The sequence below is a fragment of the Eumetopias jubatus genome, unplaced genomic scaffold (genome assembly GCF_037043125.1).
Source record: "Eumetopias jubatus isolate StellerSeaLion01/CBP00866 unplaced genomic scaffold, mEumJub1_p1.0 scaffold_4, whole genome shotgun sequence".
NCBI lineage: Eukaryota > Metazoa > Chordata > Mammalia > Carnivora > Otariidae > Eumetopias > Eumetopias jubatus.
The window spans coordinates 164,081,993-164,154,081 of NW_028274810.1; the positions used below are offsets into that span (position 1 = coordinate 164,081,993).

Here is a 72,089-nt window from a genome sequence, read left to right on the forward strand (position 1 = left end):
AAGAAAGTGGAACAACCTTATTGCTGACATGGAGAAAGTCTGAGTGGTCTGGTTAGAAGATCAAACCAGTCACAACAGTCCCTTAAACCAAAGCCTAATCCAGAGCAAGGCCCTGACTCTTTTCAATTCTATGAAGGCTGAGGGAGGTGAGGAAGCTGCAGAAGAAAAGCTTAAAGCTGGCAGAGGTTGGTTCATGAGATTTAAGAAGCTATCACCAAACATCAAAGTGCAAGGGGAAGCAGCCAGTGCTGATGTGGAAGCCGCAGCAACTTCTCCAGAAGATCCAGCTAAGGTAATTAACGAGGGTGGCTACACTAAACAATAGATCTTCACTGGAGATGAAACAGTCTTCCACTGGGAGAAGATGCCATCTAGGACTCTCATAGCTAGAGAGGAGAAGTCAGTGCCTGGCTTCAAAGTTTCAAAGGACAGGCTGCCTCTCTTGTCAGGAGCTAATGCAGCTGGTGGCTTTAAGTTGAAATCAATGCTCACTGACCATTCCAAAAATCCCAGGGCCCTTCAGAATTATGCGAAATCTACTCTGCCTATGCTATAAAAATGGAACAACAAAGCCTGATTGACAGCACATCTGTTTATAACATAGTTTATTGACTATTCTAAGCTCACCGTTGAGACCTACTGCTCAGAAAAAAAGATTTCTTTCAAAATATGACTGCTCATTGACAATATGCCCGGTCACCCAAGAGCTCTGATGGAAATGGACAACAAGGTTATTGCTGTTTTCATGGCAGGTAATACAACATCTATTCTGCAACCCATGGACAAAGGACTAAGTCTGACTTTCAAGTCTTATTATTTGAGAAATACATTTGGTAAGGCTGTAGCTGCCATACATCCTAATTCCTTTGATGGATCTGGGCAAGGTAAACTGAAAACCTCCTACAAAGGAGTCACTATTCTAGATGACATTCAAAGCATCTTCTGTCATGGGAAGAGGCCAAAATATCAACATTAACATGAGTGTGGAAGAAGTTGATTCCAACCCTCATGGATGACTTTGAGGGGGTTCAAGACTTCAGTGGAGGAAGTAACTGCAGATGTGGTGGAAATAGAAAGAAAACTAGAATTAGAAGTGGAGCCTGAAGATGTGATTGGACTGATGCAACATCATGACAAAACTGGAATGGATGAGGAGTTTCTTTTATTCATGAGCAGAAAAAGGTGTTTCTTGAGATGGAATCTACTCCTGGTGAAGATGTTATGAAGACACTGTCATGATTGTTGAAATGACAACAAAGGAATTAGAATATTACATAAACACTGCTGATAAAGCAGTGACAGGGTTTGAGAGTATTTACTGCAAGTTTGAACATGTGTCAAATGCTATCAAACAACATCAGACGTTAAAGAGAGATCTTTCATGCAAGGAAGAGTCAGTTGATGCAGCAAACTTGATTGCTGTCTTATTTTTAGAAATTGCCACAGATGCCCCAACCTTCAGCAACCACTACCCTGATCAGAAGGTAGCCATCAACATCAAGGTAAGACCCTTCACCAGCAAAAAGATTACAACTCACTGAAAACTCAGACAATGGTTAGCATTTTTTGGCAATAAAATATTTTTTAGTTAAGATATATATATATGTATATATATATATCATCCATATATCTATTTTTTTAGGTGTAATGCTATTGCACACTTAATAGACTACAGTATATCACAAATGTAACTTATATATGCATTGGGAAGCCAAAAAACTCATTTGACTCACTTTATTATAATATTTGCTTTATTGTGGTCTGGAATGAGACCTGCAATATCTCTGAGGTATGCCTGTACATTTGAATGGTGTTATAATATAATTGAGCCCAAGGTAGTCTTGTCCCAAGAAAGGGTAGGAGTTTTAGAGATTCTAGAAAGAAGTGCAGTTCAAGCAGTTTATAGTGAAAGGAGTAGGAAATCGGTTTTAGCTCTGAAGACAGGCAAACACTGTGAAGCTTTGCCTCTTATTAGATGTATAACTTTAAATTTATGTGTCCTTTTAAAATAAAAGGTTTATTTATTTGAGAGAAAGAGAAAGAGAGAGAGCATAAACAGGAGGGGCAGAAGGAGAGAGAATCTCAAGCAGACTCTGCACTGAGCAGGGAGCCCCATGTAGGGCTCGATCTCACAACCCTGATATCACGACCTGAGCCAAAACCAAGAGTTGGCCACTCAACCCACTGAGCCACCCAGCCACTCAACCTGCTGAGCCACCCTGAATTTATGTGTTCTTAAGCCTGCTGCTCTATCTGTAAAATGAATACTATTGTACAGGTCTTTATTTTTTTCTTTTCTGCAGATAAGGAGAGAGACATCAATATAAATAATTAGCAAGTGCCTGGAGACAGTAGGCCTTTAAGATATGGTTGTTGTAGTGTTGGTGGTGGTGGTGCTTAAAGAGGGATGTGGTACAAATGGGCCAGGAGGAGAGGTGTGCTAGAGATACAGGGCATAGAACACAGCACAATCATTTGCAGAACTGAAGCTAGGGATTTGGTTAGATCCAGCAGTGCAACCCGTTGAGGCTCAATCTATCTCAACTCAGTTGTTTTCCCGAGGCCAAACAGCCCAAAGGCAGTGGTGGAGTGATTATGGGCCAGCACCAGGGATAGCTCCCAGTAATCCTCTAAAAGGCAAGCAATTTGTGTTCTCCCAGTTCCTGCTTGGGTTTTCAAAGGCTAGCTTCTTCCTTCCTTCCTTCCTTCCTTCCTTCCTTCCTTCCTTCCTTCCTTCCTTCCTTCCTTCCTTCCTTCCTTCCTTCCTTTCTTTTTCTTTCTTTCTTTCTTTCTTTCTTTCTTTCTTTCTTTCTTTCTTTCTTTCTTTCTTTCTTTCTTTCTTTCTCTCTCTCTTTCTCTCTCTCTCTTTATTTCATGATTTATTTTAGAGAGAAAGAGAGAGTGAGGGGGAGGGGAAGAGGGAGAAGAAGAGGGAGAGAATATCCAGCAGACCGCTCGCTGAGCATGGGGCCTTAGTGGGGCTCAATCTCATGACCCTGAGATCATGACATGAGCTGAAACCAAGAGTCGGATGCTCAATTGACTGATCCACCCAGGCATCCCAATGGTTAGTTTCCTTTTAAGACCATTTCCAATTTCTTTTTTTAAAAAGATTTTATTTATTTATTTATTTGAGAGAGAGCACAAGAAGGGGGAAGTCAGAGGGAGAAGCAGACTCCCTGCTGAGTGGGGAGCCTGACGCAGGCTTGATCCTGGGACTCCAGGATCATGATCTGAGCCAAAGGCAGCTGCTTAACCAACTAAGCCACCCAGGCACCCCACCAATTTCTTGATGAAAACCAAGTCAGGTCCCTCATCCACCCATGAGCCTCAGTAATGATGAAATGATAACTTTGGTCTGCACTAGATGGGGCCAAGGTGGATAGGTTTCTCTCTGACTGGATGAGAGTTGTTGCTTAAGCATTTTCATAATTCTTTTGGTTATCTTATTCCTTTAAGTTGGTAGATTCTTAAGGCCAATGTCACACAGGACACCGTTGTGTTAGGGTCTGTTTTTAGGTATTTTGCAAATATTATGTAACCAATAATAAAGTCAGCCAATCCTGCAGTTTACCAATGATTTACATTTTAAAATAAACAAAATGTTTTTGAATGAGAGTTTTGAAGTTAGGAAGAAAATAACAGAAAACCGTATTGTGATAGAATTTCAAAAACAAAATTCAGAAAAAGAAAATAAAATAACATGTTGCTTAGGAATACATATCTATGTGGTAGTGAGTAAAAAAAAGGCAAGAGAATGTCAAGATAAGGATATCTCTGGTGGCAGGTGGATCAAATCAGGGAGGAATTTATTGGTAGATTCCACTGCTCTGGTAATATTTTACTTTTTAGGCAAGACTATAAGTTTATTAGATGGGGAAATTTCCAGAATTACTGAAGTTATTTCAGGTAACTGCCTCTTTCTCTGCCTAATCATAAGTGCAAACTTTTTTTTAAATCCCTATTACGCTATATAAGCGTAGAACCATTTTACGCTATAGAACCATTTTAACTATGCACCAGTTGTGAAGGTGGACAACTTTCCAGCTAAATTCCATCAAACTGGCTCCAGATGCATCAGCTTGCTCCCACATCATTTATTGTTTCAAAAATGCTTATTAATAATTGTGCTAATATTAAAAAGGTTAATAATGTTTAGCATTATTTACCATATAAGAAACTCATTGGCACATGTGCCTGGGACTAACGCTTTGGATAACTGGACTTTGAGCTCACTGTCTTAGAGTGGGATTAATTTCTATTGTTATCATTCCACAACTCTGGTGACATATAACACTTAAGGACGATTTAACCGTGTCCCATTATGCTTCCCTGTAGAGTTGATTATGGTGCAGAAGGGTTCTCTGTTTTTCTTTTTCTCTTTGTTTTGTTTTCCTCTTATTTTTGAATGCTGCGTGGGTTGTGGCCTTGCATTTCTTTGCTTTGAAGTTCCTGCCAAATCGATTGGGCTCATTGCCCAGAGAGATTAGAATTGAGAGGTGAGTAGATAAATTAACACCCAGTTGTGATCCAAGGGCCTTCTCAGGGACTAGCTTCTCAGAAAAGGGCAGATTGGTGGGTTTTCAACAGGAAGTATCCTGAACTTGAAGAAAGAATTCCTGAGTTCAAGTACAAACTCCAAATACTACCAGTTGCTTAAGACCCAGGTTAGGTCACTTAGCTTCTTCAGTCTCTGTGTACTCTTCTGTAAAATCGAGAGTGATAACTGTCATTCCTTCCACAGTGTCAGAATTGAGTGAAATAAACATAAAAAAAATTCTGCGCGTAGCAAATAGCCATGCTATCGTAAGATATTATTATTATCGTCCACTTCTCTTTATTTCTGTCCCCCCTTGCTAATCTCTCACAAAGTCCTGTCAGTTTTACTTTCTAGATATCTCTAGTATGTGTCCACTTCTCTGCTTTCACCACAGCCTAACTGAAACTAATTTTTTTGTCTCTACTAGGTTATGGTTGTAGCTTCTTATCTGTCCTTCCTTCTCCTTATTGTCATGCCACTCATTTTCCTAACCGGAGCCAGAGAGATCTTTTAAGAAATGCAAATCCGATTATAACACTCTTCTGCTTAAGAGCCTTCACTGGCATCTCATCATTACCAGGATAATGATACCAAACCTTAAATTGGTCTAAAATCTCTGCATCGTGTGCCCCAAATAACTACGCTTGCTTCGTCTCCATATTCTTCAAATTTTGAGTCACAATGTCATGACTATGTAGACAAGTTTCTTTCTTTTTTTTCTTTTTCCTTTTTACCCTACTTGCTTGGGTATCACATAGTGCAATGCATTAATCATATCTTATTCATCACACACCCTAATTGAGGAAGGCAAGATTTAAAAATGAAACAAAAGACACAGGAAGAGAAAGATGAGCTTTTATGTACTGGGAACATTGATGGGACTCTGAATGTTGTTATTTTACTATTGCCTTATTCTTGAATTCAAAGCATTCCAAAGATAATTCACAAGGTAATACCTTGCAGGGAAGTGTTTGATAGTGAAGTGGAAGGCATCTTGATGGATGGGGCTGGGAAACCTTCATATGCTCATGGATATTGACAGAATGACATTTTACTCTTCCGAGTTAGTACTTACTTCTAGGTAATAGGTAGGGAAATTTAGTATGTTGCCTGTCTTTTCCAAAACATTTTTTTATGCTTTGACATGTTGAGTTGGATTGATTCACCTGTGTAATTGAAAAGTATAATTTGGTCTTAGTGTAATTGGTCTTCTCTTGGAATGCTTATCTGACAGGACAGATCAATTATTAGGTTGGTTCTGCCTTCTACCTACACACAGATCAGAACATATGTAAATTTCTTCTGGAAATTCACTTATTAATGATATCCATATATAAACACATATGTGACCCTTCCATTATATTTGCCTACTAGTCTCTCTTTCTCTCTGTCTCTGTTTCTCTCTCTGCACATATATGAGTATGTGTATAAATATACACACATAAATTTTCATTCATATTTATTACTTCTGTTAACAATAGTTTTACTATATTTCATAAGGTCTCACTAATATCTTTAATATGTAAATATGGAAAAGCAATAAGGGTGGTTAATATTGATTGGTAAATTCTTAATAATTAATATGCCAATATAAAAATGTATATGTCTTCTTATTCAAGTTATGTACTATACATGAAGTTAAAATTACTCTTGCTCTTACATGTCTTCCTGCTCTAATCCATCTACCTCTCAAATTGCTATCAGAGTTAACTTCCTAAGAAACAAATCTTACGGTGTCACTCTCCTGTTTATGAATCTTGCTGACTCCCCATGACCTAAAGGAAAAAGTCCAAAGTTATTTGCCTTCAAAATCTCACCCAACTTACCTCACATATGTTGCCATTCTCCCCTTATATACCTCAAATGTCAGTCACAATGAACTTTTCAATATTTTCAGTGCAAAGACATGTCTTGTCACGACTTGGGAATTTTACATCCCAGGAATATCCTTATTTTTTTAATATCTAGAAAAATATTATTTATCCTTAAAGACTCAGCCAAATGTCTCTTTTTTCCTATGAACATTTTCTTGATTTCCTTAAGCAGAGTAAGTTGATCCTTTTTCCCTGGAATACTCACTTTATACTATTTTTTTTTTAAGGATTCATTCATTTATTTTAGAGAGAGAGAGTAAGAGAGAGCAGGGAGTGAAGGAGGGTCAGAAAGAGTCCTAAGCAGACTCTGTCCCGAGCATGGAGCCCAATTCAGGCTTCATCTCATGACCCTGAGATCATGACCCTGAGATCACCACCTGAGCCGAACCCAAGAGTCCGATGCTTAAAGGACTGTGCCACCCAGGTGCCCTGCTTTATACTATTTTTAAAGCACTTGCTGATTAACAATTAATGTTGCAATTGTTTGCTGACATGTTTCTCTCTCTTTTGATTGTGACTTCCTCTGTTCCAAGAACCTGATATTAGTTAGGATACAATGAATTTGCTATAACTAGAAAACAAATGAACAAAAATGTAGTGGCTTAAAGAAGATAGATTTGTTCATGTCCTTCTGATCATAAGCAGTTCACAGTTGACATGGCAACTCCATAATGATATGACAAATGTTCCTTTTGTCTTTACCTCCTTTATCTTTCAAATATCTGCTCCATCCTGTCGTCTAAGGTAGTTGCCCTAACTTCTGCCACTGCATCCATATTTCACTTTGTGAGAGAGGCGGAGGAAAGGTAAAGAGGAGGTGCAAGACCCAGAATTTGACTATCTACATCACTTCCAATAAGATTGGTCTAGAGGCTGGGAGATGGAGTTGGATTTATTCTCAATCTTTGCCCACTCGAAATACTACAACTCTGCAAGAAGTGGAGAAAAATACTGGGCAGATATATATAATTCTTTATCATAGAATGCATCTTTGATTTTCCAATGCCTAGTACAGCGTTGGTTCATATCAGGAATCATTAAATACTTGATGAATAAATGGAGGCATTGCAAAAATCATAGCAATTTAGAATCACAATGGACCTGTAAATCATCTGGCTCTCCCCTCTCATTTCATCGGCGAGAAAGTTAAAAAGACCTTGTGATTTTGCTGATTTTTACTATATAACTGATATGTTCAGAAGCTTATTAGTAAAAAATCTTTTTCAAAGCAGTAAAATTACTCTGATAATTTCAAGGGATCTTTAATAGAACAGCACACTTTTTAAAGGGGAGATTGCATCTCTGCTGTGTTTCACTGAAAGACTCTCTGTAATATACTTTATTTTCAGAGACCAGTGCGAAATCAAAATAAAACTAGGCAAGTTTGGATTGAATCTCCATAATGAAACATTAAACAGCAATTAATATTTTGAACTTAAAAATTAATTTTTTCTTAAAAGTAATACAAGTACATGACAAAATTGATAAGGTGATAATGTGAACAGTAGATGTGCTTCCAGACCTTCTGCAGCCACCCAGTTACCATCCTTCAGGCCACCATCATCATCAGTGTCTCATATAGCATTTCTGGATATTCTATGCATGTAAACATGGATGATGACATATAGTTTTGCATCTTGCTTTTTTACATTTCCCTTATTTTGGAGGTCTGAGAAGGCATATTTTAAATAAAGCAAGGTGCAACCGTGGAAACATGGGTTTACTTTATGTAATGAAACCTCTGTTATATTCAGAAAGTAATCTTCAAAATATACTACACTTTCTTCAAACAGCCCTGAGATTTGCCCCGCCACCTGTAGCTATCACACCCCCTCTTTTTTTTTTTAATTTGGTTTGTGCTCTTGATACCCTGGCTTTGTGCCAGTTTTAAGAACAGTCCAAGCCCTTCCCAATGTTTGACTTATTTTTCAGCTTTCAGCTTAAATGTGAATTCTTCAGAAAGGCTTCCCATATCATTCCCTTTGGTTCAAAGCTCACCTCAGCCCCAACTGCTATTTCTGACAACATGCTGTATATATGCTTCATAGTACATACCCAATCTGCGATTGTGTTGTTTTTATTTGTCTACTTGTTTACTGCCTTAGTGCTCCCCTGAAATATGATCTCTGCTGAGGCAGGGACAGCATCCATCTTGTCCATCTTGTATATCCAGCATCTTGCTTGGTACACAGTCAAGATCAATGAATATTTGGTAAATGAAAACAACAACAACAAAAACTCAAAACAAAACAAATGAATGATAAACAAATTCCTCTTTGAAGCCTGTTCCTTGACTAATCTGTGCCCCCATCTTCATTTCACTGACCCGATTTTCAATCCCTTACCCACAAAGATATACAAAATATAAAATATGTAAAAAAGTTTTGAGGAAAGATATAGTGGCTCTTTGCTTTTGTCCTGATAAATAACTTTACAGACATATGTGATCTACTGAATCCCTTCACATAGGATTTCCCATAGCATCAGAAATTTTTAAAAGGCAGTATTTTCTCAATGACCTCTTATCCTATATTTACATTTACTGTTTCTTTGAACTTCTCTGACATTAAATAGGTTAACTACTACCTAGGAAAGCTTGACAAATATGGGTAGTGAAGCATTTAGCAAGAATCTTTTAAAATAAAATCAGATAATCATTTCAATGATCAACAAAATTAGTCTTAGTTCTAGGGATGAAGTAAAGTTAACAACAGTGAGGCAGCAATTGAATGATGTTTGAATTTGATGTGTTCATATTAATTCTTCTTCCATCAGCATTCTTCACAATGTCATAACCGAAGAGCCTATGTGCTTACGATCAAAACGCATAAGTAAATATTGAGCCATATTTGACTGCTTATGAATTAGTACCACACAGATGTTAAAACAAGAATGTCTAGGGGCCCCTGGGTGGCCCAGTCCGTTAGTGTCTGCTTTCAGCTCAGATCATGATCCCAGGGTCCTGGGATCCGGCCCCACGTCAGGCTCCCTGCTCAGTGGGGAGCCTGCTTCTCCCTCTCCTCCCCACTCATGCTCTCTGTCACTATTTCTGTCTCTCTCTCTCTGTCAAATAAATAAATAAAATCTTAAAAAAAACAACAAGAATGTCTATACTAACCATTTTTTTTTTAAATCATGTCTTTGTTTTGTATGTAAGTATATTAGCCATTTATTCCCTATTACAAATATTTCCCCCAGTTTGTTGCTTTTGAAAATTTTTGCTTGTGCTTTATCTAAAGTTTGATTGTATTTTATTCATGAATACTCTTTCTTTCTTTTCATTCTCCAAAAAACATTAATTAGGCATTTGTAACATGTCAGGCACTGGGGACATGGGGATGTGGGATATGCTAAGAATACTTAAGAGTAAAGTCCTTTTTATTTTCTACTGCTAAGATCAATGAACAGAATTTCAGAACTTTATTTTTCTCCCAAATTGAGTCAAAGATATTTCTTGCCACATACCAAATAACTTGTAAAAGGTATGTATTTGAATTATCATTTTTAAATTAAATCTATATAGTAATATAAGTTCATGGGAGAAAATTTTAAAAGTACAGATAAGAAAAAAATTTAAAGTCACATCTAATGTGACTAATTAGAAATCTATCTCTTTATTCTTCCAATTATTTTTCTAAATATAAGTACATTAATATATATAACTATGCTATTTGTTTACAAAATGATTTTATATTATATATGCAGTTAGTAACTATTTTTTACATAACCATCTACTGTGAACATATTTGAATAAATAAATGAACATATTTATTAGAAACATACATGATTACCATGTTTAATACCATAATTTGTTCAATCAATCCTTATTGTGCATTATTCCTTTTTTCAATCTATTATACAAATCACTGTGGCAAATATGCGTATGCATACATCCTTATTTTTTAAGTTAAGTTTTCTGAAAGCATAATTGTGGAATGATAATAATAAAGCCTTGCTAGATGCTTTAAAAGTATTTACTCAATTTTTGCTTTATATATTTTCACTCTTCTAATCCTCAAAAGAACCCTATTAGGTAGTTACTAAGATACTGATGCATAAAAAAGACCACATTTGATTGAATTGAAAGGCCATCAATTGTAAGAAACACCATTATTACATGCAATTAAAAAAGAAAGCAAATACTGCCAGCTAATTTCAGAGTCAATTCGCAGACCCAGAGATTACAACTATTTACTCAGGTAACCATACACTAGGGATAGGAAATATACTCGTTTTTTTCAAAGGTTGTTAGATTCTGGGTCCAAGTTGTTTCAAATACCTGGGGATTCAAAGTGCCAGTGTAGATCCCTATTAGAATATGGCCACATGTGAATAAAATAACAAAGGGAGTTCTTATTCAGATACAGTTAACAGTGGGAAATTTGGCAGTCATTTCCAATTTTCCAAACATATCATTGCAACAGACATACTTAACAGTTGGCAAAATTCTCATACTGGTGCTTGACTTAGCAGTAAGAGACATTACAATAAAGTAAAAGCTATTATGGTAGAAAAGGCCACATGAAAGTCCCTGAAACTTGCCTAACCCTCTCAGCCAAAATGGTGAGTAAAAGACAGTATTCTGGACTATATGTTGGTATCTTTACTAGAGTAGATTAAGATAGTAATCTAATTAACCATAGTATGTGGTATGTGAGTAGCAATCAAGTGAATGAGTGTGTGTGTGTGTGTGTGTGTGTGTGTGTGTGTGTGTGTATGTGTGTGTGTGTAATACCCATCAAGAATTTATCAGGAGCAGTTCATATTCACAGAATTTATTCATTGTTTTATCCAAGGGGACTTGAACTATATTTCAACTTTCTACAGAACAACACATTGGTGCCATTGATGACATATTAACTGGAGCAGATGAGCAAGAAGTGGCAAGTATTCTAGCTCTTACACTATAACCCTGCTTGAGTGGCTGGGAGAGAAGCAGTGAGTAGAAATCTTGTCAATGCATCAAGCTGTAGACAGGACAGCTGGTCATGTTCTGTAGAAAGAGGAAAGTGGCCTGAGGTAAAGACATTTATAGGTTCATGGATGATGGTGAATAGCATAGTTAGTTAGTCAGGAGCTTCAGTGAAGATGAGGCAAGGAAGTCTGGAGAAGTGGCATCTAAGTAGCCCTATGGGGATGAACCAAAATGTCTTTTTTTTTTTTTTTAATTGCACCAGAGAGAATCCACTGTGGAAGAGATGCTAAGCCATGTGATCAGGATGAGATGAACAGTTGATGTCAATCCACCAGCTATCCACATACGTCAATAGAAGTTCTAGCTGAAGGGAAAGGAGTCTCTGCTAGGTTGGGTAGGAAAGACTTAATAACTATTAGTTTGGCCTCAAGACCAACTACAGCAATGGTAGAGGGAGTTTGCCCAACTAACCCTCCTCTCATAAATTCCCCTCAAATTTTGAATAAACAGAAATTATCATCACATGTTTCAAATCCTATAAATGTGTAAAATGTGTACAAAAATGCTATGGTGTATTATAAAAAACAAATGTTCATTCAGGTCATATATTAAACACAATAAACATTACATGATTAATAGTTAATCATTTTGTTTACCTTCTTGAATTTCATGAGCAATTAGAGGGATGATTTACATGACAATTTTTTAAAAAAATCATACTTTTCCATTCTTCAAATACAATATGAGGTGGCTTTATAAAATAAGAAACATATATAGAAGGTATCTGAAATAAGGATAAGAGAAGGCTTGGGAAATAAAGAATAACGGAACTAGTTCGGTCAGGAATTCGAAACAGTTATTGCACTGGCCAGTATGTTTCTTTCCAAAAGTTAAATTCTTGACAACTAGGGCCTAAAGGGAAATAAAATGATGAGGATAAAACTTTATGTGACACCAGATATCATGCATTTGTATAAAACATCACAAAAATATTTTTAAACATATTATTTAGGAAGAGTTCCTTATGATAATTACATAGTGAGATTTGAACAAATATAATGGAGATTGTCTTAAGTTGTAGATTTAGGGGGAAGGAAATAATACTATTCTCTAAAAGATTTTTATTGTTATGTTAATCACCATACATTACATCATTAGTTTTTGATGTAGTGTTCCATGATTCATTGTGCATAACACCCAGTGCTCCACGCAGAATGTGCCCTCTTTAATACCCATTACCAGGCTAACCCATCCCCCCAACCCCTCCCCTCTAGAACCCTCAGTTTGTTTTTCAGAGTCCATTGTCTCTCATGGTTCGTCTCCCCCTCCGACTTACTCCCCTTCATTCTTCCCCTCCTGCTATCTTCTTCTTCTTCTTTCTTTTTTCCTTAACATATATTGCATTATTTGTTTCAGAAGTACAGATCTGTGATTCAACAGTCTTGCACAATTCACAGCACTCACCATAGCACATACCCTCCCCAATGTCTATCACCCAGCCACCCCATCCCTCCCACCTCCCACCACTCAAGCAACCCTCAGTTTGTTTTCTGAGATTAAGAATTCCTCATATCAGTGAGGTCATATGATACATGTCTTTCTCTGATTCACTTATTTCACTCAGCATAACACCCTCCAGTTCCGTCCACGTCGTTGCAAACGGCAAGATCTCATTCCTTTTGATGGCTGCATAATATTCCATTGTGTATATATACCACATCTTCCATATCCATTCATCTGTCGATGGACATCTTGGCTCTTTCCACAGTTTCACTATTGTGGACATTGCTGCTATAAACATTGGGCTGCACGTACCCCTTCAGATCCCTACATTTGTATCTTTGGGGTAAATACCCAGTAGTGCAATTGCTGGATTGTATGGTAGCTCTATTTTCAACTGTTTGAGGAACCTCCATACTGTTTTCCAGAGGGGTTGCACCAGCTTGCAATCCCACCAACAGTGTAGGAGGGTTCCCCTTTCTCCACATCCCCGCCAACATCTGTTGTTTCCTGACTTGTTAATTTTAGCCATTCTGACTGTTGTGAGGTGGTATCTCATTGAGGTTTTGATTTGGATTTCCCTGATGCCGAGCGATGTTGAGCACTTTTTCATGTGTCTGTTGGCCATTTGGATGTCTTCTTTGGAAAAATGTCTGTTCATGTCGTCTGCCCATTTCTTGATTGGATTATTTGTTCTTTGGGTGTTGAGTTTGATAAGTTCTTTATAGATTTTGGATACTAGCCCTTTATCTGATATGTCATTTGCAAATATTTTCTCCCATTCTGTCGGTTGTCTTTTGGTTTTGTGGACTGTTTCTTTTGCTGTGCAAAAGCTTTTTATCTTGATGAAATCCCAATAGTTCATTTTTGCCCTTGCTTCCCTTGCCTTTGGCGATGTTTCTAGGAAGAAGTCGCTGCGGCTGAGGTCGAAGAGGTTGCTGCCTGTGTTCTTCTTTCGGATTTTGATGGACTCCTGTCTCACGTTTAGGTCTTTCAACCATTTGGAGTCTATTTTTGTGTGTGGTGTAAGGAAATGGTCCAGGTTCTTTCTTCTGCATGTGGCTGTCCAATTTTCCCAACACCATTTGTTGAAGAGACTGTCTTTTTTCCATTGGACAGTCATTCCTACTTTGTCGAAGATTAGTTGAGGGTCCGTTTCTGGGCTCTCTATTCTGTTCCATTGATCTATGTGTCTGTTTTTGTGCCAGTACCATACTGTCTTGATGATGACAGCTTTGTAATAGAGCTGGAAATCTGGAATTGTGATGCTGCCAGCTTTGCTTTTCTTTTTCAAGATTCCTCTGGCTATTCGGGGTCTCTTCTGGTTCCATACAAATTTTAGGATTTTTTGTTCCATTTCTTTGAAAAAAGTGGATGGTATTTTGATGGGGATTGCATTGAATGTGTAGATTGCTCTAGGTAGCATTGACATCTTCACAATGTTTGTTCTTCCAATCCATGAGCATGGAACGTTTTTCCATTTCTTTGTGTCTTCTTCAATTTCTTTCATGAGTATTTTATAGTTTTCTGAGTACAGATCCTTTGCCTCTTTGGTTAAATTTATTCCTACGTATCTTATGGTTTTGGGTGCAATTGTAAATGGGATCGACTCCTTGATTTGTCTCGCTTCTGTCTTGTTGTTGGTGTATAGGAATGCCACTGATTTCTGTGCATTGATTTTATATCCTGCCACTTTACTGAATACCTGTTTGAGTTCTATCAGTTTTGGGGTGGTCTTTTGGGTTTTCCACATACAGTATCATATCATCTGCAAAGAGTGAGAGTTTGACTTCCTCTTTGCCGATTTGGATGCCTTTGATTTCTTTTTGTTGTCTGATTGCTGTGCCTAGGAGTTCTAATAATATTTTGAATAGCAGTCGTGATAGGGGACATCCCTGCTGCGTTCCTGACCTTAGGGGAAAAGCTCTCAGCTTTTCCCCATTGAGAATGATATTGGCTGTAGGTTTTTCATAGATGGCTTTTATGATATTGAGGTATGTATCCTCTATCCGTATACTCTGAAGAGTTTTGATCAAGAAAGGATGCTGTACTTTGTCAAATGCTTTTTCTACATCTATTGAGAGGATCATATGATTCTTGTTCTTTCTTTTGTTAATGTATTGTATCATGCTGATTGATTTGCAGATGTTGAACCAACCTTGCAGTCCAGGGATAAATCCCATTTGGTCGTGGTGAATAATCCTTTTCATGTACTGTTGGATCCTACTGACTAGTATTTTGGTGAGAATTTTTGCTTCCATGTTCATCAAGGATATTGGTCTGTAATTCTCCTTTTTGATGGGGTCTTTGGTTTGGGAATCAAGGTAATGGTGGCCTCATAAAATGAGTTTGGAAGTTTTCCTTCCATTTTATTTTTTGGAACAGTTTCAGGAGAATAGGTATTAATTCTTCTTTAAATGTCTGATAGAATTCCCCTGAGAAGCCATCTGGCCCTGGGCTTTTGTTTGTTGGGAGATTTTGGATGACTGCCTCAATTTCCTTAGTGGTTATAGGTCTGTTCAGGTTTTCTATTTCTTCCTGGTTCAATTTTGGTAGTTGATACATCTCTAGGAATGCACCCATTTCTTCTAGATTATCTAATTTGCTGGCATAGAGTTGCTCATAATATGTTCTTATAATTGTTTGTATTTCTTTGGTGTTGGTTGTGATCTCTCCTCTTTCATTCATGATTTCGTTGATTTGGGTCATTTCTCTTTTCTTTTTGGTAAGTCTGGCCAGGGGTTTATCAATCTTGCTAATTCTTTCAAAGACTCAGCCCCTAGTTTCGTTGATCTGTTCTACTGTTCTTTTGGTTTCTATTTCATTGATTTCTGCTCTGATCTTTATTATTTCTCTTCTCCTGCTGGGTTTAGACTTTATTTGCTCTTTTTTCTCTAACTCCTTTAGGTGTAGATTTAGGTTGTGTATTTGAGACCTTTCTTGTTTCTTGAGAAAGGCTTGTATTGCTATATACTTTCCTCTCAGGACTGCCTTTGCTGTATCCCAAAGATTTTGAACAGTTGTGTTTTCATTTTCATTGGTTTCCATGAATTTTTTTAATTCTTTAATTTCCTGGTTGACCAATTCATTCTTTAGTAGGATGCTCTTTAGCCTCCATGTATTTGAGTTCTTTCCGACTTTCCTCTTGTGATTGAATTCTAGTTTTAAAGCATTGTGGTTTGAAAATATGCAGGGAATAATCCCAATCTTTTGGTACCAGTTGAGACCTGATTTGTGACCTAGGATGTGATCTATTCTGGAGAATGTTCCATGGGCACTAGAGAAGAATGTGCATTCCGTTGCTTTGGGATGGAATGTTCTGAATATGTCTGTGAAGTCCATTTGGTCCAGTGTTTCATTTAAAGTCTTTATTTCCTTGTTGATCTTTTGCTTAGATGATCTGTCCATTACAGTCAGGGGGGTGTTAAAGTCCCCCACTATTATTGTATTGTTGTCAATGTGTTTCTTGGCTTTTGTTATTAATTGCCTTATATAATTGGCTGCTCCCATGTTCGGGGCATAGATATTTACAATTGTTAGATCTTCTTATTGGATAGACCCTTTAAGTAGGATATAGTGTCCTTCTTCATCTCTTATTACAGTCTTTGTTTTAAAATCTAATTTGTCTGATATAAGGATTGCCACCCCAGCTTTCTTTTGGTGTCCATTAGCATGGTAAATGGTTTTCCACCCCCTCACTTTCAATGTGGGGGTTTCTTTGGGTCTAAAGTGAGTCTCTTGCCGACAGCATATCGATGGGTCTTGGTTTTTAATCCAATCTGATAGCCTGTGTCTTTTGATTGGGGCATTTAGCCCATTTACATTCAGGGTAACTGTTGAAAGATATGAATTTAGTGCCATTGTATTGCCTGTAAGGTGACTGTTACTGTATATTGTCTGTGTTCCTTTCTGATCTATGCTGCTTTTAGGCTCTCTCTTTGCTTAGAGGACCCCTTTCAATATTTCTTGGAGGGCTGGTTTCTTGTTTGCAAATTCCTTTAGTTTTTGTTTGTCCTGGAAGCTTTTTTTCTCTCCTTCTATTTTCAGTGTCAGCCTAGCTGGATATAGTATTCTTGGCTGCATAGTTTTTTTCTCATTTAGTGCTCTGAAGATATCATGCCAGTCCTTTCTGGCCTGCCAGGTCTCTGTGGTTAGGTCTGTTGCCAATCTAATGTTTCTCCCATTGTAGGTTACAGATCTCTTCTCCTGAGCTGCTTTCAGGATTTTCTCTTTGTCTCTGAGACTCATAAGTTTTACTATTAGATGTCAGGGTGTTGTCCTATTTTTATTGATACTGAGAGGGGTTCTCTGTGCCTCCTGGATTTTGATGCTTGTTTCCTTCCCCACATTAGGGAAGTTCTCTGCTATAATTTGCTCCAATATACCTTCTGCCCCTCTCTCTCTTTCTTCTTCTTCTGGGATCCCAATTATTCTAATGTTGTTTTGTCTTATCGTATCACCTATCTCTCGAATTCTGCCCTCGTGATCCTGTAGTTGTTTATCTTTCTTTTTCTCAGCCTCTTTATTTTCCATAATTTGGTCTTCTATATTGCTGATTCTCTCTTCTGCCTCATTTATCCTAGCAGTTAGTGCCCCCATTTTTGATTGTACCTCATTAATAGCCTTTTTGATTTTGACTTGGTTAGATTTTAGTTCTTTTATTTCTCCAGAAAGTGTTTCTCTAATAACTTCCACTCTTTTTTCAAGCCCAGCTAGTATCTTTAAAGTCATGATTCTGAACTCTAGGTCCGACATCGTACTAATGTCCGTATTGAGTAAGTCCCTGGCAGACGGTACTACCTCTTGTTCTTTTTGCTGAGGTAATTTCTTTCGTCTTGTCATTTTGTCCAGAGGAGAATAGATGAATGAGAGAACAAAATGCTAACAGGTTAACAACATCCCCAGCAAATATACTCTATACAAATCAGAAAAGACCTGATACCAGGGGAAAAGAAAGGGAAAGAAAGGCAAAAGAAAGAGAAAGAAAAAAAAAAAAAGAAAAAGATAAAAACAAAAAAAACAGAAGAACAACAACAAAAAAAACCAGAATATGATCAGATATGATCAGGCCAGTGCATAGATCAGTGCCACACACTAGATTTTGGGCGTATTTTGGTCTGTTAGAAAAAAGTGCCTCCTAAAATTTTAAAGGAAGAAGGACTTATATATGTACAAAATAAGGGTTGATACAATGAAGGGATGGAAGATGACTGTAAAGATGAAAATTAGAAAAGATTTTATAAAAGGAATTGATAAGAAGTTGTTTGAAAAAGAAAGAAGATTTAAAAAAAAAGAAAAAAAAGGGAGAGAGTGTGATCAGGCAAGAGACTAGAACAAAGCCATACACTAGTGATTTAGGGTATATTTTGATCCATTAGAAGAAACTGTATCTCAAAATTTTAAAGAGAGAACAACTTATATATATATGCCAAAAATAAGGGTAACTACTATGAAGGGATAAAATATGATTCTAAAAATGAAAAATAAAAAATGTTTTTTTTTTAAAAGGGATTGATAAGATGTTGGTTGAAAAAGGGAAGAAGAAAAATTAAAAAAAAATTTAAAAAAATTAACTTTGAAAAACTAATGAATCATGGTAAAAAAGCCATGAATTCTATGTGCAATATTCCCCTAGCGCTGGAGTTCTCCCGTTCTCCTTGATTGGTAAACTTGGTCTTGGCTGGCTGTTCGTGCTGATCTTCTGGGGGAGGGGCCTGTTGCCGTGGTTCCCAAATGTGTTTGCCGGAGGTGGAATTGCCCCACCCTTGTAGGTCTGGCCTAAGCAATCTGCTTGGGTTTGCTCTCAGGAGCCTTTGTTCCCTGCAAGCTCTCGGCACACCGTTGGAGGACCAGAGTGAAAATGGTGGCCTCCCAATCTCTGCCCGGAGGAACTGAGAACTTGGGGCCCTGCTCCGCAGTGCACCCCCAGAGAAAAGCAGTCACTCCCTTGTCCCCGGTCTCCGGCCGCACCCCGTGCTCACTTGGCCTGTGACCAAGTGTTTCTCTCTCTGGCACCCGACCCGGTATGGAGTCTCCAAACCCAGCAGATCCCTGCAGTGTGCTCCAGCGCCGCTCCTTCCAGGGGAGGAAGGGGAGTCTCCCCGGCTCTGCTGCTTGTTGGGTCCCTGCTGCAGGAGCAGTGGCCCAACTGGGCCGCGGATCACAGTTCATGGCCATCCTGAGCTGAGAGCCCGTGCCCCGGCTTCGTCTCTGCAGCCGGCTTCCCCGCTCCGATACCTGGGAGCTCTGCTGCACTCAGGCACCTCCAGTCTTTCTGTGACCCCCGAGGGTCCTGAGACCACACTGTCCCGCGAGGGTTCCACACCCTGCTTAGCCACTGGAGCAACTCCCTCAGCGGAGCCGACTTCTAAAAGTTCCGATTTTGTGCTCCGCGGCTCTATCACTTGCCGGAAGTGGCTGACGGAGGCCCCCTCCCCCGCGGTCTATCCTCCCGAATATCACCTGGGATTCACCTCTCCGCACCTCCTACCTTCCAGTAAGTGGTCGCTTTTCTGTTCAGAGAGTTGGTGCTATTCTTTTCTTCGATCTCCTGTTGAGTTCGTAGGTGTCCAGAATGATTTGATTCCTATCCAGCTGAATTCCTGAGACCAGACCAAATCCAGGTCTCCTACTCCTCCGCCATCTTGCTCCACCCATCAATAATACTATTTTTTACTGAATGATTAGTAGTTGGTAGGCATGTTTTATTATTGATCTTATAGATTTTTAGAATGATTATACAATTTATCTGACGTTATGTAAGTAATATGTTGTGGTCTGAACTTGAGTTCTGTCTTCCAAAGCTTGTATGTGTTCTTTCTACTATATTAGGCTGTAGAATATAGATCATGTTCTTGATGTGATCCTTTCCTATATTGATTCTTTATTAAAAATGGCATCCATAATTCAAATTTTGTAACGTAACAAAGACATACTTGGTGTATATTAAGCTAATATAGACTAAGTAGAACATTCTCTTGATCTAAGTTAATGTAGGTTGAACCATATGAAATTGTCAATATTGATCATTTTTGATGCACATAAATGGTTACAGAATGTTTTAAGCTGATAGAAAGATAGAGCTCTGAGGAGAAAAGTAATCCTTAGTAGCTGAGCCTAACATATGTGCCTTGAGGTTGCAAGTTGGCCTGGTCCTTACAGCTTGGCTGGAGTTACCTGTGGAACATAAGTCACCTTAAAGAGAGTCAGACAAAGTTCTTTTTGTGAACATAGTGAATTGAGACAAAAACAAGCCTGCTCTTGGTATTCTTTTGAGTACAAACAAGTAGAAGATCATTGTGCAGGGGCGCCTGGGTGGCTCAGTTGATTAAGCGTTTGTCTCTTGGTTTCAGCTCAGGTCATGATCTCAGCATTCTGGGATCTGGCCCTGCGTCATTGGGCTCCATGCTCAACAGGGAGTCTGCTTATCCCTCTGCCTCTGCTTCTTCCCCTATCCCCGCCCTGGCCCTCTCTCTGGAATGAGTAAATAAAATTATAAAAAAAAGGTCATTGTGCAAACCTCAAAAATTATCAAATATCCCCATCTATCAGCTAACAGCACAAAATGCTGCTTTTTTACCAATCACAGCTTCAGCCCTGCTTTGTTGCCCCCTCTTTCTTTATAAAAATTATTAAGATACCTAATTATGCCCACCCTTTCTAAGAGCACCCAAACTAGAGCAAACCCTGCTTCCTTGAACACTCCCCCCAAATCACCTTAAGCCCAAATCCTGGAAGTCTCTTCCAATTCCTTCTCAGGGAGATATCCCACAGTTCCCCACCGTGTGTGGTTTCCCTTGTTATAGTGAATGAATAAACCCAACTTTGACTTTCAGGTGTGTTAATAGGCTCTGGCTGCAGGGCGTGGGCAGAAGTGGAGGTTCCCAAAATTCATCTGAGATTTGCTGCCTTAGACCAGGATCAATGATTGAGGAATAGTGTACATGTCTGAGACTCCTTGGATGTCTGGCTGTGTGAGGCACCTCTCTGTTCCCAATAATTTGGTCTTAATTGCTGATGATCATTAGAGAATCTGGAAATAATGTGCTCCCTCAAACAATTTCCTTCACGCTGCTGCTGGGAACTGGTTAGGTCAAAATGGACCTCTTTGACAAATGCCTCAAATCATGTTTCAGAGGTGATTACAGAAAGATATTGTGGCTAGATGGACGAAATAGAAAAAGGGGATTAAGAGTAAAAAAAATTAAAAAAACAATGTAAACGGGTGCCAAGATGATATTGAACATTGAAATTAGAGAGGCTAAGATATGCAGGCTGAGGCAGAGGGTCATCCTACCTCTGTAGGAATACGAGCTGTGCAAAGTCCAAACCGAGGAGATAATATTACCTGTTGGGTAACTCAAATGTAAATGAAATGCTGGTGTTCCACCTTAAAAAAGCATGGAAGATTTTATTTTGCCCCGAAAATAATTTAAAAGTGAGTGAATATTGTTAACTGACCATTTTGACCATAAGATGATTTCATTATGAAATATATAAAACATTTGATTTTCAATGTATGTCCTCAGTAGCTGACAAAGCAGTGATTTATTATGACTATGTTAGCATTTGATAATAATTCTGAATATTGTAAAATGAGGACTCTCTTTTTCATAATTTGTTATTATAAAAAATATCCCAAACATAACACGTGTATATTGAACCCAAAGAGAGCGGTATATATCACTCAACTTCAGCGTTCTGCCATCTTGTTTTCTCTGTTCTCTCACCCTTTTCCCCTCCCTAATGGTTCAATGTAAGGCAAATCCAAAGCATAATCTAAGTTTAACACTTTATTTCTGAGATGGAGTGTGTGAAGATATCTCTGAGGAGAATTAGCCAAAATGTCTCCATGTATTTGGAAGGTGTTTATTATCATATATAAATGAAAGTTTCATTAGTCTAGAAAAGGCTTTTACCTTCTTCCACATGCCTATCTGCTAGCGAAGGTGGGAAAACAGTCACATTATTTAGATATAAACCTTATTTATTTAGTTAGTTCGTTCGTTTTTAGTTTTTATATCCTATTTTATTTTATTTTAATTTTTTCTTTCAAGTTTTTATTTAAATTCCAGCTAGTTAACTTATAGTGTAATATTAGTTTCAAGAGTAGAATTTAGTGATTCATCACTTACATATGACACTCAGTGCTCATCACAAGTGCCCTCCTTAATACCCATCACCTGTTAAACCCATTCCCCCCCACCCAACCTCTACCCCCTCTTCCCCTCCAGCAGCCCTCAGTTTGTTCTCTATAGTTGAGTCTATTTTATGGTTTGCCCCTCTTTTTTTCCCCATTGTGTTCATCTGTTTTGTTTCTTAAATTCCAAATATGAGTGAAATCATATGGTATTTGTCTTTCTCTGACTTATTTCACTTAGCATAATACACTCTAGCTCCATTCATATCATTCCAAATGACAAGTTTTCATTCTTTTTTATGGCTGAGTAATATTCCGTTATATATGTGTGTGTGTTTGTGTATATATATAGATATATTCTACATCTTTATCCATTCATCAGTTGATGGACATTTGGGTTCTTTCCATAGTTGCCTGTTGTTGATAATGCTGCTATAAACATCAGGGTGCATGTGTCCCTTTGAATCAGTATTTTTGTATCCTTTGGGTAAATATCTAGTAGTGCAATTGCTGGGTTGTAGGTACTTCTATTTTGAACTTTTTGAGGAGCCTCAATATTGTTTTCCAGAGTGGTTGCACCAGCTTGCATTCCCAACAATAGTGTAAGAGAGTTCCCCTTTCTCTGCATCCTCACCAACATCTGTTGTTTCCTGGGTTCTTAATTTTAGCCATCCTGACAGCTGTGAGGTGATAATTTCATTGTAGTTTTTGATTTGTGTTTCCCTGATGATGAGTGATGTTGAATATCTTTTCATGTGTCTGTTGGCCATCTGTGTGTCTTCTTTGGAAAAATGTCTATTCATGTCTTCTGCCCATTTCCTAACTGGATTATTTGTTTCTTGGGTGTTGAGTTTGATAAGTTCTTTATAGATTTTAGATATTGACCCTTTATCAGATATGTCATTTGCAAATATTTTCTCCCATTCTGAAGGTTGCCTTTTAGTTTTGTTGATTCTTTCCTTTGTTGTGCATAAGCTTTTTATTTCAATGAAGTCCCAATAGTTTATTTTTGTTTTTGTTTCCCTTGCCTCTGGAGATGTATCTAGTAAGAAGTTGATATGGCCAATGTCAAAGAGGTTGCTGTTGTGTTCTCCTCTAGGATTTTGATGGTTTCCTGTCTCACATCTAGGTCTTTCATCCATTTTGAATTTATTTTTTTTTGTATGGTGTACAAAAGTTGTGCAGTTTCATTCTTCTGCATGTTGCTGCCCAGTTTTCCCAACACCATTTATTGAAGAGACTGTCTTTTTTCCACTGGATATTCTTTCCTGCTTTGTGGAAGATTAGTTGACCATATGGTTGAGGGTCCATTTCTGGGTTTTCTATTGTGTTCCATTAATCTATATGTCTATATTTGTGCCAGTACCATACTGTCTTTATGACTACAGCTTTGTAATATAACTTGAAGTCTGTAATTGTGATGCCTCTAGCTTTTCTTTTCTTTTTCAAGATTGCTTTGGCTATTTGGGATTTTTTGTGGTTTCATACAAATTTTAGGATTGTTTGTTCTAGCTCTGTGAAAAATGCTGGTGGAATTTTGATAGTAATTGCATTGAATGTGTAGCTTGCTTTGGGTAATATAGACATTTTAACAATATTTGTTTTTCCAATCCATGAGCCTGGAATGTTTTTCTATTTTTTGTGTCATCTTTAATTTCTTTCATTGGTGTTTTAGAGTTTTCAGAGTACAGATCTTTTACCCCTTTGATTAGGTTTATTCATAGGTATCTTATGGTTTCTGGTGCAATTGTTAGTGGGATCAATTACTTGATTTCTCTTTCTGATGCTTCATTATTGATGTATAGAAATGCACCAGATTTCTGTACATTGATTTTGTATCCTGCAACTGAATTCATGTATCAGTTCTAGCAATTTTTTGGTGGAGTCTTTCAGAGTTTTTACACGGAGTTTTACATTTACATGTTGTTTGCAAATAGTGAAAGTTTGACTTCTTCCTTGTTGTTTTGGATGATCTTTATTTCTTTGTGTTGTCTGATTGCGGAGGCTAGGACTTCCAGTACTATGGTATCCAATGGTGAGAGTGGAAATCCCTGTCTTGTTCCTGACTGTAGTGGAAATGCTCTTAGTTTTTCCCCATTGAAGATGATATTAGCTGTGTGTCTTTTGCACATGGTCTTTATGATGTTGAGTGTGTTCTCTCCATCCCTACCTTGTTGAAGGTTTTTATCAAGAATGGGTGCTGTACTTTGTCAAATGCTTTTTCTGCATCTATTGAGAGGATCATATAGTTCTTCTCCTTTCTTTTATTTATATGGCATATCACATTGATTGATTTATGGGTATTGAACCATCCTTGCTGCCCAGGAATAAATCTCACTTGATCATGGTGCATCACTCTTAATGTACTGTTGGATTTAACTTGTTAGTGTGTTGTTAAGAATTTTTGCATCCATGTTAATCAGGGATATTGGCCTGTAATTCTCTTTTTTAAGTGGAGTTTTTATCTGGTTTTGGAATCAAGGTAATGCTGGCTTTGTAGAAAGAGTTTGGAAGTTTTCTTTTCATTTCTATTTTTTTGAAACAGGTTGAGAAGAATAGGTTAACTCTTCTTTAAATGTTTGCTAGAATTCCCCTGGGAAGCAATCTGGCCCTGGACTTTTGTTTGTGGGGAGATTTTTGGTTACTGAGTCAATTGCTTTGCTGGTTATTGGTCTGTTAAAGTTTTCAATCTCTTCCTGTTTCAGTTTTGGTAGTTAAATGTTTCTAGAAATTTATCCATTTCTTCCAGATTGTCCAATTTGTTGGCATATAATTTTTCATAATATTCTTTTATAATTGTTTATATTTCTGTAGTGCTGGCTGTTATTTCTCCTCTCTCATTCCTGATCTGTTATTATTTGGGTCCTTTCTCTTCTTTTTGATAAGTCCTGGCTAGGCAGTTATCAATTTTATTAATTATTTCAAAGAACCAGCTCCTGGTTTCATTGATCTATTCTCCTGGTTGGGTTTTTTTTTTTTTTTTTTTTTTTTTGCCTGTTTGCTTCTAAATCATTTATTTCTGTTCTAATCTGTATTATTTCCCCTCTGCTGGCTCTAGGCTTCATTTGTTGTTCTTTTTCTAGCTCCTTTAGGTATAAGATTAGGTTGTGTATTTGAGATTTTTCTTGCTTCTTAAGGTAGCCATGTATTGCTATATAGTCCCCTCTCATGACTGCTTTTGCTGCATCCCAAGTGTTTTGGATTGTTGTTTTTTCATTATTATTTGTTTCCATGTATTTTTTTTTCTACTTCTTCTTTAATTTCCTGGTTGACTCACTCATTCCTTAGTAGGATGTTATTTAACCTCCATGTATTGGTGGTCTTTCTAAACTTTTTCTTGTGGTTGATTTCAAATTTCATTGTGTTGTTGTTGGAAAATATGCATGGTATGATCTCAATCATTTTGGACTTGGTGAGGCCTGATTTGTAACCCAGTATGTGATCTATTCTGGAGAATATCCCATGTGCACTTGAAAAGAAGGTGTATTCTGCTGCTTTAGGATGAAATTTTCTGAATATATCTCTTAAGTCCATCTGGTCCAGTGTGTCATTCAAAGCCATTGTTTCCTTGTTGACTTTTTGCTTAGATGATATGTCCATTGCTATAAGTGGGGTGTTAAATTCCCCTACTATTATTGTATTATTATCAATGAGTTCCTTTATGTTTGTTTTTGTTATTGATTGTCATATATTTGGGTTCTCCCAAGTCGGGGACATAAATATTTATAATAGTTATATCTTCTTGTTGGATAGACCCCTTTATTATGATTAGTGTCCTTCTTCATCTCTTGATAGACCCCTTTATTATGATATAGTGTCCTTCTTCATCTCTTGTTACAGTCTTTGGTTTAAAAATCTAGTTTGTCTGATATAAGTATGGCTACACTGGCTTTCTTGTGATGTCCATTAGGATGATAAATTTTTCTCCAACCCACTCACTTTCAATCTGCTGGTGTCCTTAAGTCTAAAATGAGTCTCTTGTAGGCAGCATATAGATAAGTCTGTTTTTCACTTTTTTTATCCATTCTGACACCATCTGTCTTTTGATTGAAGCATTTAGTCCATTTACACTCAGAGTGATTATTGATAGATATGAATTTTGTGCCATTGTATTACTTGTCAAGTCATTGTGTCTGGAGATTTTCTCTGTTCCTTTTTAGTCTTTGTCCTTCTTGGTCTTTCTTTCCTACTCAAAGGGTCCCCTTTAACATTTCTTGCAAGGTGGTTTAGTGGTCATGAACTTCTTTAGTTTTTGTTTGTCTGGGAAACTCTTTATCTTTCCTTCTATTCTGAATGACAGCTTTGCTGGATAGAGTATTCTTGGCTGCATATGTTTCCCACTCAGCACGTTGAATATATCATGTCACTCTCAGGCCTGCCAAGTTTCTGTGGAGAGCTTTGCTGCTAACCTTATTTGTCTTCCCTTAAAGTTAGAGGGACTTCTTTTCTCTTGCTGTTTTTAGGATTTTTTCTTATCTCTATATTTCACAAATTTAACTATGATATGTTTTGGTGTTGACCTGCTTTTGTTGATTTTGATGGGAGTTCTCTGTGCCTCCTGGATTTGGATGTCTGTTTCCTTCCCCAGAGTACGGAAGTTTTCAGCTATAATTTCCTCAAATAAACTTTCTGCCCTTTTTCCCTCTCTTCTTCTTCTGGGACTCCTATGATGTGAATGTTATTACACTTTATAGAGTCGCTGAGGTCCCTAAGTCTACATTCATGATCCAATATTTTTCCCTCTTCTTTTTGGCTTATTTTCCATAACCTTTTCTTTTATATCACTGATTCATTCCCCTGCTTCTTCCATCCTTGTGATCATTACATCAAGTCAGTTTTGTATCTCAGTTATAGGATTTTTTATTTTGACCTGACTAGTTTTTAGGTCTTTTATCTCTATGGTAAGGGACAACCTGGTGTCTTCTATGCTTTTCTCAAGCCAAGCTAGTATCCTTATGATTGTTATTTTAAATTCTGCTTCAGGTATATTACTTACATCTGTTTTGATTAGATCCCTGGCCATGACCTTTTCTTGTCCTTTCTTTTGGGATGAATTCCTCCATCTTGGTGTTCTGTCTAGGTTTCTGTATTCTTCTGTGTGTTAGGAAAGGCTGTCATGTTTCTGGCTCCTGAGAGTAATGGCTTTATAAAGAAGAGGTCATATACTGTCCAGGGCCTGGTGCTTTAAGAAGTGTCTCTGGTGTGTGCTGTGTGTACTCTGCTGCTATGTTTTGGCTGCTCTTTCTCTCAGGTCAGTCCTCAGCAGAGTTTTTCCTTGTCTGCTGTGGGGAGTATTTGGGTCTTCGTCTGAGTGGTGAGTTTTAACTAGGTGTGCTCTGGTCTGCTTGTAAAAGAGACCTGATGCTACTTCCACTAGAGCTGAAGTTTTGTAGAACGCTATGGTCACTGGATGTGGTGCATGGGGCCTTCTGCTCTGATTCTCAGGTTCACCTGCCCTGGTAAAGCAACACCTGCAGAGCACAGGAGGGAGGGCCTTGGTGTAAGCAGTATAGACCTTCACTGTGGGTGTTGTGCTGCTTACTGGGGTTAGTTTATGCTGAGGGACTGGCTGGGGGTGGTGGGGAATGGGGCCAGCCTTCTCCCTCAATACTGGCAGAGGGAGTTTGCACCTGCTGCTGTCCAGGAAGCCCTCCCAGAAGAGAGAACAATCTCCCCTCTTGCGTCCCAGACGTCCTTCAGATTCCTGCCTTCATCCTGTCTGTGTCTGGGCTGTCTGGCTGCCAGGCAGTGCAGTACACCTGTCTTCTATCTCAGGCAGGCTGGATGAGTTTTAAAACTCTCAACTTTAGGGAACTGGCATGGTGTGGACCTGCACTGGTCCTCTGGGGGAGGGTCTCACAGCACTGGGGACTGGTGCCAGTTTGTGCCAGAAAGGCAGAAGCACCAAGGTGCAGGAGCTTGGAGTTTAAAGTAAAGCACAGCAAAAAGCTGGTGTCCAGGTTAGCCACCCTCAGCAGGTGTCTCTGTGCCTGTCCTGGGGGCAGGGGAGCAAAATGGTGCCTACCAGCTCTTTTGTTCCCCAAGAGGCAATGCCACCCACCACTCCCAGATACGCTCCAAGAAGGGGGAACTGTCTTTCTGAATGCATCCCAGGAGAGTCTCAGGTAGCTCCATCAGCTCCCAAGCTATCTGCTCTTCTTCTCCACAGGAACACTGCAGTGCCCAGTGGGCTCAACAGCATCCATGGCACAGATGTCTAAAACTCCAGTCTTTGGGCTCTGCTGGTTGTAAAAACTCACAATACCAGCCCCTTTCATTTTCCTAATCAATGGCTTTGGGGAAGTGTTTTCCTTGTGCAATCCCTTGAGTGCTTACCCGCCCGCCCTTGCCTCCCTCTCTCTCTCTCTCTCTCTCTCTCTCTCACCTCTCTCTGTGATCAGGGGTCCCTCCCCAGGACCCCTGATCCTTTTCTCCCCCAAATCATGTCTCCACACCTCCTACCTTCCATGATCCCTCTAGTTGTGCAGTTTGTTCTGTCAGTCCTCAGGTCGATTTCTTGGGTGTTCAGAATGATTTCATATTTATCTAGCTGTTTTTGAGGGACAAGGCAAGCCTAGGGTCCTCCTACCACTCTGCCAACTTATCTCTCCCCTCCTATTTAGATATAAGCTTTAAAAGAAAGTAGCAATGTCATTGTTTTGATTTATACTATTTATTCCTTAACTTACAAAAGACAAATTTCTCACCCAGGCAAGTAGAAATATTCTATAGGATCTGAAAAAAACAACCTTCTTAAATCGATTCCTTAATTCATTCATAGCTTCATCCCATTGTTATTGTCTGACTGAATAATCAAAGACTGATGATAGATCAATAAGCAGTGAGTCATAATATTTTATTTTCTGTCTTGAAAAGTTGTACATGTTTGGGGCACTTGGGTGACTCAGTCAGTTAAGCCTCTAACTCTTGGTTTCAACTCAGGTCATGATCTTAGGGTCCTGGGATTGAGCTTCTTCTGGCTCCCTGCTCAGCGCGGAGACTGCTTCTCCCTCTCCCTCCCCCTGCTTGCACTCTCTCTTACTCAAATAAATAAATAAAACCTTAAAAACATAAAAATAAAAGTTGTGTATGTTTATTCTAAACCATTTGGTAAGTAAATAAGAAAAAATGTTGCAAATACAATTTTTATGTAAGCATTTTGGTGTATTTCCATTCCTGATAAAACCTACTTTGGGCAATTCCTTTAAAATTCCAGTACCCTGTCATCCTCCCCACCTGTTGGCGACATTTCCAATTTCCTGACTCTGCTCTTTTATCCCATAGCATTTATCACTTTTAGTTTACTATATATATAGATAGATGAGATATATACAATTCCGATTTCAACATCTTTTTTATATAAATCTATCTATCATCTATCATCTATCATCTATCTGTATTTATCCCCTTGCTTAGTCACTTCCTGCTTTCAATTTTAAGCTGCATGAGGGCAGAGAATTTTGTCAATTTTAACTGACATGTCTCAAACCCTTAGAAGAGTGCTTCAAGTAGGCATTCAATAAACATATTTTTAAATATTTTATTTATTTATTTGACAGAGAGAGAGAGAGAGACAACGAGAGAGGGAACACAAGCAGGGGGAGTGGGAGAAGGAGAAGCAGCCTTCCCGTGGAGCAGGGAGCCCGATGCGGGGTTCGATCCTAGGACCCTGGGATCATGACCTGAGCCAAAGTCAGTTGCTTAACCAACTGAGCCACCCGAGTGCCCCTTCAATAAATATTTTAAAAAAATTTTCCCTAGATCTTCTTCCAAAGCATATATGTAAACAAACACGTGCACACACACACACATACACACATACACAAATCATTTCAAAATTAGAATCACAGTAAGTTTTTAATTTGACTGTTTTTGTCCAGTGATGCTTTATCTCATCATTAACTATTCTACAAAAGGCATAATTTTAATGGATGCACAATCATCCAAGTTATGCATTTATTATAATTTATTTTGATATTTTCTAATCGACAATTTCTATTCCAAGAGAATATAAGTCAAAATGCGTATTTCCTATTATTTCCTCAAATGCCAGCATGGGTCATTCAGCTGTTCTGCATTATAATTGTAATCAATCTCAACATCGTTTACAGGGCATACAGACATCTCTCTCCCCTTATGTGATCCACTCTCTACTCATGTCAGGTTGCTTCTTCCCTCTTCTGACTTGCCCGAGTTCACTGTGTTACACATTTGCTGAATATCTACCATGTGGCATGCATTTTGCTGTATGCTGGCATTCAGAGATAAATAAATATTTACAGTTTTAAAAGCTTTCTTTAATAATGTACTCAAATTCCACCTCAGGGCAAACAGGAAACCCTATTTCTGGCCAATCACAGCACTGGGTGTTATAGCAATTAGCCATTTGTGATTTGTTTTGTCACCTGATTTTGCCATATATTGTAAATTCTCAGAGAGCAGTGCCTCAATCCATCTGGTCTGTGATCACAAAAATACTATATACTAGGTGGCTTCTAAACCACAGAAATTTATTTCTCACAGTCCTGGAGCCTGGGAAAGCCAAGGCTGATGTGCCAGCAGATCTGGTGTCTAGTGAGAGCCTGCTTCTTGGTTCAGAGATGGCTGTCTTTGTGCTGTGCCCTCACATGGTGGGAGGGGCAAAGGAGCTCCTAGGGGTCTCTTCTATAAGGGCTCACTAATCCCATTTATGAAGGCTAAACTTTCATGGCCTAATCACCTCCCAAAGACCCCATCTCCTAATACCACCACACCGACGGTTAGATTGCAACATATGAATTTTGGGGGGACACATTTGGTCCATGGCAAGCAGTGATTGTGTTTTGTTCATTTGTGTGTCCCCATCACAACATATAGTGCCTGACATATGATAGACCCTCAATTCATATTCACTGAATTATTGAATGAATGCATAAGTAAATGAATTTATTAATTCATGAATAAGCGAATCAAGGGTTCTTAAGAATACTGGTTCATAACTTACTCTGTTTTTCAATGCTCAACTGAAATGCATCTCTTCTAGTCCTTTCTGTGTTCCTCCTTTACTCCACAACTAGAGTCCTGTTCTCTCCTGTCCTCCTTATACTTAGAGAGCACTTAGGACGTTCTCAGCAACATGTGTAGTACCTTTGACATTGGGGCAGATAATTTTTAACCCCTTCTCTATTATTTCACACTTAGGACAGATTATTTTTATCCCCTCTTCTGTTATTTTCAATAATAATCATGAAGTGAAATCAATAATAATAATCAGAAAAAAAACCAGACCAATATTTCCCAGAGAGTAAACTCTCTAAGGTACAGAGACTAACTTGCACATAAAATGACAAAACTGAAGGAATTTAAGTTCCATTTCTTTATTTTAGAATCACTATGCTATCACTGTTCAAATCTCATGCTTAAATGCAAGAATATGCAATATCACAGGGGTCGTAGACACAAAGAGCATCCAAAGAGAGACGGAATCACTCCAAAATAGTTAGAAACTTTATCTCAAAATGCACATGTGTAGCAGGTGTGGTCTGGATAACCGGACTTTTTTGACACAGCATACAATGTTTATGAAAAGATAAGTAAAATTTTCTAATTTAAAACTTGATATATTTATTATTAAAATTCAACAGGAACCACAGCATTAATTGCTTTTATAAGCAGTAATTTGCTTATAAAAGATGTTTTTTAGGGAGGAGTATTTTATCTTTCACGTTGTTTAGAATTGCTAGAACTTGGTGATAAATAAAACGGCAGACTAACTTGCAGTCAGTTTGTTATTGCTGTTAACTTCTCTGTAGACATTGTAGGCTCTTGTTACCTATACTCAGGGCAGATTGTGCCCACCACTCTACTCTCTGTACACCATGTGTTTATTTTGACCTACCACTTTTGCCTTGTCTCTATTTGAATGTTCCGGGAGAGAGGGCCTACTGGATACCTTCTTGTTCCCTCCTCTTACACTCTCTTGGTTCATCTTTCATTCTAGCCCTGATGGTTAATTTTCTGTATCTACCAGACCAGGCCGTGGGGTGTCCCAGGTAGTTGGCCAAACATTTTTCTGGGTGTTTCTGCAAGGGTACTTATGGATAAGACTAACATTTTAATTGGTAAAGTGAAACATATTGCCCTCCATAATGTGGGTGGGTCTCATCCAATTAGTGGAGGACTTGACTAGATCAAAAGTATAACCCTCTCCTGAGCAAAAGAATTCTCCTGCAGACTGCTTCTGAAATTAATCTGCACCACTGGCTCTTTTAAGTCTCCAGCCTGCTAGCCCACATTGCGGATTTGGAGATATGGACCTGTCAGTCTCCATTATCATGTGAGCCAATTCCTTATATGATACTTTCAAACCTGAAGTAATGTGTAGGTCCCTGCAATAACGTCAGGCATTTTGAGGATAAAAACAAACATTTTGTTTGGTTTTTGGTGGAAGCGAGAACCTAGAATCGTTCTGGGGTAGAGGAGTGGGCATCAAACACTTCTACCACACATTTTATACCATTCCAGCATTCTTCCTAAACCTTTATTCTCTTGGGAATGAAAAACTAGCCCAGTGTCAGTCTGATCTTCTGCACCATTTGAAAAGTGATAATTTATCTAGATAATCAGGTCCCTTGTTTCACGTATGACTACTTCCTGTTAAAAATTAGCATCACATAGTTTTACTGTAGCCCTTCAGATGGAGACAGGATGGAGACAGCAACTTTGGTACAAAATAATGGTCATAACAACAAAAAGCATAACAACAGAGAAGGACTGAAAAACACTTGACACTCTTTTAATAAAATTCTAGCCTAGACAACAATAATAGAATTCTTTCTTTCCTCAATTCTCAAGTTGCCCAGTAGGTACTTTACATCGAAGGCAGTCCCTCTGCCCACAGAAAGCAACGGTGACCCAGGAGATGTGTTGTTCCTCTTGAGAAGATCCTATCAGGACAGCGCGATTCTCACTGTGGGCAACCTGCGGATTCTCAGTATGTTCTCCACTAGAGAATGTCATTTATTACATTAGTTAACACTCCATGGAAAGAGCAAGCTTCCCTAATTAGGTTAACTGTATTCCAAGGTCTACTTTCACTAAAGAAAAGGTTTCACAGGTTCTTCACAAAGTTATTTAATCCCCACTTATTTGTTTAGGTGTGTACAGAGAAAAATGAGATGTGTGGTGATGTGAGTCTCTTTCTAAAACACAAAAGAACATATTAAAAATTGGTTGTGAACTGAACTTTCACTGGACAAATGGGTATATGCACTGATTATTTGTTAACATTCTCTTTCCCATAAATCAATCACTTATTTTCATATGCAGGGTGTTCAGTGATCATGTTCTTTAAAGATACTTATATTAGTTACATTCCTTATGGTTTCTAATGAAAGAATATGCTAGGTTAAGGAAGGAATTTTGGAAGCCCTGGGTTCAGTTTAGGATCCTGATTTTTAAGAAAAGTATAAAGATGAAAAGGTTAATCTTTTAGGAGGTTCAAATCACATGACTGTTTCTTTTTAGGAGAAAAAAAAGGAATGGAATTATAACATCAGAGGAAAATTTTTCTCTTTTTGAGTCCCTACATGAAGATTATAGTAAGTAACCTCAGTTAAAATTGAGGAAATGAGTTTATAGCATAGTATAATAAAAGTGGATTAGATATAAAGACTGATATTATGTTCCCTTATATTATATATATATATATATTTAAATATATATTCTTCATACATGTGTTTATTGACCACCTACTAGGTAAAACTATTGGGAAAAAGAAATATGGAATGTGATTAAGTCTGTGTATTATAAGTCAGGGTTCTCCAGGGAAACACAACCAATATGAGACAATGAGAGAGAGAGAGATTTTATGGAGGCCAAGACCTACAATCTGCTGTTTGCAAGTCGGAGACCCAGGTGTAGTTCAGTCTGAGACCAAAGGCCTGAGAACGAAGAGAGCTAGTATTGTACATCCCAGTCTAAGTGTGAAGGCCTGACGACCACGGGAGCCAATAGTAGTATTATTCCCAGTTTGAGGGCAGGAGAAGATCAATATCTCAGCTCTGGCTTTCAGGCATAGAGAACAAATTTTTCCTTCCTTTGCCATTTTGTTTTACTCAGGCCCTCAGTGAATTGGATGAAGCCCACCCATATTGGGGAAGTAAATCTGCTTTACTCAGTTGGCTGATACAAATGCTAATCTCATCCAGAAACACCCTCACAGATACACCCACAAATAATGTTTAGCCAGATATCAGGGTACTCATGATCCATTTAAACTGACACATAAAATTAGACATCACAGCCTACAAATAGCTTATATTTTCAAATGGAAATAAGATAATTAGAAAATACTGAAATTTTGAGTATTAAGAGAGGAATACATGATATATTAGAGGTATTAAGGAAAAAACTGTTCCTAAGATGAGGACATATACTTTTTTCAATGCTGCAGACCCAGTGCCTGTTATCGGAGATGTTCAATTGATACTTATTTTGATAACAAATGAATGAGCTAGAGATTTCATCTGGAAAAGGACATATAAAATAACCTACGCATTTGTTAAGATTTGAGCTGGTTAATATGTGTAATATTTTGTGTGTTCAATAAATACAACTTACTATTAGTACGAGTTTTAGAAATATTGAAATGAGGAAATTGCAATCCTGTGGATATCTTCCTTTTTTTACTTAATATTTTGCCTCTGTGATTTCCTTAGCCCACATTTTTTCTGTCAGTATATAAAAAAATTCTCTCCTCAATATATCATTTAAGAAAGGGCTGTTACCAATTTGCTCTTACCATCTTCCATCTCAGACCACAAAGATATATATATATATATATTTTTTTTTTTTTTTTCTAAAGGGCCAAGTGGACCTAACTGCTGAAGCTGGGTGAGGGGTTCACATAGGTTCACATCTTCTCTACTTTTGATGGGTTTGAAAATTTCAATAATACATTTTTTTAAAGATTTTATTTATTTATTTGAGAGAGAGAGAGAGCAGGGGAGGGGGAGAGGGAGAGGGAGAATCTTAAGCAGGCTCCACACCCAGGGCAGATCCTGATGTGGGACTTGATCTCATGACCCAGAGATCGTGACCTAAGCTGAAATCAAGAGTCATAATAACTGACTGAGCCACCCAGGGACCCCTTAATAATACATTTTTAAGACATATGTTAGAGGACATGAGACTAACTACCTAAGTACTGTGTGTATTATGTATTGAAAACAAATGTTCAAAGTGATGACTGAGTTCATCTTTCTGTTAGTTTGCAGATTTGTATGCATATATTAGTGGGTAGGGAACACAGTGGGCATGGGGTACTCATGTATTATTCATGTTCATTTTTGTCTAATATTTGTCACCTACCTTTGGAATGGTTTCTCATCAAATGTATGTAGACAAAAAGTTAAAATCATGCATTTGTTGATATCTTAAAATAATAAATATAAATGTAAAACTCATGCAAGATAGGAATTTTTGACAACTCACCTTTATCTAAGAAGTATATCAAAAATGAAAGGAAGGGGGGAAACACATTTTTTCTTTTGATTTAATGTAACTGACATTTGAGACCTATCAGTAAATATAGATCATGATTGGAAGAAGCAACATTTATATTTTTTGTGGGAATATATTATTAATATAAACATTATACTACCATTCTATTTTTATTTTTTTAAGATTTATTTTAGAAAGAGTGAGTGGTAAGGGAGGGGGAGAGGGAGAGAGAGAATCCCAAGCCAACTCCCCGCTGATCACAGAGCCCGATGCGGGGCTTGATCCCATGACCCTGAGATCATGACCTGAGCTGAAGGCACGAGTCTGACACTTAAACAAGTGAGCCACCCAGGCACCCCACTATCATTCTGTTTTTTTAAAAATTTACAAGTTCTCTATATTTGCTGATTGACTTGCTGATTGTTAGGAAAGAATACATGGTCTCAAAAATAAGGAAATTGTTTCTGCAACATACATTTATCTTTCTATAAAACAGGAAGATGATCCAAGTAGCATGTGCATCAGCCTGAAGAATGTATTTCTTTCGCCACCAATATAACCAAGTAATTTTTTTTAGTCATATATGTTCAAACTTTTAGAATTTAATTTTGTACACACTGAAAGAGTGCTGATTTTGGAAGACCCTTAAGCTTAATATCTTTGACACATTAAAGCCATTTTGTTTAGAAATTTAAGCTTCAGGTCTTATTGATTGATAGTCTCCCATAGATCATAAATGCATGATTCCCAGGCATGAGAACATAGGAAAAAATCTCTCCTTTTTCTCTTCAACCTTGCCAATTTGGGGAGCAAATATCTTAACATTTGGCTGGTTCCCAGTAAAAATCAAAAGGAGACAGAATCTGGGGCATCCGGCTGCATGATCCTCGTAAAGAACTGTGAAGGATCTGAGATCTTACTCTCCTTGCAAACTAGTAAGTAAACGTGCCACAGTTTTCATGCATGCTGGCAGAACACTTGAGACTCCTGGGGTCAGACAAATGATTTCTTTATTAGCAGCAATATAGTAGCCAGAGTCTCAGTCTGTGCCAGTTCTCTGAGCCCAATTTCCTAAAAGATGAAACAGTCAGGTGGTACCTGTACATGCATACTCAGTGGATTGTGTTACAGGAGAGGAACTTAAGCTCAAGGAGCCCAAATCTTTTATAATGAACAGTAAACCTGCCTAATCTTTGCCCCAGAGGGAGTCACTATCTTTATTAGAAGAAGCAGTAAGCAGAGCTGCCCTTTGCTCTTGAGAGAGACACAATCCCTAACTTTCATCTGTTTGTTATACAAACATTCTTGGAAGGATAGTCCAGAGCAAAGGCAGTTCATGCTTCTGCTCATAAGATGTGCAGAAGTACAAGACACCCATAGTAAATTTTCCCTTCACAGACACAGAAAAAAACCCATTAAGATCAAGAGTTTTTCTAGAACAGTAGTCAATTGTGTGCCATACATCAGGCAGTGGGCTAGAACAGGAGGTAAGAGAGCCCAGGAAAGTGAAGAATGACATTGGACGGGAGCTGGAGCTAGAAGAGAGTTGGTTATGTTTACTGCTTGAAAAAAGGAACCAATAGAGAGAGGGAGACAGAGAGATGAGGAAAAGCACACAGGAAAATCTCCATAGGAACAATTACTATGATTGTGTAGACAATACTGCTTTTTCCCTTGTTCGAAGCCTCCTCACATTGACAATACATAGATTTCCAACGGGGCTTCGATAAGCTATAACCTCAAATACCTTAACTCCTTGTTGTTACAAGGCCAGTCAACTCTAACCTGTTCTCTTTCTCTCTGTCCTTAGGCTTTTCTCCAAAGATATAAGGTCAATTTAATTCAATTTAACTGATTTGACCTGTTGGTGCTTATTGATGGCTCTGCCACTGATTAAGCATCCTATCTATTCTACTTCCTAATCACCCACAGTTCTTCTTCTCCTGGAGCTGGAAAGAATGACTCTCAGGCTGTGCCGGCCTCCAGGTCAGCAGGGAGATCCTTCCTCTAATGGAACTATGGATGACATCATAGTTGTGATTGTCTTTATGAAGAGACTCCCACTTCACTAGTTTTCATGTATGAATTTTGCAGAGAAAGACATCATGTCTATGGTATGAAGTCAGGACTGCTGTCAGTTTCTTACTTATCTGCTAACAAAAGAAAATGATTTTGTTAAAGGCAATAAATGATAGTCTCGAATTTATTTCTGGGGAGCAGATCTAAATATCTTGGTGAAATATAACAACCCTTTTGTGCTTTTAATTTGGGTGAGGATATTTGCCCCTCTTCTGCCTGAGCTAATACACATTTATTGAAATTCAATGGCACTGGCTCTCTCCTACATTTGTGGAGGGCAAGTGTACGTTTCATCTCCAACAGCTGGTAGAGATGAGTGCGGAGATTCCTTCCTGTGTGCACAAGAAGCAGCAGTTTGGCCCATCTGCTAATCAATCCATACTCCCGCACTTACTGTGACTTGAGCATGTCACTGAACTGCCATTTTAAAACTATATCTCAAACAGAGTGACAAATACCTATCCTGTAGTTATTAATATATGCAGAACACTGAGTCCAGTGTTTGTGTGCTAAAGAAAAAAAGAATTAGTTTAGTGAATATTAATTATTAGGGAGCTGCTAAAAGTGGAGCGCTCCAGAAAGAAAGGAGGAAGGGGGAAATAATTCCCATTATCTCCATCACCTACACCAAGTATGCATTCCTACTTTGCTCAGATAGTTTACAAAAAATTCACCCTGCCCCCTGTCCTTAGTTATAAATCCAATTCATTTTTTTCAAGATTGTATTTATTTATTTAAAAGCATGAGAGAGAGAGAGAGAGCAAGCGGAGAGAAAGAGGCAGAGGGAGAGGGAGAAGCAGACTCCCTGCTGAGCAAGGAGCACAACTGAGGGCTCCATCCCAGGACCCTGAGATCACGACCTGAGCCGAAGGCAGACGCTTAAACAACTGAGCCAACCAGCTGCTCCTAAACCCAACTCATTTATTCATTTATTTTTTTACTGAGCAAACACTAATGTTTCAGGATTTTATAGGCTAGCTGAGCATGAGGGAGGTTGGGAGCCTTTCAGGGGTCAGGGAACATGGAGAATATTGGGTTTATCTTGAACACGTAGCTCAAAAGTTTCCAACTCCTTAGTGAGTCTTTCCCAGACCCTCCACCCCCACCTTCCAGGTCTTGTTTCTCCTCACTCTTACTCCTACACTGTCATCTTGCACTGTCCCACTGTGTTACATTAATTATTTAGGTGCCTGTCTATCCACTTACATAATGAGCCCTAGACCGTGTCCTTGACCTCTAGCACTGGGAAAATGCTCAATACATGTGCGAATGAACTCATAAATAAATAGCATTCTGAATAAATTAATTAATGGCAATAGAGAAGTCCAGAATGGGAATGAAACTGTAGCCTTGTTTAATTAGAGCAGGGTACCTGACATCTTTACCTGCACAGGGGCAACATGAAGGCAGGCAGGCACGCACACTTTTAGGAGTTATCTGGAACAGCTATTTTATGGGGACCATGAACAAAAGGATAGGCCTTCTGGGGGGATTGGTCTGCTTTAGGGCCCTTTTCTTTCTCCTGGGATTCACTTTCCAACTCTACCTCCTACTGGTCTTCACCCAACATTATTCTGTTGAAGGGAGTCAGACTCAAGAACATTCTTGCTCAGTACTAGTGAGTGACCTTGGTGACTGTAGCAGAGGCTGGCAGGAAAGTCCAACCAGGCTGCAGAGCAAAGCCGACCACAGTGTTGAATAGGGAGCAGAGTAATCCTAGCCTGTTAAAGCAACCCTGCCCCAGGGGATGTAGTCAGTGAAAAGGGAATCAGAGCCCTTAAAATTCCAGGTGCAAAATCATCTCTTTCCTGAGTTATTATAACAACCCTTTTGGATGAAACTGGGGGTAGCAATATCAAGAAGGAGAAAGGAGCAGATATGAAACATTTTGGAGAATTACTTAATAGTAATACAGTTAGATTTTATTAAGCATCTACTGTGCCCCCAGGATTAAGAGTTTTGCATGCTTTATCAGTTTTCATCTTAAATTTAAACTCCATGATGTAGGTATCCTTGTGCTGATTTTATATGGTATGAGTCGTCGTATCTAAAAATGATGGAATTTTCAGAGTTCTGGTAGAACAATTGGAAAGGACATTTTGAGTAAAGATGCATCTGTACTTTGTACTACACTTTAATATAGTTATTCAGTATACGGTCAGTACAACTTTGGGAATAAACTATGGTTTAGTTCACTCACTTTCTAATGGATATATTTGTATTAGATTCCTCATAAGCGTGCTGTGAGGATGAACTCAATAAATATTATTATTCACTTATTATTTCTCATTATGAGTATTTGGTTAAAAAAGAACACCATGTTTACTTCTGGTAATGTATATGATTTTGTTTTCAGCTGTTTGAATGAACTTTCTGCATTTGACTGGGAATGATTTTCTTCTACCCTTAAACAAAAACAGTGTGTTAATGAGAATAGTGTGCTATTTTTCATTGAGCCCTATAAGTCAAACTCTGTGTAAACATTTTACATCCATTATTTTATTAATTTAATTCTAAAATTACATAGAAATCAATGAATGCTGGAGATAGATTTAAAAAATACTTTTTGTCACTAATATGTAGTTCATGGATGAGTCTATTACCCACTCTCTCTCACCCGAGTAATTAAAAATTGCTCTTCTATAGGTACCGATTCAAATCCTTCTTGGAAAGGAGCAGTATTCATTAAATGCGCTAAAATGAAATAATTGCATGAAGAGTGCGTCACCTTCACGCAAATCTGTAGCCTGTTTGAGGGGCTTGGGGAACAATAGCAACAAATCCTTCTTCCATATTTAAGTCATACCTAAGTCATTAACAAATTCTCAGTGGGAATTTTATAACACACATTTAATTATGATAGGATTCTAAAGTCAATCCAGGGGACGAAAAGGTTCTATTTTTTTTCCGAAGCCCAAACAAAAATCCTTGGTGTTTCAAAGCAAGGGAGCATATATAATATTTGAGGCTGTGGTGTCATTATTAAGCAGGTGGTTCATGTCTTCCTATTGTCATTGTGAATATGTCATTTATGCTAATCTTATAATAGTTTTTTTTTCCTTTTTAACCAAGTATAGGGTCCAGTTTAAGATTTAGAACTTGCCAATGATGCACAAAGGGAAGGGATTGGTATTATTTCATGTTAGTTGTAGTTTCTAGATAGGATCTGGAAAGAATTGGATAAAGGACTTTTTAATACTTCATCTAAGATTTTTCCTATAATGAGTAGTTAACACAAGTCAAAATTTTCTGTATCTTTTTCATTAAAAAAGTCAATAGTGATTTTTATCCTTATCAGTATTTTCACAGCACATAAAATAATGGATCTAGTTTTTAAAAAATAATTTTATGTCATTTGCCTCATTGTCTGACCTTTCAATCTGGTGGTGAGAAAGCCTGAGCTATGCATTACCTCAGTCAGAGTGATGGTCCCATGAGGTCTTTGGGTCTTTTCCCGTACTTCAGTGCTATGTTAAAGATGACCTGGAAGATTCCTTTGAGCTTTGGATTCTGTGATCCTTTAAGCATTGGTTGTTGACCAGAATCAGAATTTTCAAATCTAAAAGTATTTAACAATCATCTAGTTTATAAGCACCAAAAGGTAACTTCTTGTCTAAGATTACTGTGTTAAAGGGGACAGCAGTCTCTATGTTGGGTCTCAATGTGTAGTCAGGTAGTCTTCCCCAAAATGAGAGAACATGGATTTTGCCACTGTGTCTCCTATGTGAAATTCACATCCAAGGGTTATGTCATGAGGCCTCAGAAAATGTTCCTCTCAGAATTGTGTTCTGGTTATGTGCAAAAGTACTTCCAGTTAGCTTTTATGAAGATGAGGATTGGGTTGTGATTTTTTTTAAGATTTTATTTATTTATTTAATTGACAGACAGAGAGAGAGAGAGACAGCGAGAGAGGGAACACAGGCAGGGGGCGTGGGAGAGGGAGAAGCAGGCTTCCCGCTGAGCAGGGACCACAATGCGGGGCTCGATCCAGGACCCTGGGATCATGACCCGATCTGAAGGCAGTCGCTTAACCTTCTGAGCCACCCAGGCACCCCTGGGTTGTGATTTTGAAAGAGGTAAGAAGGAAAAGAAAGGAGAAAGGTGATACTTACAATAGAAATAATTGGATTTTTACATAATTTTTATCTATCCACAGGGTCCTATAAAATCTCTTCACTTTATATTTCTTTGGAAATCCTTTTTCACTTACATTTCCACGGTGCAACTTATTTTTTTCTAAATTAGGATCATCCATGTCTTTTTAACATATCTATTAATAGCCACCTTTGTAGATATCACCTCCTTAGTGTAGAGATATATTGGAGAATTGATTATGGCAGGGATAGGACAAGCAGAGAATGTTGTTGGAAAGATAGATGCTAGAAGAGAGAGGTGGGGATGTGAAGTATAAGGTTGCAAATGTAAATAACTTCTTAAAGAAGTTCCCATAAATTGGGGCGCCTGGGTGGCTCAGTCGTTAGGCGTCTGGCTTTGGCTCAGGTCATGATCCCAGGGTCCTGGGATCGAGCCCCACATCGAGCCCCGCATCGGGCTCCCGGCTCCATGGGAGGCCTGCCTCTCCCTCTCCCGCTCCCCCTGCTTGTGTTCCCTCTCATGCTGTGTCTCTCTCTGTCAAATAAATAAATAAAATCTTTAAAAAAAAAGTTCCCATAAATTAAAAAAATAAAATGATTATTATTGAAGTCCTTTTTTCCAGGTATCTTGAGGTTAAGCATTAAAAATATATTTTGCTTTTTAATGAGGACTATCTGTGACTTAGAGACATTAATGAGAATTTTTAATTTTGAAATACTTTAAACATTCAAGCTAATTTGTGCTACAAGTGTTTAGTTTACTCAGTGATATCATATTCTTTAAGTTAAATATCGTTTCAAGGAATATTTCCCCATTTAATCATGGGTCATCTTCTTTCTTTGAAGTGTGTGACACAAAAAGGGTAATTCGTAAAATAAGTTTCTATGAAATGGAGACAGAGATAAATGAGCTCACATGAAAGGAAAAAAAATGGAGGAACCCTTTAGGAAGAGGGAAGCATTCTTGAATATGACATTTGTGGGAAAATGGTGCTAGTCATTCATTTTTATATGAATGAAGGGGTTTTGTTTGGTTGGTTTTTGACAGTAAATTAAAAAAAAAGTTAAAACAAAAACCTAGTCTCCTCAAGGGCTAGATGTGAAAGGTAGACTTGTAGCATTCATCTCTCACACATAGGCTCTAAAATATTCCCAGTCATAAAGTTCTGGTAGATCCCTTTTTCAAAAAAGATGTACTTTTTCACAAATAACATTTAGGAATCCTTGCCAAACTTTGGAAGTGGTATGGCTATTAGGAAAAAAGAAAGAAAGAAAGAAAGAAAGAAAGAAAGAAAGAAAGAGAGAGAGAGAGAGAAAGAAAGAAAGAGAGAAAGAAAGAAAGAAAGAAAGAAGGAAAGGAAGAAAGGAAGGAAGAAAGAAGGAAAGGAAGAAAGAAAGAAAAGCAAGGTATTAAAGCCACTGATCAAAAGTAAATCTCCCTTCTGCAGATTGGAAACATTGAAGTGTAAGGATAAATGGGCAGGGCCATAAATACCTAAGAAACTGGGGTTCACGGAGTGTGTACTTCTAGTTGTGCTGTTTCTCCATTAACAACCGTACCAGATGTCTCAGATTTAGCTGATTTTATTTTCAGAAGATAAAAGGCGCCAAATCATCCACCACACTGGCACCTTTAACGAGCTGGGGTTATTTTGCCTCTTAGCTTACATGTGAAAATCAATAGGAAAGCTCACCCTTTTGCTTTCAGTCAAGTCTGGACACACTGGGAGTAGGGATGCAAAGTTTATTTGTGGTCCTATCATATACAATAAAGATCCTGTAATGGTTATTTTTCTGTCACCTTTGCTTGACCTGAAAAATTTTAATAGGATCTAAAATATCTCATGCTTGACCTATTACTGTCAAATAGCAATCAAGATGCTATGTTTAAAACCCACTTTAAAGCAGAATAACAACACATTTGCTAAGCAATATTGAATGAAATGAAGACTTCTCAGTAGTTTCTAGTAAAATCGTTGTTAGGCTGTGTAAATACAAACTTAAAGAATAGAGAAGAAACCTAACACTTAGGAGGAAGCTTGACTCTACTTTTTTCATGCAAAGTAACTCAAAACTTTGAAAATGGGTTACCCTTAGACACGTGTTTTTAAAAATAAATAAATACACGTGTATTTATAATATTAATTTGAAATTCTATGTTCATTAATTTAACACGTGCAGAGTAAATTCTGACCTATTTTATGCTACTGCGTAGTTATTTGTAACATTTATAAAGTGCCGGAGGAAAGAAGTTATTAGAAATACACGATCTAATCCACAGCAAATATCAATATATTTTTAAAATAAATTTGGAGAATTTATATCATGCCATATTTGGTAGGAACACAAAAAGGGGCAGATTTTAAATGCTTAAATGAATGATATTTTACCGTTCAAACGTGGTCTAAATGACGTGGCGTGCAGACTCTTGCTTTTCAGACGCTTGTCAGCTTCTTTCCTCTAATTTGACTAAGGTTATATGACGTTTGATATTTTGATTGCTCATCTTGTGGAAGACGACGATTAGTTATAGGTTAATAGAAACAGCGTACCACGACTGCAGACAGTAAGTTTGGAATCTGCTTATAACGAAATGTAAAAGCGCACCCTGCTAGGAACTCTACTATTCATGCTGAGGTTTAAACACTGGAATTGGGTTCCCAGTGGATTTTCACTTTCACAAGTACTTAATGCAGCTTTAGGTGTCTCAGGGGCAAACTGAACTGGCCACTGAATATCCTTTTAAAGGGGAGTTAACAATGGCTTAGTTCTACCTCTCTTGAAATACAGGATTCATGTTTTTCTCTCTTAAAATTTAGTGTTCCTAGAGGCAGTCGGGAACATTAGAGAATGAGACTGTATTTATCCATCCCAAGCTAGGTACAATGTAGGTGAGGGCAATCCAATGTTCCCTGCAGTGCTTTGTCAAAGCTTTTTAACCCTACGCTGAAAGGATAACCACTTCAGAGTGAGGTTACAATTGAAACTCCAAACCTATTAAAACTTGGGCCTTTACATTCGTGCAGGCTTTTGATTATAAAAAATTCTATGTACTTTTGAGGATGTACACTTCTGTGCCAGAGGTGGTATTGTGAACCCTGGACTTATCACAGGTGCAGCCAATTCTAGGATTAGAACTCAGACCTTAGATCCTTTCTTTTTGAAAGAGATTGTGATTTTATTTTGGGCTGGAAGAGTTATGAGGCAAACCAACTCAAGTTAAAGTCATAAAGTGCACATATAAATGGTGTCATCAGAGAAATTACAAATGTTATACATAGGATCAAAAATATCTCCTGCTCAAAAAAATCACACATGCATATACACATATACATAAGTAGATCATACAGAAGAAGTCATGGTAGCATTGTGTTTTGATAATTTGGAAATAAAAAAAAACCCACTTAGAATATATTAGTCAGGATAAGTTAGGCAATGCTGTGGTAATGAACAACTCCAAAGTCTCAATGACCTTGAACTTCACAGGAGTCATGGAGACTCTACAGGCATCTGTCTTTCACTCTTAGTGACCCAAATCCCCCAACATCTCAATACAAGGTTTTTGCCTTTGTTTTAGTGACAAGGGAAGAGATGGCCCAATATCTCACCAGGGTAAGTAAATGCACTCATCTGGAAGTGACACATTACTTCCACTCATGTTTCCTTGGCCAAAGACTATCAAAGGGGCAAGGGAAGTTAAAAGACCACTTCCTCCCATCCCCACCATAAGCCAAAGGAGGAGAAATGGATATACCAGGGAGTAACCCAAGTATCCACCACATAAGAGGTGACAGAATTATAGGTAGGAGATCCATTAACTTTTTAACTATCTCAAACAGGTATTGCTGAATTAACAAATATAACTGATTTTGAATAAAGGGAGATTCTGACATTATTCCTAATGATGTCTCCATAAAAATCAATAACATGATTTTTATAAAAACCACACAAATATGCATATTTATAAAGTACTGCATTTCATTAAATATTCAAGTGGCATTTCAATATTTAAACAAAATCCATAGAATAATTTCATTATTGTCACAGGCAGAATATTATATTACTTGAAAAGTACTCAATAAGATTGATTTGTGTCCTCTGTAAAATGTAGTCTCCACTGACCACTTGCCAGGTTGGGTTACAAGAGCCTTTCAAACCACAAACTGTGCTGTGGTCTTTACAATGCAATGCCTGGAATGCTTACACTAAGCTTTGGAACACTACAAAATATCAATGGCCAGTTCACAGCCAATACCTACCCGGGCAGAGGCACTTCGCTGCAGATCGTTTGAAGTAGCTATTACTGTAAATCAAAGGCTTAGTGTGTTCTTTTTTTTTTCCCTTTGCCCTTCTAGAATATTCATAAACAAATTGTATATCTCTGCACCCAGAAAAGATGGCCCCCTGATAAACCTCTAGCTATCATCATTTAATCCCTCCCCGACTTTTAAATAAACCCCATCAATACTATTCATTATTAATGAAAGGTAGGATGATTCCTGGATGAAGTTTTAGTTCAGGCGGCAAATCGATACTTCTGACCATGTCTGTTTCATTATTGACAACGTCTACCCACATTTACTCTTATAATTAAGTTTTAGTTCAACTCCTAACTTTGCTCCAGCGTTTGAAATGGCTATATGGTGTTCTTAATTTCAGCTGCTGTTTCATCTTTCTCAGTAGGTGCCTATTTTATTGTTAAAGGTCATACTCATTTGTCTGCTCCAACAAAGGCAGCCCTTAAAGTTGGCTGTGGTTTTGACAGACAGTGGTCCCTATAAGTGATGGCCTTCAGGACAGACCTGGCACTGGGAGTCAGTCACCACAGCAAGGGGAATAACAGATAACAAATCATGCCACTATTTTTCCTCTTGGCGTGATGGACGACAGCACAGCGGGGGTAACTTTTCAATGTCCTCAGATTAAAAACCCCTCAAACAAATGAGTTCTGAAAATACTGCCCAGAGGCATGAAAGGGAGCTGTTGGGCTCAAAATACTTTTAAAAAATAGGTTTTTTTTTTTAAATGTACAATTTATGGCCACTCAATGCAATTATCTAATTTTCAGTGATACTTTCAATTTTATACACACGAAGCTCAGCTATAGATTTGAGGGGCTGTTGCCATCATGGATGTAAAGCTTTCCAGAGAGAAGCATGTAGTGCTTTGCAAGGCATAGCAAACAAAATTCTAAAGGGAAATTTGGTATTTGTCAGAACATCCTATGCATTTCAGCGTACTACAGATTATTTTAAGCACTATTGTTTACAAGTGATATATTAATCAGCTACTCATTGAACGGTAGAAAGATAATCAAATGACCAAGCTCTTGGCTACATGTTAAATCAGCTCTTCATTTTCCTGGTCCATTGTTAGCATACCTAACAGCAGTGCAAAATAAAGTACGAATATTTCCACTTAAAAATATTAATTCTACTTTCCCTGACATATTATATTGTCCAATAATTTTTTATTAACTGAAAAGTAGAAGATGTACAAATCCTACATTTCTAGTTTAAAAAAAGGCAATCAATCAGGTGTATTTGTTCTATACCTGTCATTAAAATGACTACATATGATCAGGTAAATATAATATACAATAGTCATAATTTTATGTGTGTATAAAAATGTTGTATGTGTATATCATGAATGTGTATAAACCATAAGAAAAGGATAACGTTTGTCTGGATGTTTTAGCCATTTTAATAGTTTATGCCTGAGCAGCTTGCTGTAAACAGTGATTACGGTCCTCTCTCCCAGGAAGATTGATTCAGCAGTTTTGAAATGAGGCTGGAGATCGGTATTAATGTGGGTCTGAGGTGATCTAGATATCACTTGATCTAGCTGTAACTGGGGAACCAGGGTGGGCATGTTGACGTTGGATTAGCACTCCTAGGTCACGGTGTTTTGTACTGAAGTGCTGGCTTTGGAGCCAGGTGGACTAAGGTTTGAATCTTGGTACCGTCTTACTAGCTCTGGGATCTTTGACATGTTACTCACCTTCCCCAACCTCAGCTTTATAGATCGTCCCATGGCAATAACGAACCATATCTTGGAGGACTACTGGGGGATTAATGAAACTGCTGAATAAAAGCAAGTGGTCTTTACTTGCTAATTATACAACTGAAATGCTTAAGACAACACAATTAGGAGCTTGAATTAAAACACTTTCTTAGAAGATAAATGGACTCTCCCACCTCTCCCTGCCCTACAGCCCCTGGGCTTTGGGCCTTTCCAAGGCACCTTGAGAACTGCCAATATATATAGATGAAGTTATCTATTTTCAGTTCTGAACTCTAAATCTAAGACCTAAATAAATTAGTTCAGATATTAGCCACTTCCTCAAATCTTATACGTTCCTTGGGCTTCAGAGTGAACCTGGGCCCTTGGTAATCACTCATTCAACACACTTATTGAATCCCGACAGTACACCAAGGCTCCGGATTTTCTCCTCAGAGGATGAGATGAGCAAAACTCTCCACAGACAGGGAGCCATTCCAGGTAGAAGGGGGACTTGCTGTCCTTGTCTCATATCTCCAACTTTTTAATAATACGGGACAGGGTTCTCTGATTTCTGGTAGTGCCTCCATTTCCTCGCCTTTAAATGGCAATTATAACAAGCTTATCCATTGGGATAAGAATGAAAATGAGTCAATATATATGAAATGGCACCCAGGAAGTTACTTGCCCAAGGTCACACTGCTGGGACGTGTTTGTCGGGTTTGAACGCACATGCTGGCATCCAGGCATCGTAGCTCTGCTTTTGCTCGGGTTGTTTATAACTCCTTGATCTTACCAGACAGTGTGAATCTAACCAGAAGGGAGAGTAAATAGTAAAATATCTGAAGCTATGTAACGAGGCTTATATAGATACAATGAGATAAGGAAACATATTTAAAAGTAAAATGAAAAATGTACAATATTTAAATTTTTTATTTATTTACTTTTTTGTATAAGAATGCATACATTTTTCTCGTCTCCTTATTTTTCCGACACAATGGGCAGTACTACTATAGATTCCTGAGCCCCTGAAAGAGGTATCACAACAGTGCAGTGTGTGTGTGTAGGTATTATCTTATTTAGTCAGATGTAGCATACTATATTCACTCTTCTTCCCTCCTTGCACTTAATTCTATATGTATTGTTATAAAATTATTAATAGATCCTTTAATGTAGAAATATATAGAAACAAATAAGTCTACCTTTCAACAACAGTTGAAATTACCTTTATAGAAAAAGAGGGATTATAGGATATCCTTGTTCTGTACCTTGCTTATATGTAACATTATTCACTTGTTCCCAAAGTAGTATATATGAAGTTAATTTTTTTTTTTTTAATGACCGTTTAGAATTACAATGTTAGGCTAAAATGTATGTATCCCCTCTTCTTTTGGTGGACATTTAAGTTGTTTTTAAGTTTTTAAAGCCATTTTCATAGCATTTCATTACATATTTTTGTAGAGTCTCTTTCCCATCTTGTAAGATGTCGGCGAAAAAGCTGAGAAGCCGGAGACTAAGGAGAACTAACCTGAATTCTAAGAAGGCTGATGCCGGTGGCAAGGCTAAGAAGGGTGACCCCAAGGCTAAAACGCCAAAGAAGGGGAAGCCCCACTGCAGCCGAAACCCTGTCCTTGTCGGAGGAATTGGCAGATATTCCCGATCGGCTATGTATTCCAGAAAGGCCATGTCCAAGAGGAAGTATTCGGCAGCTAAATCCAGGGTTGAGAAGAAAAAGAAGGAGAAAGTTCTTGCTACTGTCACAAAACCAGTTGGTGGTGACAAGAACGGTGGTACCCGAGTGGTTAAACTTCGCAAAATGCCTAGATATTACCCTACTGAAGATGTGCCTCCAAAGCAGGTGGGCCACGGCAAAACACCTTTCAGTCAGCACGTGAGAAAGCCGCGAGCTAGTATCACCCCCGGGACCATTTTGATCATCCTCACTGGGCGCCACAGAGGCAAGAGTGTCGTTTTCCTGAAGCAACTGAGCAGTGGCTCGCTACTTGTGACTGGACCTTTGTCCCTCAGTCAAGTTCTTCTGCCTAGAACACACCAGAAATTTTGTCATTGCTACTTCTACCAAAATTGGTATCAGCAGTGTGAAAATCCCCAAATATCTCACTGATGCTTACTTCAAGAAGAAGAAGCTGCGTAAGCCCAGACGCCAGGAGGGTGAGATCTTCGGCACCGAGAAAGAGAAATATGAGATTACAGAGCAGCGCGAGTTTGATCAGAAAGCTGTGGACTCGCAAATTCTGCCAAAAATCAAAGCTGTTCCTCAGCTTCAGGGCTACCTCTGCTCTGTGTTTTCTCTCACAAAGGGAGTTTACCCTCACAAACTGGTGTTCTAAATTTCTTACAAAGAACGTAATTAAATAACTGATCCATTTAAATAAATAAATAAATAAATAAATAAATAAATATGTTTGTAGCTATATCTTTAAACTCTTATGATTGTATTTTGGTAGGATAGATGTCTGGAAATTAGGTTGCTGTCTTAGAGTATATGGATTTATTTTTTTTATTCTCTTGTCAATTTCCTTTCCAAAATCTGTACCAATTTATGATACCACAAATATTGTAGGAGAATGTCTGTTTTTTATACCCCTGGAAATACTGAACCATATCAATTTTATAAGTATAGATTTCATTGATTCTTAGATATACATTTTCCCCCATTTTTAACAGCTCTAAAATTTGAATATGTCTTATAGTCAACAACATGTAATAGTCAAATCCACTTTCTCCATGATACATAAATACATAATTGTGTTTTGGGTCACCTGGCTGGTTCAGTTGGTTAAGCCACTCTTGATTTTTGGCTCAGGTCATGATCTCAGGATCTTGAGATTGAGTCCCGTGTCAGACTCTCAGCATGAAGTCTGCTTGAGATTCTGTCTCTCCCTCAGCCCCTCCACCCGTGAGCATGGGGCACAGTCTCTCTCTTGCTGTCAAAATAAATAAATAAAATTTTTAAAAAGATCATGATTGTGTTATTTATAATTGATGATAACTTAGTTTAATGAAGTATGGCATTTTTCAACCTGACCGGTAGTGAAAATCAGATCTTAATGCTGTTCGTGTTTTATTGTATTAATATCTAGTGACACTGTGTATCTTTCCAATTTTATATTATCCACATGTAATTTTTCTTTTATAAATTGTTCATATCTCAATTAATTTTGTAACAGTAAATATAAGGAAATTAGGATGTAGACTGTTGAAGAGCATTTTGTGGTGGACAATCTTTAGAAAACTAGGTACATCAAAAACTTTCCATGACCCAGTCAGTGTCTTGCTAGGGCAGGACTGTTTTCAATATGGGGATCTGTTCCCACACAAAACATTATGTATCTCTTCACAATGCCTATCTTGTTAGGAAAAGAGATTTAAAAAATTTTGTTTTTTAACGGACAAAGAGCACATTCTTCAGAGAAAAGTGGGCACTCCTCTTGTGAGAGAAAACCTTTGGGTCCTAGAATCAGCACTTTCCTCTCTAAGTTAGAGTAGAGTTAAGGCAACCATGCTTGCTTGCTTTTTTCCAGCACCAACACAATACATTGCTACTGGTGGAAAGAACTCTTTGTTCCTGAATCTGACAATTGTTATCTAGCACTCTAATTGTGGTAATATATATTTTATCAAGATTTCTCCTGCTTGATTCAAATCAACATTCCTTCCCGTGTCTCTATCTCATATCCTTTTAGCTCAATGGTTCTTAATGGGCATGATCCCTACTGTGGGGATCATTTGGCAGTATCAGGAGACTTTTTTTTTTTTAATTGTATTGACTGGGTGGAGAAAGGGTGGGTAGCTACTGGCATCTAGTGGGTAGAAGACCGGGATGCTGTGAAATATCCTGTAATACATAGGACAGCCCCCACAACAAAGCATTATTCATCTAAAATATCAGGAGTGCCACAGTTGACGAACCTTGCTTTAGAGTCTCATTTTAAATGGGTTTAACCTACAAATCACAGTGTTTGGAATTTCAGTATAGTCTCTGGGGATTCTCAACACCTACCCCACCCCCTCCCGCCCACACCCTGACGCATAGCACCTGAGTGATGTAACATACGTTTTATTAATAATAGTTTCCCACAGGAATGGTGTAGGAGGGTGGGGACAATGATGTCATGCCTGTAATTTGAAAAGAGCTCCCAGGTGATTTTGATACCACTTCCTCCTCCCAACAGTTGTGTTACCACTGTAATTTAGAAAGTCTGAAGACAGTGATTGTCAAAGTACTTTGATTTACATCCTTCCCACCTCTTCCCTTCTTTAAGGTTTACCACTTCTTTGTCTATGGTTGCTTTTGAAAGATAGACAATGTCTTAAGTTAGGATTTTCTACTTATAAAATAGAGTATCTTTTGTTGTGTAATGAATTTGGCCAAAATAAGATGTAAGTTTTCTGAGAAATTAAAAAATACACACACATAATTAATTCTACAGTATTACTTCAAACCTTGGACAAAGAATCCTTTCTTTATAAAAGTGAATGACTCTCAGGAAGTTGGTTTTATTTGGTATTTAAGTACTTAAGTACTTACTCTGAGATCCCTGGTCTACGATAACATGGGATAAACCACATTTTCTGATTTCTAAATTTGGGTCGTTGTTCATATAGCATTAATATATCCAATCCTATAGTTCTTATACAGAGAGAGTATCCATTTCCGTAATGCTGTCCTGCATGCGCTGGAAGCCCTGCATCAAAGCAGTGAACTGCTGCAGCCGGCCCTGCGCAGACTAGGAATGTGAGGACAGCAGAGGCCACGCTGAGCTCAGCAGGTAGCGCTCACCATCCCCATGGAACACAGCCACTGTGCACGCCTCTCTGCCTGTGTTCTCTGTCATCTGCCAGCATTTGTCCTTCAAGTCTCAGATATGGCAAGAAAAAAAAGGTCTGATTGTGGTGCTGGGGAAGAAGAACAGGATACGAGGGGGAGGGATCTCCACCGGTTACTCCTAATCTCTGCCCTCCTTGGTTGGCCTTTCTCTCTGCTCTCAGAAAATTGTAGCACTGTATTGGTTTTTCCAGCAGCTACCTGTGGTGTTCATCCTTACCTGTTTATGCAGAGCAGTACCAACACTTTCAAACCAGTCAACAGAAATAACCAGTTTAGAACAGCCTAGGGTCATTTGAAAATGTCCTACCTCTCAAGCAACGGTCCTAGAATATGCAAGTATCAATTGCTTTGCTAATTGTCATATCTATGAATCTATGCTCCTGGTATCTGATCACGGGAATCAAATATGATACCCGTATCTGATCACGGTTATCAAAGCAATACAAAGATGACATTAAAGACAAATATGATAAGAAAAACCGAAGACTGCGGAGAGTAGATTACGACGAAGGCTGAAATATTTTGCACAATTGTCTTCTGAGAAGTATATCAGTGTGGCTTTTCAAATGTGACATGCTCATAAGGCTGCAGCTTGAGTTCATCACAAAGCAATTGACACGCTTTCCACTGAACAAGGGGGGAAAAGTGGCACCTAAAATGTAACCTCTACTTTGCTGCTTTCCCTTCCATTTCATAATCAATTACAATTTGTTGTGGGTTTCTTTGTATTTTACTTTAAATATACATAAATTAAATAACCTTTTATATTCATATTGTTAGCCAGAATTGAGATATAAATATAAGGACTTTTCTGATTTAAGGCATTTGTTTTTATTTCTTTTCCAGCATGCCATCTGTCAGAGAGGAATGAAAACAACAACATATGGATGAATTCTTTTTGTTTATCTAGATATTTTGGAATCAATATGTTCCAAAATATGTTGCCAGACTACATGATGTTCTGGATTGCCAGTGCTTACATTTGGGTCTCTGAATTAACTTGCACAGGATAAAATTTTAACCCTGCAAGATGTAGTCTATGTATCAATACCAAAAGATACGACAATGAAGAAAATTTCCATTTTCTAAAGTCAAGACAGCATTAGAGTCAACTAGAAGTTTTGGATTGTGGGCTTACCACAGTTTCAGAAATGACTTTTTTGTAAAGTGGTATCTGAAGCTCCTATTAAAATCTTCATATTCCTTTTAAGTTACTAAGGAAAGATTATATTGCTCCCTGTATAATTTAGCATAACACGAAGGCTTTGCTGTATTATAAATTGGTAATCCAAGTATAGTGTAAAAGTTGACACTCAGCTGCATATTACATTGAACCACATGAAATTGCCATCTTTCTAGGTAAAAATATGGGATGGACAAATGTGTAAATAAGCTAGAAATACGAGTGTAGCCAAAATGCAAGTAGTTACAAATCTTTTTTTTTTTTTTTGCCCCAGTTGCTTTATCTTTACACAAAAATATGTTATGATTATTATGATTATTGTTATTTAATTTGGGGTGAGCAAGCATAGGATCCTATGTGGTTAGAATTTCAGCACATAACTATTAGCATTTGCTTACTTTTCTTCTTTTTAGAATCAAAACATTGAAAAAGATTCCATTTTGAGCATATGTGTGAACAGTGGACATTGGTGCGTCAGTTCAGTTCAGCAAATATTTACTGAGCATCTACTGTTTTCCAAGCAATGCTGTGGGTTGGGGGGTTACACAAGTGAATAAGACACACTAATGACTTTAGGGTACTTATTTTCAAGGGAGAGAGAAACCCATCACCATGCTTCAATGTAATGTGGTAGTCTTCATTATTTAGAGCACAGACTTTGGCCCAGTGTCCCAGTCTGAATGTTAGTTTTGGTTCCTACAAGCTGAGTGACTTGGATAATTTCCTAAATCATCTGTGCCTCAGTTTTATTGTCTGTATAGTGGGGGTCACGATAGGTATGCATCTCTTAGCATTATTGTAGGGATTAGGTAAGCTGATGGAGGCAAAGGGCTTAGTACCCACCAGGAACATTGTAATCACTCTCAGTGTTAGCTGTTACCATTATTAATAATAAAATAGTGTAAGAGGATATTTGCTTTTCCCATATCTAAATTTTTTTTTGTTAGGAAATGACATATTTTGGGGCCTTGTCAATTTAGCTAGAAAGTCATAGGCATTGCAGGCAACCTATCCTGGGCTCAAATCTTTATTAGTTCTTAGCCATGTGGTTCTCAATTTTCTTATTTGTAGAAATAGGGATAATACTACCACATTTTTATGGTTTTCATGAGAATTTAATAAGATAATGTTTATAAAGGCTGTCAGTGAGTACTAACTATTAATATTTATTAGATAAAAAATCCATTCACACCTATATATGTCCAAAGAAAATAAGGAGCACTATGAAAAATGTGTTGTCATTCAACTAAAAATAATATTATACTTTAAAGAATTATAACCTAATTCCGAGATTAAACAATTCTCAACCTTAAATCTCATTTTAAGTTTGGTTCCTACCAAGTTCTCTCTTTTTCATCCTTATAGAAATGGTTTTTCTTATTTGCATAGTACTATATAAAAATTCTTACAAATGTAAGATATTATCTTGTTTTTGCATTTTAGAAAGGAAGCTGCCTACACAAATTTGTAATGTGATAGAGTTTATGCTAATTTTGCCATAAGTTTCATGGGTATATGGAGGCTTGTTAATAATTAAAAAATTTTACTTCTTCGAGTTACAAATAAGTATTACAGTAAATACTTTCCAATCTTTATCTGACATGACATCTTACCAATACAGGCATCACAAAATAAATAATTTATGAAAAATATTTATTTAAAGAGCTGTAATTTACCTTGCATTTACCATATGCCATTCATCCAAGTAGCAATATAAAATATTCATTAGAGAAACTCATTAAAACAAACTTCTATACAATGAAGTGACGGGCCAACAAAAAACATCAATCATAGCAGGGCTTTAACTTTTTATTAGTGCATATGGGCACACTAATATTTCAAAGTAGAAAATTATGAATATTTTGCTCTGACTCTGGAATGACCAGGCTGCTGCAAAGACAAATTTGATAAGAGTATAACAAAGACAGGAACTGGTTTTTCTTCATTTGTTTTCATTTTAGTCAAGAAATCAGTGACAGTTCACTGAGATTTATTTTATTAATGATGAATCAACCTGATGCTATAATTAATGGGAAATCTATAGCTAATCTTAGAGGAAAAATAACTAGGCACATAATGATGTTTAAGCCTGGCAGAGCCAAACTCCGTGCCTCTGTCTCTTGAGTCTGTGTGTTGCAAGCAGAGTAGTCACTGTGAATATCAGAAACTCCTACTGTACTTCCAGGCCCATGCCTAAGGAGCAGTGTTTACAAAACACCACAAACGCTGGACTTCAGAAAACCGATTCTACTGACACCAAGTAGCTGCAGAATTATTGCATTGCCAGCTTAAAACATGCGTACACGCGCACACGCACACACATACAACTTTACAATTCTAGTGAAACTTCTAAATACAGACAGTATTAAAATTCAGGAAAAATAACAGGCTCAAATCAATGCATTTACGGGCTTCACATAAGCAGCATTGTATTTCTCTGGATTTCCCTATATAAACTAATTCACAATTCATTAGGAAGTTCTGTTAAGTCTCTGCTTCACGTTCGCTGCCCTTCTATTACACTGTTGATCTGTGATTAAATGTTCTAATAAAATTAACTGGCTTTGCTACAAACAGAACATCTGGAACTATGTTTAATTTCATGTCAAACATACACAGGAAACACCTGTCTAGGTGAAGTAATTTCTAAAAAAAAAAAAAATGACATTAATCCATCTGTTTTGGAAAATGGTGTCATGGTTGTCACATTAAAAGGTAATATCAACAAACACAGAAACCCTAAATTGCTTTGGAGCATACGTTTTCTAAAATGAACAAAAAATGGCTTATCCAAATGTTATTGTGTCAGTCTTATTTTGTGCTGAATAATAAGAGGCCTCCTTTAACTCAGCAACTTTCAATACCTGCCCTGTAAAACTTCCAGATGTGAAGTCAGTCCCTGTACTTAAAAGATTAAAACCACTGTTGTGATTCTTTATCTGAGTATCTGCGCTGAGATCAAGCTAATACAGTCCATTGATTTCCTCATGCGAGAGGTAGACTTTACGTGCATTTTAAAGTATACAAAAGTATGAACAACTGATTTTTATATGATGCCAATGAACAAGCATATGCTTTTTAGAAATTAAAACTTCACATGTGTATATAGCTAGCAATGGCTTTTGATAGAAAGATATGAGTACACAACGTCAGCCTGATAGAGAAATTGGCAATATGTTATTTGTGATCTTTTTTCTCCTTTCATTCAGTGTTTTAAGATTCTCAGCTTATTGGGTTCCAAAGTGCTTTCTCTAAATCCTCCTTCTAATTTCTATTTCTTTGTAGAACACAAGTGGGTTCCCAAGATGGTAGGTTTTGTTTTGCTTTGTTTTGTTTTTTTTACATGCCTTTTAATAACGGTTTAGTGATTGACTTATTTTGTGAGTCATACTATCTTCTCATTTAAGAAATGAGGCAGCCGAAGAGTAAAAAAACTAAATAACTTGACCAGGACCACCAGACCTAAAATGTCGTTAATACAGATGTTCTTTGCAAGCTTTTGCCTTGAAGTGCATCCTGAGGCAAAGGGGAGGTTCTTAGTGGGGGGAGGGGAAGAGGTTGGTGAGAAGGTGAGAGGTTTAAAGGCACAGTCCATGAAGCCTGTCTTTATCTTGGGTATTCTTAAAAAAGTAAGATGAATGTCTAATTCTACTTTCCAGCATTGTTATACATGTAAAAGGGTGCTACTTTGTTTTTTGTTGTTTTTCTAAAATATTTTTAAAATACATTTAAAGTTCTAAGAAGATATGCCTTATACCTAGCAGGTTTGCTGCAGCATGACTTAGCCTACTCACAGCACCCAGTTTTGTGTCCTCAGGGTATAGGCACTGAAGGAAATTAAGGAAAACAGTTTTTTTTTTTTTTTTTTTAAAGGCCATTATGCCAGCCTGGAATGTTCTGAGAAATTACAATAAGGTTTTATTTTAAAAATATGGTTAGTAGAATGGAATGATGCAGATTTGTTAACTATAACTAAGAATAGATGTGTTACTGGTACAGAATCTTAGAATACTTTTAAACTTAATTTGAAAAGTTAGTGTTTAACTCTTGGTCAATAAATTATTGATGTTACGGATGTTCATAGTTGAAAGTGACAGATTCTTATGCTGTTTACTTCTGGAACGGCTGAGACAGAGCAGAGAGGTAAAGGTTTTGGCTGACTCTTGGCTGAATTCTAACAGTAGTGAGAATGTGTTACAAAAGGGAGTTTGAGCACATCCCTTAGTTGTAAATTACGTACATTAAAGCAGACTGGAGATACCAAGGTAGGAAAAGAGTGGCCAAGTGGAGGAAGTAAGGGTAGAGGCACTGTAGAGAATGACAATCAAATTAATAACCTATTTCTGGCTGTCTAGTGACAAATATTCCTAGGACCAAATTGATGCTAAACTCCTGTAATGGCATTTCTGTGCCAGCGAGTGTCATGTCACAGTTTCTGTAACCCTGACTTCCACTGTCATGGGTCAAAACTTGTCCCTGGGGATGAGAGGAAGGTGGGGCAGGTAGGGTCTTGAAGCTTTTTCTCATGTCCACTAAAGCACTCTCTCTCTCTCTCTCTCTCTATTTTAGATCTATATATTTTAACTGAGTTTCTTTATGAACTGTTTTTTTTTTTCTTTTGTAGGTGGTTTTCTGCTACTAAAAATTTTTGTTTTAACTTTTGGTTTGGCCAAACATTTATTTTTAATTCATTATATAAGTTGCTTTCCGTTTTTCAATTGCATCAACTCCGACTCCATAAAAGGTAAGGTTTTTACTGGTTACTTAGTGTTTTGGTGGTGAAACACTTTGCTGAGGTTGAAATCAATGCTTCCAAATATTATTCAAAGACATTATTTTTACCTATTAAGTTATAATGAAGCAGTATTAATTACTTAGACCAGAGGTTGGCACACTTTTCCTGTAAAAAGCCAGTTTATAGATATTTTCAGCTTTGTGGACCTCATGGTCTTTGTCACAACTACTCAAGCCTGTCATTGTAGGGAGAAAGAAGGTAAGAGATAAAGAATAGGAAGGGCTGTGTCCCAATAAAACTTTATTTACAAAAGAGGCAATGGGCTGGATTTGGGCAGCAGGTTGTGGTTTGCCCACCCTTGACTTAAACTACGAAAATCTATGGAAATCTTAGACCATAAAATCAATAATCATCATATAAATTAAAGCACATGGATCTCAAAATGTAGAAACATTGCAATATTGTCTCAATTATATGCATGAGATATTGTTCTTCTACCATGAAAACATTATTTCAAAATTTTATACCTGAACCAAGTTGGCCATCCTAGGAAGGTCCTCAATTTCCAAGTCTAAGTAGTAGAACTAAAGTAAATGCAGCCTTGGTAGGATAAATTGTGGAGTAATGCAAAGAAAATATAAATAAATATAAAATGTCATTAAGTAACTATGATAAATTTAATAACGTTGATGCAATGTAACTTTGTGCAAAATAAATAGCTAGAACAGGAAATTATAAATTCTCATGAATCGTAGGATAATTTGCTAGTTATAAAAGCAAAAACTGACTGATTAATCACATTAAATACGGAACTTTCTAAAAGGGCATATTAGACTATTAACTGGAATTCTAAGAAAAGGTAAACTAGTGGGGTCATTATAGGAGCAAACAAAAACAAAACAAACAACACATGCCAAAACCAAAAATCTTCATATAGCAAATAGTTATGGAAGTGTCAAGCATCGTGGCAAATCCTAGATCTCTAGGTCTTGTTTCTCTAATCTGTTGTTGGTGGTCTTGGTGGTAGTATGATGTCTTTTCTATCTCTAAATTTCCATGATTCAATTATGTGTTATGATTTCCAGAAGAGGGAAAATCAAAACAAAGTTTACAGAACAACACAAGCAAATTTACTTAGAAACTAAAGTAATTGAAGATTGATGTCTAAATCCATTTAAGGAAACTTCCTTAATGTCTTGACATGGAACATTATATTCTTTTAATTGTGTATCCCTCTTGCATGTGTTACTCTGCAATACTAAAAAACTGGCAGCCAGTTACAGACTACTTCTATCCTTTGCCTCTATCAGTTTTCACTATGTACCCTCCGCTTGGAACACTTTTCTTCTGGTGTCATATATATGTACAGTCGGCTCGGCCTCCGGAACTGCTTAAAAAACGGTATCTTCTTGTTGAAACCTTTCTTAGGGACGCCTGGGTGGCTCAGTTGGTTAAGTGTCTGCCTTCTGCTCAGGTCATGATCCCAGAATTTTGGGATAGGGTCTGTATCAGGCTTCTTGTTCAGCGGGGAGCCTGCTTCTCCTTCTCCCTCTGCCTGCCGCTCCCCCTGCTTGTGTTCTCTCTCTCTCTCTCTGGCAACTCTTTTAAAAAATCATTAAAACAAACAAACAAACAAGCAATCTTTCGGAGGACCCTGGTCCTCTTTAAGGTTAATGTTGATCATTCTCTCCTCTCTGAATCTTTTATGTAAATTTATTATTAATGTATTTTACAGATGAGGAAATTGAGGCTCAGGTTCAGGCTTAGGGCCACAGCTGGTAAGAAATGGAGCTGATATTTGACGCCAGGTCTGTCTTATACCACTTTCACTGTCTCATGAAAGACATATGACAACATAGGCAGGTAGACGTCAAGGTAGTGGAGGTCATGACTTTTCTAACTAGGAAAATAGGGCATGTTGATGGAAAAATATTTGGGAATAGAGAAGAATTTAAAGAAGAAAAGGAAAAGTACATATTTCCACAAACTATTTCTTTAGCTTTTTTGCTATTCTAATTTTGCAGTTTTCCTTTAATATATGTAATGAATACAATTTTGTTTCCTGCTTTTCTAACCTAACATACAGTAAACAATTTGCATGCAATAAAATATTCTACATAAAATAATTTTCAATGGCTGCATAACCATAATATGTGGTCAAAAGGATATAACACAATTAAATAGTTTCTGAACACAATGGTTATCTTCAATTTTCCCAGGTAAGTAGTGTTGATACATACATATATATACTCATACACACACATCATGCTATTTTCAACTTTTTAAAGTATGTTAAAATTGGAATGAATGAGTCCAAAGCTATGAACATTTTTATGGTTCTTGACAGAAATTGATAAAATTTTTACTTGGATAATACAGGGATACACGGATAGCACATTGCCTGGAACATTGTAAACACTCAAGAAATGCTACCTATGTTTTCAAATTGCTTTACAGAAAGGTAGTGATAGTTTGCACTTCCATCCAAGTGACACGGGCAGTCATCCCACATTAAACTGGCTGACTGCTTAAGCATTTAAAGTGTTTCATTTAATTAATAATGCTTCCATTGTTATTTAACTTTGAATAGATTATATAGGCCAGAAATATCAAAACCCCCCAATAATTTTATGATTTCCCTTCTGATTATCATTACTAATTCCTGGATAGAGAAGAAAATGATATATGAAATTTCTCATTCCAATCCTATAATTTCCCTTTTAAAAAACTTCCTTGCTTACAGCTGTAATATATAGGAGATGTATTATCTCCTAACTGGAATACTCTGAAATTCAATCTGGATATTTTTAGTAAAATTTTAGGAACTTTTTGGGAAACTAATTTATAATGTTTAATTTTCTACATTAATTTAAAGGCAAAATATAGTGGGATACTTTTTGTTATTATTTTTGAATTATATACAAATATACAAAAGTTGTTTTGAATGGCTGCTAATAACAAATGAACTAAAACCATCCTGTTTAAAATTATACTCCAAAATTAATTCAGGAATCTTAATTTCAATTTGTCATGGTTAAATCTGAGAAATCATCAATATTCAGCAGTTGATTATAAATAGCCTCATGTTCTTTGATTACCAATGTGTTATTTGAATTTGCATATGGTTAAGGTGTTTAGCTTTGTTTATTACTCTTATTATTTTTTCAAATGCATTTTTCTCTCTAGGGTTTAGGAGTCTTAATATAATTGATGCTTTTAAGACGTCTTTTGATCAAGGCAGGATTTGCTTAAAATCCATATGAAATAACTATAGTCTACTTTTCTCAAGTGCAGATGTCACTCTACCTCAGACCCAATAATTCTACAGCTAGTACATGGCCAATTTACTCCTGACAAATATCTGTGTTCTGAAGCTTTCTTTATGTCATTGAGTTTTCTACAGTTGGACTATTCTACAAATTTATACCCCCAACAAATATGATTCCATGCTAATACATGGCATATTTTGATCATTCCTACATAATGAAGTTCTTCTTTTTTTTATGTTGGAGAAAAAAAAATCTCTTGTCTAATACAAACAACATTATCTCTAAAACTCTGATACATCATCATACATGCAAAACCAAAGCTGTGCTAGGCTAGACTGGCAGATTAGATGAACCACTTCAATTTTCCATCAATCAAATTATGGTTTATTGTTCAGCTGAACTACCTCAGGCAACACAAATCTAAAAAAACTGTCATTTTGGAAACATTACATTTTTTTTCTTGTCACATTATAACCCAAGCTGTAGTCATAAAAAAGAATGTCATACCATTACTGACTCATAATATTCCTTAATTTCAGAGCAGCTAATTCATCTATAGATTGGGCTTGGTGCCTACATTTAAAGATGATAGCAGTGTTGGGTTATAGTATTGTCCAGCCACATTGCTACCTTGATTATTTCTGAGATAATGGTGACTTAAAAACTGTTCAATTCAACAAAGGGTGGTTGCTGAAAGTGGTAGCTTAGAGACCAGAGTAGACAAGAAAAAAAATGTCAATTTTTGACCCATCTAGTATTTTAATTGTTTGGTTTGTGTGCAAAATTGAATTAAAGATTTGATCTCTGAAGATAAAATAATAACTTACTTTTATTTTTCTTTATTTTTGGAAAAGGGAGAAAGTGAGTCATCAGTCAAATTGAAAGTTTAACAAAAATGAGAGGCAACCAAACTCTAATATCCAGAATATCAAAAATCTGATTACATTCGATCTCCCACAAGTATGTCAGCACATTTTCTGATATTTATTCTGTGACCTTCCTCTTAGGTTGAAGAATTATCATCGATGCTGTTGCATTTATAAAGCTTTTCTCTTAGTTCACCTGAGATGTATGAAACAAGCTGATGGCATTTCTATAGCTAGAGATATTTAGTTGAATGCATGCAACAGTGATGATTGCTTTTCTTTGTAGCATAGGTATTACAATTTGGAAAGTGAGGAGGGAAAATGACAAAATAAATTTTATTCTCAAAATACAATTCCTTCAAAATTGAATGAGATATTTGTGCAATAATGAACCTTGTTAAAACCATGGTGGTTTCCGGTTGCTGTAGACTCGTATTTATTACTTAAAATGTGTTCATGATTACTTGAAGGCATAAACCCACTCAAGAAATAATACTCATAAATAATACATGCTAAAGCCCAAAGATAATCAGACAAGTTATAAGAATATACCTCCCTCCACAAATGTATGTCATTGCTACATTTCATGAAAGGCCACTTAATTGACTACCAGATAAAGGAATAAACCTGCTAAAAGAATAGATTTACTGTGCACTGAGGCAATGCATTTAAGAGGTCTCCACTGAATAAAAAACTAGTTCCATTGGCTGAGCGAAGATATGTTCTTGAACGCGTTGGGACTTATTAACTGAACTTTTATGTGCCTTTTATGCATCATTTATTTTTGAAAAATCAGGAATTTTCGTGATAGCAATTACCTATGTACCAAAGTCATGAGAAATTCCTGTGGTTGGTACCACAAAATCCACCCTAACGAGGGACCTTACCCTCTTTTTAACACCTCTGGAGTTTAGGACAGGAAAAAAAGGAAGTGATATAACACCAAAGGAGGTGTATATGGCTCCACTGAATGCTGTGGGTTTTCTGTAAAAAAATGGCTTGAAGACCTTACGTTAACCCTTCTGGAGATTTTATTTTATAAGCATGGAAGCCAAAAAAAATATTGAATCTTTTTTTTTTTTTTTTTTGCAAAGATGAGGATGATAATAACACCTAACATTTATTGAGAGCTTACTATTTGCCTAAGCAAATTTGTAACATTTGGTTATTTGTACCATTTTTTTGTGCAAATATGTCTATGGTTGGCATGACTGTAAACATCTTCATTCTGTCTTATTTAGCCAAGATTTGTGTTTGCCTGCTCTGAAATTCAGTCCTCACGATAGAAGTACAAAAACCACTGGCAATAAAGCTCTGTCTTTGGTTCAGCTTCACTATAAAATCCAGTGTTTCTCAACACTGTGTAATTAAATTCAAATGCTAGGTTATAATTATATTATGGGTGTGACTAAAACAGACCGAGGGAAGGAAATTCTTAGTTAAATCTGCTTCTACCTTGTTGTTTCTAGGTTTCCTGTGGTTTCCTCACTCAACTTTTAAACGGTATTTGATCCAAAGAGTCTAACTTAACTCTTCAAGATTTCATTAAAGGTTTAACTGAATGTGCAGGTTTCCAGTCTCCCAAGTAGACTCCAGGACTATAGGGGTGAAATAGTATTCCTCTGTCGACAGCTTGTAAAGTTCCCTTCCTGCTTACTTTTTCTTATTTATGGACACACAGAAGGTTGAGTGGACCAGCAGTGACTCTGTTTGAGGCTGGGGACATTTCCTGAAGAACAGTGTGCCTGTTGTGGCTTGCTTTTAAGTAAGGTTCATGCTGTCGGATTCATCCTTGCCCCTCCTTTCACTACCCCTCTTGTCTGCTCCCTACACCTTCTTCTTCTTCCTTCTCTTTCTTTTCCTCTGCCAAGATAGTAACAATAGTGGCATGAGGAACAATCAGTTACTGCAAAAGTAGGATGGTTGATAATTTAAAAACGAACAATCATGGCCATTTTGTTTCTCATGAAAGTCAATTTAAAAGCTACTAACAGATATATGTGGAATGTCCAATGCCAGGTAGAACAGCTTTAGGCGAACAAACAGTCCTCACCTGCTGGCATTTTCTCCCAATGCTCGAGTGAACGAGACCTGAGAAAGAGGACCGAGGTTCTCAAAAGCATCTGTAGAGTTGGTCGATTCAGGAGTCTTAAGTGTTCTTTGAAGACTAACATTGCAGAGCTCCTCATCATTTTCTGAAAGTGCAAAGTCTGAGGTCCAGAGCGATGGAATGACTCGGGCCATGCCACATGGTCTTTGAGTGACAGATTATGACCAGTCCTTTGACCCTCAGTTTAGAGGGCTTATTCCCACATTTTGGTAGTCCTTAGATATTGGCCATCAGCCTGGTGCTGATCCACAAAGAAGTACGCATTCATCCTCAGCTAAATGAAGAAAAGCCACAAAAAGGTGAATTTTTCATAGAGCTGACTTTATTTCATTAAAAAAGAAAGTGTCTTAAACTTTGGTGTGGCAGTGTCTGCTCTTGTGTGAAATGGTGGTGAAAGCAGTTTATACTTGTTTTGCCTTTGTTTGTTTTTAAATGTCTTTTCTTGGCAAAATTAAAATGTTGGCAACCCAGCAATGGAACTTATGTATTTATTTGAAATTTCACTGCTCCATGAAATCTAAAAGTCTGGGAAGCACGGCAGTAGACTGCCTCCCTCTCCTTCCCTGGTCCCAGATGGGCACTGCTGTGAATCCATCCTTCTTTCAATTTCCTTCTTGGCAGAATATGTCCTATGATTTTTGGCTTCAGGCTGTGGAAACCTCCATGGGTGGAAGGTTAGCAGGCTTAGGGTTTAGACTCAGTTGGGCCACCAGTGAGGGTGCCACATCTGTCAAGCCATTAGTCTGGATTTTGTTTTTCTTATTACAAAAATGAAAAGGTTGGTCGAGTTAATTTGAGAATTTTGAGTTCTCTCTTTCTCCTTGTGTGTGGGTAGAAGCTTCAAGTTCTGTTTGTGAGGCAGGGTTCATAGAATAATGTTTCATCAATGTGGACTAAAAAGAGTTGGTGTAAGAAAGTGAGGATGGGGAGAAGTAAAGACACAGAAGATTCAATTTTATTTCCACAGAGAGAGCAAATTCTAGTGACCGATGTACAGAACTCTGAATTGTTTGCTCCATTTATTAAAGTACCCAGGTCTCTTCTTGCTCCTTCCTTTGCTCACATTTTGGTGCTCCGAGTACCTGGCATTGGCTTACATAATTAAATTTGAATTTATGCACATTTAAAATTTTCCTGAATGTATTCTCTTCATGTATACATTCTTGCTTTGATAGAAAGAACCTGGAATTTGGGACGAGGAACTGAGTTGAGAATTCAGCTCTGTCATTTAGTTGTTAGGTGACTCCAGGTGAATTCTCTGACTTCCATGTGTACCTGGAGAGAGTGCCTTCCTTTATAGAAACTCTAATAAATAAGTGAGATTATAAGTATGAACACAGATTGTAAACTATAAAGATCTATATAAATATCAGGATTTAATATTATGCATCTGATCTATATTTTACACATGGTACTCATGATGGATTGATATTATCTGCCAAAGTATATCTATGTATTCCACAATTTTTATGGAATAACTACATGGTCCAGGGATTGATTGATTCTGTCTCTCTCTCCTTTTTTATTGTGAAAAGTAATAAATAAATTTCTCTTTTTCCTTTATTATGAAAAGTCCTTGCTCCGTAGCCCCTATAGGGTTTTGTCTACACATTTTGGCTTTTTTTCCCCCTAGGCTCAGGAGTCACTGAATACCCTTAACTCATTTAAGCTACTATGGGCCACTTTGTTGTCTGCAAGATAAAACACAAGTTTCTTAGCAAGGTATGTCAAACCTTTCATATGTTTACTCCAAAATATATTTCCGATCTTTTCCCTTGCCCTCTCTGCTCTGGATGGACTTCCAAAACTGCCCTTCTGAACCATTTTTAGGGTGAAATTCCTACCCTCCCACTCATCTGGCAAATTCCCACTCATCCTACTCCATTCTTCTCTTAACTCTCCTAAGAAACGTTGGTCTCTCTTCTGTGAACCCCCTGAGACCCTTTCCTGATATCTTTATGTTGCAACATACATGTATTATACCGTAAATTTTTATAGTATTATTCCTTATAAGCTAAGAATAGTGTCTTCTGAGACTTTGTGTCTCTTGTTGCTTATTAAAGCATCTGGCAGATAACAAATACTTAGTAAATGGTTGTAGGTATATCAGTACAACAATATCAGTACAAATGTTGATATTTTGTCACTTAGACTTTGTCTAGTAAATTTCAATTAAGACATTGTCAGGGGGCGCCTGGGTGGCTCAGTCCGTTGAGCATCTGACTCTTGATTTCAGCTCAGTCATGATTTCAGGGTCCTGGGATTGGCCCCATATCAGGTTCCACATTCAGGGGTTCCTGGGATTGGCCCCGTATCAGGCTCCACACTCATCGGGGAGTCTGCTTGAAGTTTCCCTCTCTCTCTTTCTCCCCCTTCCCCTTGCTTATGCACTCTCTCTTTCTCTCTCTCTCATAATAAATAAATAAATCTTAGAAAAAAAACATGGTCAGGTTTTTTTTTTCCTTGTTTTATTTTTTTAACTCCCAAACAACGAAATTATTAAATTCTGAGCTATCATTTGCAATGTGGTATATTTGGTCATATTCATTATTAAATCATCAAAATATGAGACTGATTATTTAAGTTTATCTTACTTGATCTGCTGCATCAACCAGGCAGCAATCCAATTGATTGTATGGTGGGCAATTTTCAAAAGCTGATTTAGACTCCCATAATAAGGTCATCTTCTATGCATCTCTTAGGGCTTCCTCTTTATTATTAAGGGTAATCTTACTTTTTATATTATTATATATTTATACTATACATAGTAATTCTTAATGAAATTCCGTGAAAAGATGGGAAGAGGAGGATAGAAAAAATCCAAAGTTTTGCAGATTTCTAAAGAATATGCATACTTTCTGAAAGCAAGATGGTCAAAATTAATTTAGGAAAACAGTCTTGCCCACCCACCAATAAAGCTTTTGCCCTATAAATGTACCAGGTGTAAAGTAATTAAGAAGTGGAACAGAGAGGGCGCCTGGGTGGCTCAGTTGGTTAAGCGACTGCCTTCAGCTCAGGTCATGATCCTGGAGTCCCGGGATCGAGTCCCATGTCGGGCTCCCTGCTCTGTGGGGAGTCTGCTTCTCCCTCTGGCCCCCTTCCCTCTTGTGCTCTCTATCTCTCATTCTCTCTCTCAAATAAATAAATAAATAAATAAAAATCTTAAAAAAAAAAAGAAGTGGAACAGAGAACAACAATATTGATAAATTAGTAACAACAATATAACCAAATTGAATGATAATTCATAACATTCCCATCCACTGAGTTAAATTTTTAACTTGTCATTTCACAAAATGATTTCCTGGCTTCAAATATTTGTTTCAGCTCGATTTCATCTTAAATCATCAATTGCTTCATATTAATAGTTGCAACCAAAATTGAAAGCCACGTCAGAAAGAAAATCATTTCTTTGAGTATCTTTGACCTAATTTATTTCAGATTTTTAACTGGTGTGACTTCTGATAGGTGTGTGTGTGTGTGTGTGTGTGTGTGTGTGTGTGTATGTTGGTACAGAGGTTGGGTCAGTGATTAAAGAATTCTGAACTGGGCCTCTCTAACAGTTTCCATGCCTCAAAATCAATGTCTTTAATTCAGTTGTTTATCCAACCTTTCCCAACTCCTTCAAATCCAAATGCATGTGAACAAACAGGAAAAACTGAATATCTTAATTACTTATTTGTTTTTCTATCAAGGAACATCTCTGTCATAGATTTGTTGAGAAATAGACTCTGAGAAATGCATGCAGCATGTTTATTGACAAGTGATTTGAGGAATAAGTCTTGGGAGGGAGTTATGGAAGCATGAACAGGCAGAGGGGGAAGTTGAATTGTAATACATTTGTAAGAAAGGCCATATTAGATCTCATAAAGAGCTCTGGCCTAGAGATGGTGCTTCAGAGCTGTCCCAAATGGAGAAAGGGAACCATCACTTTGTCTACTACATCATCCAGTCATTAGTTATGGATTTCTCCCCCTCCACAGGCTTTCCCCCTTCTCCAGGTGAAATAAGTAAGGCAGATTTCCTTGGCCAAGGATAATTCCTGAGGAGGGACTAACCATTATGTCACAGACAGGCAATGTCCCCAGCATCTGGGGAGATGGATACTTTGGTCCTCATGGGAGACATCTAGTTCATGCCCCACAGCATCCACTGCAGTTTCCAGTGAAGTGTCATCCCTGCAGTGTCATCCTTGAAACGATGACTGGGGGCGGCAGGGGGAGAGGTCAGTAAGAACAATAGGCAATTTCTGGCTAATCTCTATTAATTGTTCCAACTCTGGAAATATCCAGTTTATCCTTCCTCTGCCTTAGATTGCCTCTTAGTCCATTTGGGCTGTTACAACAAAATAGCATAGATGAGGTGGCTTATAAACAACACACATAAAATTTCTCACAATTCCAGAGGTTGGCAAGTCCAAGATCAAGGCTCCAGCAGATTCTGTCTGGTGAGAGCCTGGTTCTTGGTTCATAGATGGCCATCTTGTCTCTGAGTCCTCACGTGGTAGAAAGGGCAAGGTAATTCTCTGGGGACTTCTTCATAAGGGCACTAATTCCATTCATTAAGGTTCTGCTATTATTACTTAATCATCTTCCAAAGGCACTGCCTCCAGATACCATCACATTGAGGAATGGATTTTAACATATGAATTTTGGGAGGGATACAAACATTCAGTCTATGGCAGATAGTAAAGACCTTAAAGCCTGAGTTACATCTATTATTTTCTTATTTCTTTGAACTTTTCCTATTATGAATAGCTGAATGACTCTCTCCCTCTCAACCTCTCTCTTTCTCTACATATGTAGAATATATTTTATATATAAAATAAAAATAAATAATATAAAATATATAAAATCAATGAAAAGCTTACCATCAGGAGATTAATGAAGTTACTAGGGGTTATCTTCAGTGCTCTTCAGTTAAGACACATTTTTCTTTCTTTTTCTTTCTCCTCAATTAAAGCCATCATCTTTTCTGTAATATGATTATGCTCTAGTGTGTTTCTCCCTCAGAAAACAAAAAACAAACAAACAAAAAAAGAAAATACATTAATATATGATGAATATGGTAGGTAGAATGATGGCTCTCCAGAGATGTCCTTTTTTTTTTTTTTTAAGTGGAGAGAGGAGGCAGGAGGAGCAGAGCGAGAGGGAGAAAATCTTAAGCAGGCTCCACACCCTGCTCGAAGTCCAACCCGGGGCTCCATCTCATGACCTGAGCAGAAATCAAGAGTCGGATGCTTAATTGACTGAGCCACCCAGGTTCCCCATGTTTTAATCATTAAACCCTGTGAATATACTCCTTACCTGGCAAAAGAGACTACAGATACGATTAAGGTAATTATCTTGAGATGAGAGATTACTGCATTATCCAAGTGGCTCCACTGTTAATCTTAAGGATCCTTAAATAATGGAAGAGGGACACAGAAGGTTAGAATCAGTGAGAGATTTGAAGACTACCTTGATGGATTTGAAGATGGAGGAAGGGGCCACAAGCCTATGAATGTAAGTGGCCTCTAAAAGTGGGTAAAGACAAAGAAATGGCTTCTTGCACCGAGTTTCTAGAAGGAATGTAGCCCTAGCAACATCTTCATTTTAGCCCATTGATACTGATTTTGGACTTTTGACCTCTAAAACTATAAGGTAATGAATATGTGTTGTTTGAAACTAAATTTGTGTTAATTTGTTACAGCAGCAATAAGAAATGGATAAAATGGGTTTTGTCAAATTTGAAGGTATGTACTGGATGTTTCTATGCTTCTGTAACAGTTATTTCTTGTAATGTTTTTCAAAGTCCAAATAAGGAACAAGACTTATTAGTGAATCCATAAAAAATGTAACATAGTTGGAAATATGAAAGACGGGAGATCCTTTTTAGTTTGATAGACATCCTATGTTTATCGTTCTTGGTGTTTTCAAAATTTTGAACCAAAATTTTAAAATCATCAGATTTCACATATAAATCTGGATTTCCAGCTTTAAAAACCAAAAATCAACACTGTGCCTAGATTTCCAGATAACATCATCTTTTTAGAGCAGAGTGGTGCTGTGCATGGCCTCTCTAGATGCCATACTCTACCCTCCACAGGTGTGCTTAGCACGTATGCCTGGATCACTGCACTCAGCCTGGCTTAAGGAAGGGGTTGCACCTTCCTTTTATTTAGTTGACAATGTTATATAAAGTGCCATATTGAGTTAGCATTGTTAAGAAGATTTTAAAATTATAAATAAAAGTGACAAATAAATTTGTTTTATGTTAATTTCTGGAAATGACTTTTTAAAAATTCTCTTTGGCTTGTAGTTACATAGCTTCTAATTGAAACAAGAAACTGTTTTCTTGTTCCTTATCATGGATTCATGCTTCTGGTTAAAATGGTGCCTAGGATTTGAGAATTTAAGGGAGAGATGTCAAAGGTCGAATTTGCTACAATATTTTTTTATTGAAGTATAGTTGACATACAATGTTACATTAGTTTCAGGTGTACAGTATAGTGATTGGACAACTCTATACATCATGCTCTGCTCACCACAAGTGTGGCTCCCATCTGTCACCATACACCACTATTACAGTACCATTGACTATTTTTTCTATGTTGTAGCTTTCATCCCCATGACTTACTCATTCTGTAACTGGAAGCCTGTGCCTCCCAATACCCTTCACCTATTTCTCCCATCCTCCGGAGCCCCCACCCCTCTAGCAACCATCAGTTTGTTTTCTGTATTCATGGGTCTGTTTCTGCTTTTTTGTTTGTTCATTTGTTTTGTTTATTTTTGCACAACAAATGTGGCAAGAACTATCTCTGAAAAACTTCATTCTGGAAATCTTCATGAGTGTCTGGTTTTGAGAGGCAGTCTCATGTAGTTAAGAACATGGACTCTTTAGTTAGCCTGCCTAGGTTCAAATCCATCATCTTTTCTGTAATATGGTTATGCTCTAGTGTGTTTCTCCCTCAGAAAACAAAAAACAAACAAACAAAAAAAGAAAATGCATTAATACATCAGAAACTAGTCACTAGATTAAAGAAAAGAAAGCTTATTAGCTGTGTGTTCTTGCTCCAGTAACTTCATCTTTCAATTTCCTCATCTGCAAATGGTGGTAATACCTGCCTCCTGGTTGAGTTTTAAATTACTTGATATATGTAGAACATTTAGAGCAGTGTAGGATGCAAAGCAAATATTTACATAACACATACTAGTACTATTTACCATCCTTTATTATTGCAACCTAAATTACTACCTAATTTACTACCTAAATTACTACCAGGCTCACTCATCTAATACCTGTGTCTTTCCTTAATTCTAACCAGCAACGCATGCATCTAGCCCACAACCAAAGTCTGCGTTTACTGCTAAACATGGCAGTTTATTCACCCACCAATCTAAGTTCACATTTAGTGGAAAGACAACAAACAAATGATAAGGTAAAGATTTTAAAAATTGATGATAGCCAGGGGA

General features: G+C 37.5%; 1 pseudogene; it reads left to right on the plus strand.

Annotated features, from left to right (window-relative positions):
- Positions 1-49,193: 49,193 nt before the first annotated feature.
- On the plus strand, positions 49,194-49,974 carry LOC114213762 (large ribosomal subunit protein eL6 pseudogene; annotated as a pseudogene).
- The last annotated feature ends 22,115 nt before the right edge of the window (positions 49,975-72,089 follow it).